We start from the raw sequence: 72,089 nt of genomic DNA, 5'->3' as shown, positions 1-72,089 counted from the left end.
AACAGTCGATCGACCACTTGGAACAGTCGATCGACCACAAGCGCTGTACAGGAATGCATTCTGACGAATTCTGCAGCGCGCACCGATCTAAACACAGCTGCGTTTTCTTCGTTACTTGGTCAAATCAGGCGTTCTACGCGGCGTTGGAAAGCTAAGAGGATACGCTTTCACCTCCAATTAGAATCACTCGATTATCAGCTATATAACTCGAGATATTGCCATCTGAAGCAGGCTGCAATATCGTGAAGTGCTTCTTTGCTTGTTAAACTCGTACGCACCCATGCTTTTGCTATCTTTAGGCCTTGAAACGCGCACCAAGCTCATTCCTCGAGTCAATACCTCATGTCAAATCCTATGCTAAACACTCGGGAACGGATTCGGCTCATTTTCCGCTGGATTCTTCACATTTCTGCAATATTATACAAAAACACGAAAGTAGACGGAAATAGGGAAAATAGTAGCATAAACTACATAATTGAGCTCTGAAATGCGTGTAAAATAAGGTGTAAAACATCATATAAATGACACACATCACATGGTAGGCCAAAAGAAGCCCGATTGGAGGACTTTAGCAATAGTTCTTCGTGCTCCATGGTGTCCACCATAAGGTGATGAATGACATCCTTCTAAAACACCTTGAACTTCCCATTGGGGTATGCATCTTCGGTAAAGTCCATCACTACATTCCTTTTAAAGATTGGGATCATCCCAAAAGTACCTCTTTACTTCAAACAAGAATCTCTTCCTTTGATTGTAGTTCAAGTTTGGAGGAAGAACTCCTCCAACAATGTAATTAGCATAGTCGGTGAACCATGGTGTGGTGTGCTTCTCAAGTTGTGAGTGAATGGCCATCAAGATATCATCGGGGAAAGAGTCATTGATCGGTGTCTCTCCTTCATCATCATGAAATCGAATTCTTAACAAGTGATCCGCTACCACATTCTCGGCTCCCTTCTTATCTATTATCTACAAATCGAATTCTTGGAGTAGAAAAATCCATCTCAACAACCTTGGTTTTGCCTCTTTCTTTATTAAGAGATGTCGAAGAGCACGGTCATCCGAGAAAACAATTACTTTTGATCCAAGCAAATAGGAACGGAATTTGTCTAGTGCATAGATAATGGCAAGGAGTTCCTTCTCGGTATTATCATAGTTCACTTGGGCGGCATCAAGAGCCTTGCTTATATAATAGATAGCATGTAAAGCCTTTCCTACCCGTTGGCCAAGAACCGCTCCAACGGCGTAGTTACTCGCATCGCACATGATCTCAAATGGTAGTTCCCAATTTGGTGGTTGGATGATTGGTGCCGAAATCAATGCTTCCTTGATTCTATTACAGGCTTCAACACACTCATTAGTGAATTAGAATTGGGCATCTTTAAGCAAAAGTTGAGTGAGGGGTTTTGTGATTTTTGAGAAATCTTTTATAAAACGGCGATAGAAACCCGCGTGACCGAGAAAACTTCTCACCCCTTTAACATTCACGGGAGGTGGGAGTTTTTCTATCACGTCAACCTTGGCTTTGTCAACTTCGATGCCCTTTTCCGAGATTAAATGACCCAAAACAATACCTTCATTAACCATAAACTGACACTTTTCCCAATTCAAAACAAGGCTAACATCTTCCCATTTTTGCAATACACGAGAAAGATTATGCAAGCATGAGTTAAAGTCTTTTCCATAAACGCTAAAATCGTCCATAAAAACTTCCATTATGGTTTCTAGATAATCGGAGAAGACACTCATCATGCATCTTTGGAAAGTAGCGGGGGCATTACATAAGCCAAAAGGCATTCTCCTATATGCAAAAGTACTGTAAGGGCATGTGAAGGTGGTCTTATGTTGGTCATCCGGGTGTATCGGGATTTGGAAGAATTCCGAATACTCGTCAAGGTAGCAAAAGAATTTGTTAGAGGCTAACCTCTCAAGCATTTGGTCAATGAATGGTATAGGGAAATGATCCTTTCTTGTTGCGGAATTGAATTTACGATAGTCAATACACATACGCCAACCGGTGATCTTCCTTGTGGGTATTAGCTCGTTCTTATCGTTTGTCACCACCGTGGTACCTCCTTTCTTGGGTACCACTTGAACTGGGCTAACCCACAAAGAATCCGATATAGGGTAAATGATTCCCACATCAAGTAATTTCATAACCTCCGCTTTTCTAACTTCTTGCATGTGGGGGTTTAGTCTCCTTTGGGATTGGATGGTAAGCCTATGGTCCTCTTCTAGATGAATTCTATGCATGCAAAAACTGGGACTTATCCCCTTAAGGTCATCTAGACTATAACCTATAGCCTTTTCATGTTGTTTCAACATATCAAGCAAACTTTTCAATTGGTTCTCATCAAGTTTGTCATTAACAATCACGGGTTTAGTTTTAGATTCATCAAGGTAAGCATATTTCAAATTTGGGGGAAGAGGTTTTAGAGTTGAAGTTTGTACCTCATTTTCCACCGTCGAGGGTTCATTTCGGATTTCCTCCATCTCCATTATGCATTCCATCCTCATGGCATATTCAATTTTTTCCTCAAGTTCATCAATCTCATCATACTCAAATTCTATGACATCTTCATCTAGCTCTCCGACTTGTGTAGTATATGATCTTCGATTACTTGTTCTTCCTTAGTGGATTGTGATGCTTCATCAATAATGTTATGTATCAACATGGATTGCTCATAAGTAAGTTCCTTGTTGGCTAGAGCGGCTTCAAGGAGATCTACTTCCAATTCCCAATGCTTATTTTTGGCCTCACTTGCATCTAAGGCTTCCAATGCTTGCAAAGGGTCTTTGATGAAAGTGATACTCATATAGTCCTCAACAAAACAATCTATTATATCCATCTTGCAAAAGTGTACTAAGAGAAAAATATGAGAACAACCTTGAGGAGTTTTACTTCCCCAAGGTAAAGAAAGACACAACTAGAAACAATTAACGAAAATTAAATCAAGTTAACACCGTCCCCGGCAACGGCGCCATTTTTGGTGCGGTATAGAAATCGTCGTCAAAAGCTACCTAACCAAAACAATATTTATAACTTCACAACTACTCTTAGCAAAGAGGCAAGTAAAGGTCGGATCCCAAGGGACGGGTATTGATGTAGGATTTTCAATTGCAAATAGTTGTGTCTTAGGGTGTCATAATTTGGGTTGAGATAGGAGATCAACTAAACTAATCAACAATATAAAAGTAAAGTAATGAAAACAAGCAAGATGATTAAAGTGAGATGTAAACAATTGATTAAAAGCACTAGGGTGTTATGGGTTCATAAGGGATTCATGGGAGTTGATCATACAAACATGTTCTTTACTAGATGCAAGCACTTATTGTTGTGATGGGATCGAGTTGGTGTATAAGCTTACAATACCTAAGAAGGTTTGGGTCCCGGAGCCGAATCGATTAGATTGTACAACACCTACAAGTCGACTTAGTCCTTCCTATTCAACTATATGCATGGTCTAATGAGACTCGAGTTGGTGTATAAAGTTACAAGTCTCATTGAAAAGATAGGTGATGGGTAAAAAATGCAAGGATTCATAGGCTCGCATTTCATCAAACATAACATGTACATAAGTTAAAATCACAACAAACAAGCAAATTAATTATGAAAATATATTAGATTAAGCATGAATCAATCCCCATGTTGGTTTCCCCTAATTCCCCATTAACCCTAGCTAATAAAACTACTCAATCATTATCAAGTTTAACATGCTAACATGGTTATCAATCATACTAGCAAAGCAAAACATGATGAAAGTGATTAACAATAATTAAACAAGGTTAGGAGAGAATTATACCTATGAAGATGATTCCAAATAATAAAGCAAAGAATAATAGAAGTACTTAATGATTGATGGAAGGTTGTCAATCCTCCAAATAAACCCAAATAATCTTCTAATTACCCAAAATAAATGAAAAACAATAGAGAAATTAAGGAAAGATTTGTTAGGTTCATATACCTATTATTAGACTCTTCTAATAGTGAACTAATTAACTTCTTAATATGTGTTCTTTAGATCTAGCTCATGCATAACAAAATAAGAGATTAACAAGAAAAAACAATGTCCCTTACATTGTTGAGTGGCTCGAAAATAAGGGCACAAATAAGGTCACCTTCCTTATTTGTTATTGAGCTATAATGTGTTGGATGATCCTCCAAAATTCCAATGTAGAGATCCTCCTTTGATTGCACCAAAGACTAATCCCTTAAACTAGTATATTAATTAACTAGATTAATATAGTAGTACCCTTAAAATTAATTCTAAGAATATACTTATTACTACACTAGTAATCTTATACTGTGATTAGAATTTATGATGAACAATTTCTTATTTCTAAAACAAGTTTAGAGAGAAGTAGAGAGAATTTTGGCAAGAATGCATGTGTGTTGAATGAATTATAATAAGAGAACAAATTCTCTTATAATGAAAGAGGGGGAACCGGTGGGAGTAGGCAAAAAATGCCAAAGGATGGCATCTTTCTTTTTGCTTTTGGTCTTCACAAGAAATAGGTGTGTAAGGCTATCATGCAATAGGTATGATTATGCTATTTTATCACATAACATAAAACAACCACAATCCATCACAACTCGCTCCATATTTCGGTCATTTGGTGTAAAATGGACCTTTATTTTATTTTATCAATTTGTCACTTGTCACACAATATGTCACATGTAGTATGTTACATGTTATTAATTGATTTAATGCATACTTATCAAATAAATATCATTATATACATTAATTAAATTACATATAACAAATCGACTAGTGATACTTGATCACATAAATAAAATGGGTCATATAATTATAATTCACAACATATTGTAATTATAATTAACCATTCATTCTTATCTCAATTGTTTCACAAACAATAATCAATTTTAGTAATAAAGTATTTCAATTACTAAAATAAATCTTATTTAATCCAATTACAATAAGATATAAATATTCTCTCTCACAATTGAATTGTTCAATTTTAAGGAATTGATTATAACTTGTATCGTCATACAATTAATCAATTTGTCTATTAAGGGAATTGTCCTTTAGGTGTGGCCTTAAGGGATCAACTGATCACCACCGTCAAACTACAGTAATGTCTAACTCTAGTTAGCTGATCATTACTGATTAATGTTGATCAGTTGACTATATAAATGAATCATCCCTTACGTATTCTTAATATGAGATTTAAACATGTGATCGCACTATTGTTGAGGACACATACTCCAACAATCTCCCACTTGTCCGAGATAAGTGATACGTGCATTTTATATAGTCTTTTTAGCCTAATTTATGCACGTATTTCTACGCTTTTATCGTAGTTTTATGCTACGAAATGCCCCGAATATGCTACTTTGGTTTGTTCTGTCTTATTTGCAGGAATGAGCCAGAAAGTAGTGAAATCAAGCCTTTTATCGTCCGTTTAGCATGCATTTGGAGGAAGAGTGAATTTGGAGCGGGAATGTAGCTATTTTGAGATGCGCAAAGAAGAAAGATAGCTAGGCGAGCAAAGGAAGAACTTCAAATTGCTAGTGCCTACTTTGGAGAGCCATATCTCGAGTTCTACAATAGATATTCAGGTGATTCCAATTGGAGATGAAAGCTTGTCCTCTTAGCTTTCCAACGCCACTAGAATCGCCATGTTTGGCCAAGTAACGAAGAAATGGCAGCCGTTTGAAGTTCGGTGCGCAAAGCTGAGAACTGTTGCTGGAAAGTACTCGATCGAGTAGAATTTTGGTCGATCGAGCCCTTTTTCTACTCGATCGAGTAGTTGCATTTATTGATCTACTCGATCGAGTAGATTTTCTACTCGATCAAGTGGTTTAAGCTTTAGTTACTCGATCGAGTGGTTTTAAATCACTCGATCGAGTGGATTTGCTATGGGTTGGGCTTTTTAAGCTTATTTCCGTCATTAGGTTAGTTAATAATCCTATTTTTCTTATAAATAGGAAGGGATTTCGACATAATTAGGGGGCTTCTCCTCTCTTATCATCCCACATACACTGTTACTGTTACTTTGCTACTTTCTTCCGGATCTATTTTAGTAATTAATTCTTTCCCTTTCTTTTCTTCTTTAATTATTGTCTATGTTTATTGTTACTTCTTTATTTCTCGCTCTTACTATAATTATGTCTAGCTAATTCCGTAGTATGTTAGGATTAGGGAAGCCGTGGTAGCAACATGTTATAATTGACTTGAATAGATTAGCCTTGCGATAAGAATTGTATTAGGCAATTTAATTGTTATCAGGTCGAATGAATGCATGCAGAGACCAATAAATCCAGATTAACCCCGACCGGATCGAAAGATTGGAAGGGAAGGCTTGCTTAATTACAATAGGGTATTGTAGTGAGGGCGAAAGCTAAGCTATTTACGCTCTATGGCGGTTTAAGGACCGAAAGGTGACGACCATAGCTCTTCTTATCAATAGTTTAATCGTCTCAGTATACCCGATAGTGTAGTTGCCACGGTGGACCGACTCCTAGCATATTTCCCTTCTCTTTCTGTTAATTTCTTACATTCATTTCTCTCTCGCCTATTAGTTTAGTTCAACAATCAATTCAACCCCCATTTCTGTGACACCCTGACAGACCGAATTAAACAGATAGATAGCAACTTAGCCTCCCTGTGGAGATCGACCCTACTTACCGCTGACTTCTGTTAGTAGTAACTTAGGTATTTATTTTTGGTACAAAACGACCGTATCAAATTTTGGCGCCGTTGCCGGGGAGGCGACGCTTTTTATCTGTTTTATTTTGTTTGTCTTTTCGCCTCAAGGGAAGACTAAGTACCTTGAGGCCGTTCTTATCTTTTTCTTTAGTGTTGTTTTGATAGGCCTACAGGTTTATTAGACAGGCTACTGAGGGAGATTATCGAAGGGAAGGCTTGAGTACCTTCGATCCCTCTTGCCAAGATGACATCTCGTCTCTCCCGACTAATTGCTCAGTTTGAAGCCCAAGCTGAAAAACCCGCTAGTTGGGAAAGGAAGAAATCTTGGGGATGTGGTCTTCTTGAGCACAATGCGATTGTAGTTGTGCCGCCACATCCACCCTATCAATGGCCACCGCAACAAGATCCTCCCGATATACAAGAAGAAGAATTTGCGGAGCTGAAATCTTTATTGGAGACACTTGCATCTCAAATGCAAGCTCAGCAAGATTATGATAGACAATTCTTCTCGCGAGTTGATGAGCTCGAGTCCCGTAGTTGCTCGGTTAGCACCGAGAGATAGAGATAGAAGAGATCGCGGAGCTGACATATTTAATGAGGACGCTTGTATTCAAAATACAAGAGAGTGATAGACATATGGACGCTCGAATCCTTGAGCTGGAGTCACACATTGATCAGTTAACAGCTGAGATGCAAGAAGAAGAGGTATACCTTGCTGAGAGCGGTTTTTCCCCTGAGGAAACCGTGTTGCCCAATGCTGAGGATGACTTTTATGACTTCGACGACGAGTTTCTATCACATTTCACCGCCCCACACGAAGATTTCAGCCCTATGCAAGAAGAATCACTCGATCGAGTAACTAAAAGTAGTCGATAGAGTGAATTTCCATAAGAAAGTCCTCGATCGAGCAATATCTCTACTCGATCGAGTGTAATGCAGAAGGATAGTTCTCGATCGAGTGATTTTGTTGCTCGATCGAGTGAAATGCGGGAGGGAAATGCTCGATCGAGTAATAATTCTGCTCGATCGAATGAGTTGGCCAGCGAGAGCAGTGCTATGTTGCTTGGGTTCGTTTTAAACGACGATTTTGACGATGATGACGGTTACGGTGAATCCCCCTTATTCAAAGCTGAGTCGGATACACTTGAAGCTGAGATGTATGGGCTGAATTCCACTGAGGGCGACGAAAGGACAGCTGAGTCGGTAATTGCTCCTAGCACGGAAGAGGTAATAAATTCTTTTATCTATGATTTCGTCATTGAGAGCGACCAACCTGAGGTAGTAAACGATAATTTTATTATTGTTTGTTTTAATAGTATATTGCCTCGTTTGACTCGTGCTATTTCTTTTAAAGTTATACCCCCTCTCAAGTGGACGATTAAATTAGCAAATTTTTACCGTCCTTGTCATCTTAAAATTGTTAATCTGAAACGGGACCCTAATATATCATTTATTGCTCCCGCGCTCCTATATTTCTGTTGGAGGTGGTGTCCTCCAATTAGTGCGGATAACGTCATTGCACATACACTTGTACGGACAAGTGGGAGCTTGTTGGGGCTGGTGTCCTTTACAGTTAGTGCAAGGACATTTAAATCTCTAAAAGGATCAAAGGGTATACTTTTGTATCATAATCAGTTGGTCCACGTTTATCAATAACGGTTGGCTTGCTAGATAAGTTTGACGTTATTGTCATACAGATGGCGGTGATCAACTGGTCCCTAAAAGTCACACCTATAGGATACGTTTGAGAGATGTGACGGTATGAAAATACAGTCATGTAGATGCCAAATTTGACTAACCAGTTAGTCCGAGTTATTTGACTAATAATTAGTCAAAATGTGATGTTGAGATATTTTATTTAATACGGATTAAATAATAACGGCTAAGGCGAATTAAGCAATTAATTCGTAAAATTGAATATAAACGATTTATATTTGATTAATGTATATTGAATAAATTAATTATACGATATTGTCTTTGTCGGACATGTATTAATAATTCAACTAACCCGTCTTATTAGTTGATGCTTTAATAACCGATAACCGATGACGATTTATAATTGGACCGCGTCATATACATTTAGCGAATTGTATGTCGGACTACGAGTTAAGATGAAGAGGAAATGAAAGCCCATTCCTCTCCCTTGGACTCGGTTTGGCCGAATTAACAAGAACAAAAGAGAGGCTCTCTCTCTTTTGTTAACCTAAGCATTTTCATTTGAAAATAAACTAGGGTTTTGGAGATCATTTCTCTCTGAAACCTAGATCTCTCATCTAAGCAAAACTCACAAAACAATCCTCTCAATATTGCAAGGCAATTAGAGGATTCATTCTAGCACAAGGCCATTTCTCAGACGATCTTGGGTGCAACAATTAGGAGGAGATCTACTTTGATCTCTCATTGCCGAATTGCACTAGGACCGGAGGTTATTACTTAATCTTTATCGTTTCATTGTGTTTTTCGTTTATGACAATTAATCACGTATAAAATTTGCGTTATAATCCTTCAATTTATGGGTTTTATACGGATATTACCCTACAATTTCGTGGATAAATTTAGGAGCTGTCATAGGAAATTTGTACGACTTAAAAAGTTAAACATTTTTATTTCCTATTTTGCTATTCCACTTTGGTGCTACTTATGCTTTTTTGTAGCACATGCGCAGGTTTATGATTTAATGCTGCGCGCTTTGAGCTGTTTTGATTGTGACTAATTAGAGAGCTCGAAGAAAAGAAGGTCGAGCTGGGACCTGACTAAAGCTAGCGCTAACCGGGAGGCAACCCGGCGATTTTGTTTTGTTTTTTTTCATTTCAGTTCTAATAAATGGTTTTTATACCATAGACTATCTCAGTATGCTTGTCTTGTTAGTTTGCGGCTGTTTTATTTGCGTTTTTGCAGGAAATACATTGAGAATCACTCGATCGAGTAGTTTTTCTACTCGATCGAGCACTTTTGCTGATGAATTCACTCGATCGAGTGATTAATCTACTCGATCGACCACCTGCAGGATGAGAAACCACTCGATCGACCTAAATTCCATTCGATCGAGCAGTTTTGAGCGCCCATTCTACTCGATCAGACACTATTCCTCTTGACCGAGTATTGTTGACTTGGATTAGCTTCCTGAGATGGTTTTCCGGGCCTTAGCAACCTCCCATTTCATGGTCGGTTTGGGGAGGTTCCCTTATTCGCGCATTTTGTGAGTCTTTTCGTATTTACTCTTTTCCTCCTTTAGTTTGCATTTCCTTTCCATGTTTTGGTACAATGGGGGCATTGTACGGTTTGGTTTGGGGAGGTTATGCATCCATATTTGTGTCTGCATATTGTTTTTATTGCATTTCAGTTATCACATTTAATTTATGTTTGCATTGTTGTTTATTTTCGTTAAAATTCAAAAAATTCAATAAAAATCAATAAAAATCAGAAAATTGTTAAAAATTCAAAAAATTTCACGTTTAATTTAGCATATAGGTTGAGTCGGAACGGTAGATTTCAATGATGATACTGCACTATGTTTGTCTTTTTGCTTAAGCCTAACATTGAACTATTATCTTTTAGCTTTGTCTTATTGCATATCTACGAGTTAATGTTTAATTTAGCTGAACAAATAGACTTGACCTATAATTTTGGCAACCTACTTATAATTTCTAAGGATTAGAGCCTTATAAACTGGTGTCATTTATGACCAGTTTCATGTAGGATTGTGAGTAGTATACTCCTTGCATAACATGTTCATTAATTTGCACGTATATGAAATTCAATTGCTTTTTGCCGTCATACATTCGGGATAGTGGTTGTTGTCACATGCAGGGAGGTGCTTACAATTTCCCCTTTTCTTTCATTTTTACCCATTTAACTCCACATTAGCCAAATTTGCCAGTTGACCCTTAGCTACATCCAAATTTAGCCTGCCTTGTCAAGCTAGTTTAGATTGTTTTTGCGGTATTTTGTTTATTGTATCAAATTTTGGCGCATATTCTGTTTATTTGGAGTTGGTAGAAATAAAGAAGAAGGAGGATGAATTGAAAAAATAAAAGTTGAAAGAAAAAAAAAAAAGGACGTGAAAAATGAAAAAAAAAAGAATTCGAAAAAAATCAGATAAAGAAACCGGAAGAAAAAGAAAAGAAAGTTCGAGAAAAAAAAATGTTGTTTGTTTATGAGTCGGTTTCTGCTCCTATGTTCTATCTTATATCATTTGAGGAGTTTTTGCAGTTCGGTTTGGTGAGATTTTATGCCAAATGAAGGGCATTGTGCTTATTTCATAATTGAGTTGGAAATGGATGTTGTCATATGGTTCTGTTTAGGTACTAGCTTGATCACCTATACCTCCACATTCCCATAAATGTTTTGCCTTTTCTTACCCATTGCCTCACTTTACCATATTTTTGTAAGCCCTCGGCTGTGACAGGACCTTATTTGGTTGGAATGTGTGTACGGTAGCTAGAATTGTCTATCATATTAGTTGCATGCATGTTAATGTGGGTCGTAGTCTAGGTGAGCGACTATTTTTCTTTCTCTCTTACATATATATGTTCACCCTTTGCTTCATGAGAGAAGAGTGACCCGTGAGAGTCCATTATTAAAGGTCTTGCAAGGTCGATAGTTCAGCTATTTTATGAACATCCTACAACTCGTTTGCATTTGACTGTCTTGCTATAAGTGTTTAGTTTGCTTGCATTAAATTGGTTTAAGTGGGCATTTGTAGCTAGCTCTGAGTTATCTTTTCCGTTCCGTTAGTTTGCATTTAGTTTACTCGAGGACGAGTAAAGGTTTGGTTTGGGGAGATTTGATACGAGCATTTTATATAGTCTTTTTAGCCTAATTTATGCACGTATTTCTACGCTTTTATCGTAGTTTTATGCTACGAAATGCCCTGAATATGCTACTTTGGTTTGTTCTGTCTTATTTGCAGGAATGAACCAGAAAGTAGTGAAATCAAGCCTTTTATCGTCCGTTTAGCATGCATTTGGAGGAAGAGTGAATTTGGAGCGGGAATGTAGCTATTTTGAGATGCGCAAAGAAGAAAGATAGCTAGGCGAGCAAAGGAAGAACTTCAAATTGCTAGTGCCTACTTTGGAGAGCCATATCTCGAGTTCTACAACAGATATTCAGGTGAATCCAATTGGAGATGAAAGCTTGTCCTCTTAGCTTTCCAACGCCACTGGAATCGCCCTGTTTGGCCAAGTAACGAAGAAATGGCAGCCGTTTGAAGTTCGGTGCGCAAAGCTGAGAACTGTTGCTGGAAAGTACTCGATCGAGTAGAATTTTGGTCGATCGAGCCCTTTTTCTACTCGATCGAGTAGTTGCATTTATTGATCTACTCGATCGAGTAGATTTTCTACTCTATCAAGTGGTTTAAGCTTTAGTTACTCGATCGAGTGGTTTTAAATCACTCGATCGAGTGGATTTGCTATGGGTTGGGCTTTTTAAGCTTATTTCCGTCATTAGGTTAGTTAATAATCCTATTTTTCTTATAAATAGGAAGGGATTTCGACATAATTAGGGGGCTTCTCCTCTCTTATCATCCCACATACACTGTTACTGTTACTTTGCTACTTTCTTCCGGATCTATTTTAGTAATTAATTCTTTCCCTTTCTTTTCTTCTTTAATTATTGTCTATGTTTATTGTTACTTCTTTATTTCTCGCTCTTACTATAATTATGTCTAGCTAATTCCGTAGTATGTTAGGATTAGGGAAGCCGTGGTAGCAACATGTTATAATTGACTTGAATAGATTAGCCTTGTGATAAGAATTGTATTAGGCAATTTAATTGTTATCAGGTCGAATGAATGCATGCAGGAGACCAATAAATCCAGTTAACCCCGACCTGGATCGAAAGATTGGAAGGGAAGGCTTGCTTAATTACAATAGGGTATTGTAGTGAGGGCGAAAGCTAAGCTATTTACGCTCTATGGCGGTTTAAGGACCGAAAGGTGACAACCATAGCTCTTCTTATTAATAGTTTAATCGTCTCAGTATACCCGATAGTGTAGTTGCCACGGTGGACCGACTCCTAGCATATTTCCCTTCTCTTTCTGTTAATTTCTTACATTCATTTCTCTCTCGCCTATTAGTTTAATTCAACAATCAATTCAACCCCCATTTCTGTGACACCCTGACAGACCGAATTAAACAGATAGATAGCAACTTAGCCTCCCTGTGGAGATCGACCCTACTTACCGCTGACTTCTGTTAGTAGTAACTTAGGTATTTATTTTTGGTACAAAACGACCGTATCAATAAGTGTGCGTCACCAATTCTCTTGTCCTATTATAATCTCCCATTCAATGAAAGGTGTCTCGCAGGTTATACTTGCATTTGATCATATCTTGAGCGGTTTCCTCGATCTGGAGAGTAACTGTCTGACCGGAATTATCTACCGTAGATACCTTCCGAGCGTGGCCACGCATTTTCAGTTCACTGCTCCTCGAGTGGCCTTGAGATTTCAAATAACCCTGACAAGGGGGTGGACAATTCCTATCGCACCATTCCCTTCGTATAGCCACAGTTCATCATGACCCAAAATATACTCATTTGACCTCAGTTACGACAGTCGTAGAGCATAAATCAAAGCCAATCAGAAATTTGTGCCAACTTGGGCGAATAGTCTCTAGTCGAAAGAATTGACTCGTAAGAATACTATAGTAGCTCTTGCCACGACCAGGCTTTATGAATTACCAGAACTCTATAAGCGGTCACTGCCCGATAGAGTGTCCCATACAGTCTGCCTATGTGATCGATTAGTCATCCCATATGACTCTATGGCACTTGAACTTGCCATCAATCGCATCACACTCTAGTCACTTCGAGACGTCACCTCTTCTAAGTAACTAGGGGCGAATACTATGTCAATCCAGTTCACTTTAATGGGGTTCAATTTGTCTCTACAACCCATTTGGATATAACAAAGTAAAGGGTGAGTTTAAAGAAACTCAAACGATAAATGCGATTATCATATATAAATAGTCAATACACTATTACTACTTCATATCTTATAATATTTAGTGTACCTTTTACACTAGTTGAAATGCAATAAAAGCTTGGCAAGTGGATATAATATATCCATATATTCCAACTTTATTAGTTGTTATTTCCTTCTTTTCAATGTTCTTTCTAATAACATGAATTTATCTAAGTATATGTCTAGTCTTCTTACAAGACTTGGGCTCTTTAACTTGAAAGATTCTCCCACTGTTATCACATAACTTGTGATAAAGTCTTTGGTAGAGGAATCTACTCTCATTCCCTACGTTGACCATTTTATCACAACTTACTTAGATTCCTTTTGTAGAATTTGCAATGTACGAAACTAAAACACTTTTCTAGTCTCTTACTCTTAAGTCAATAAAATCAGCCTAGGATGTCGACAAATCCTTTTCGGTTTGGAAACTAAAGTTTGTGCAACTCTTCAACACATAACTTAGTTTATCATCCAAACATGTGAATGAATCCTTAATTCTTCTCAAGAATCTCAAAGATGTTCTTTAAGGCTTTCACAAGCCATCATTCGAATTAACTTGTTATTGACTTATCATGCTCTAAGCATATGTTACATCATGGCATGTGCGTCTGTTGGCATACATGATCGTTCTAATGGCGGAAACATTAGAAATTGATTTCATGTAATCAACAACTTAATAGGTTCAGTGAACGACTATGACTCCATCATAGTAATTCCACTTTCATCAACATGAATAACCTATTCAACCTTGTTGATGTTAAACAGATATGAAAGATCTTATCATCATAAGACTCTCAATTCTATGCCAATATTCTCTCACATAGATTTAAAAATCTAGAATACATCGCACCTTTTCCTAGTCTCCCAATCACTCTTTCACAGAAGAGAGTATTGGTACATTATTCTTAATAAGTAATATGTTATCAACATATAAGACATGGAAAAATAATTTTGGCTCCCACTTAACTTCATGTATAAACATGATTCTTCAATCATGTGAATGATACCATTCTCAATTATCATATGAATGAAAATTATAATCCATTAATGCTTGCTTAAGACCATTCTGGGATCACTTAAGAAAGCTACGCATAATATGTTAGGATTGTTAGATCTTTATCTAAGGTTTTGTGTTCCATACACATTCCTTTTCTAAATTCCCATTTTAGAAAAGCGAATTTTTAATATCATTTGCCATTCTTCATTAAAATGAAATGCGGCAATTCCTAACATAATTTATCTTGATCAACATCTTCATGTCAATCTGTGCACTTAGGTACTCTAAAGCTCTATTTACTTTTAAATAGACCCTCGCCTTAAAGTAAATCTACTCTTGAGTAACAATCTTTGGATTTGTAATGCTATGGCTCGTTTGTAACAAAGTAGGGACAATGTCATAATACCATTACTTTCGAAAAGCAACATTTTAACAATAAGACATGTGTGCTATACTCTCACTCTATCTTTATGGATTATAGTTCCATTACTTTCACAAAGTAACACATTAACTATAAGACATGTTTGTGACGATCCAATCTACTCCCACTCTATCTCTCAGAAATACATCTATCTTCTTGAGAGATAGCTTTGTGAGTTACAAACATACATATGGTGGAGTATTAGAAGTTTCTCTAGACTGACGTATTATTAGCTCATAAAAGACCAGCTCTTTCATGGCAGTTTGATTCATGTAATATGCGAGTCTGATCCATGTCATTTGTTAAATAGACTCTCTATTTTAGGTATCTCCTGGTTGACCATCCGTTTAGAATCATGTGTCCGTTTTGTATCGCAAATTCCCTAATATATGAGTTCAATAGCTCAACATAACTTTATAATTGATCTTACATAAGTAAGTTGTTACTTTTAGTAATAATGGCATAAGGAGAATCGAATTCATAGCTTATGGACATATAATGATCTAATCATTATAATTGTCAATTTGATCAATTTAAGTTGATAATTTTATGTTTCACGATGCAAGTAGTGTATGGTGATAATTTTCAGAACAAACGATACGATAAAGCAAGTGACTTGGGTTGCAAACCAAGTCACCAATATCCAAAATACAACCATTGTTTAAAGGATACAAAAAAATTTCCAAGTGGAACGAGGAAATCAAAATAGTTCTAAAATCTCAAAATACAACATGAAAATAAAGACAGAGCAAAATAAAGCCAAGCTTCCATAGATCTAGCACCATGGGCGGCTACATCTAGCTTCCCTCAAGATCTTCTAAGCTTGCTTTTCTTTGCCCTTGTCCTTGCTAGGATGCCCTATTTACAATAAAAAGGGTAATCATCACAACTTGTATCAAAATACCAAAGTTGAGATCGAAACATAAAAGATAGGGATAGTTATTTACCTACTGTAATAACCTTTCCGGCTTTAATATCGCCAAGATATTTTGAACAATTTCTTTTCCAATGCCCAACACCATTACAATAATGGCATTTGTCCCCGGACGGGGCACTCTTCTTGGGCTTAGAGGAGCTAGCTTCACAAGTCTTTCCTTTGTTCTTGTAGAGAGTTTGCCTCTTTCCCTTATTGCCACTTTTCTTGAAAGTCCCTTTGCTCTTATGATTAACGTTGAGCACATCCTTGGTGGTGCTAACACTTAGCCCCATGTCTCTTTCGGCTTGCACAAGCATTTTGTGCAATTCATCAAGGGAAACTTTCAAGTTTTGCATATTAAAATTCACCCTGAATTGAACATATGCCTTAACCTTGCTTAAGGAATGAAGAATTCGGTCAATGACGAGTTCCTCGGTAATCTCTACCTTATGCATTTTTAGAGTCTCAACATGCTCCATCAACTTGAGCACATGAGGTCTAACTTTTTGGCCCTCCTTAATGTTGAGATCAAAGAATGCGGATGCCGCTTCATATTGAATGATCCTTGGAGCTCATGAAAACATTGTCACAAGCTTCGTATAGATCTCATAAGCGGTGTTAATCTTTATAGCACTTCTTTGGAGTTCGGCCTCCATTGAGAAGATCAACACATTTTTTATCGCGGCCGACTCCTTTTGGTAAACCTCATAGGCTTGCCTAGCAGCGGGGGTAGACCTAGCGTTAGGTGTGGCGGGAGAGACCTCGGTAAGGTAACGAAGCTTGTCGTCACCCTCCGCGGCCAAGCGGAGTTGAGCGTCCCAATCGGCGAAATTGGACCCATTCTTTTCTAACTTACAACGATCCATGAAGGATCGGAGCCATGAAACATTGGTGAGAGTGTTTGAGCTAGTGGTTGCGGATGTGATTGGAGTTGCCATTGCAATTGAGAAAACGATTTCGACTACAAAATAGGAAGTGAAGGAATCAATAAACATCTATCATTTTAATAATACTTGTAAACAAGTTTTAAGCATTTATTTAGTGACCTCTACCCAACTATTATAAATGATTCCGAGATCCAAATTCATATTAATTTGGGCACGGTGAGCCGATTCATCCCTTATCAATATAAATCGGTGGATTAACTTTTTAATTGATTCTACTTCTAGAACTCTCGGTCGATAAAAATTACTTTAATATTTATCTTTAGCCCGGAATACATGCGAATACGGTCACGAATACTTCCGTTGAGCTCAATCCAAATTTCGATGTTATAACATTTTATTACCACTTACCCAACGTAACAAGTTTAGCACCCCGGTGAGCCGAGCCTACTTCCTTATGAAATTGGGACTCATGGTTTCTACTATTTGGTAAGGCTAATTCTCAATTATTATTTAGTGAGAGGTCTTGTCAATTTATTATCTATCACGTTTTAAGTGAACTAAAGCGGTGAACTACGATAATTATAATTGACACGGTCGATGACTCGATATGAAATGCATGTGTTGTTATGGCGATTTGGCAATGCATGCAACATATTAAAATAAATGCAAAGCAATAATAATAAATTCCTAGTATGGCCTTCCTTAAATAGAAAATCAAAAAATCTATTACATATTCGGAAACCAACTCCTTTGATCCCTTGAATCTTCAAGTGACACACCTCCCAAGAACACCGTCTTTGTCGGAACGCCTTCCCGCATGGCACCGTCTTGAAGAAACTCCATGATTATAAATAATAATAAAAATACAAAGCTATTCCTATTATACATTTCTAATATGAAAAACTAGTAAAAATAAAAGTGATACGAGATCACATTAAATTACAACCGAATCAATATTCCCTTTCATTACGGGTAATATCGATTAAAACTAAAGACATACTAAGATAAAATTACATAATTCAAAATCATATATAAATAAAAGACATTCAACAATTGAAATATGCAGCATTATAATATGTGTCTATCATGCCAAATTATGTGCCAAATCGCCTTATTAAACTTATATCGATTATATAACCCGGTTTTATGGAAATACGTGATAATAACTTATTAAAATCACAAATCAATACTTAAATCAAATTTAAGCTCAAGTTAATTATCCTAACATTCTTAGGACTCAAAAATTAGTCATCACTCAATTTTGACAATAATTCAACTTGATTTAATTTTATGCTCATATTTGACCTTAAGATCATAACATTTATGAAATAAATCCAAATTAAATTACAATAATTTTGAATTTTAAATTTTAAATTTTTGAATATTCTGGAATAATTCCATGACACTCATAATGTCAAAAATCATGGTTAAAATTTTCGAATTTATTTTGAGACAAATATAGTTGCGATTTATCGGTTTTATCAAATAAAACATCTAAAGTATAAAAGAATGAATCCAGTCAATTTTAAAACTTTAGATATTATAAGTGGGATATAAATTAAACCTAAAATAATTTTCTCATGCCATGCAATTCGTTTTAGCTATTTATGCTAAAATAGTCACTATTTATGCCATTTTTATAAGAAAAATTCATAAATCATGCTAAATGAAACCATTTCATTTCAAAATTTACATACAGTGTTTAAATCATGCATGTGACAAAATATTAAAATTATCATGGCCCATTTCGAAGTTTAACTATATTTAACCATTTTACCTCCTTTTAATCCATTTTTATCACATAAAAAAACATAAATAATGCAATATTAATCAAATTAATACGAGATTTTACATACAATAAGTAAAATATGCATGTGAGGTCATATAAATTTTCAAGGTCAGAAACTAAGTTTAACCATTTTTAGTCATTTAACCTCCATTTATGCCATTTTTATCACATAAAAATCATAAATCATGAAATATTAATCACATTAATATGAAATTTTACATACAATACATAAAATATTCATGTGAGGTCATACTAAAAAAATCACGGCCAGTAGTAATGTTTAACTATTTTTAGTGAATAAAAGTTCATTTTACTCATAAAAATGTAATTATTTCACTAGAAATCATTAAAATGAGCAATAAATTACCATATATCATAAAAATGACCTAAAAATATTTTAGGACCAGAATATATAATATACATCATGATTTCGTGATTTACTCTTATAAATCATAAATTTTTAGTTTTATATGTTAACATTTTAACTCGGAAAAGCAATAACCGATTATGTATGCAACATCCTATGCTCTGATACCAATTGTTAGGTTCATATACCTATTATTAGACTCTTCTAATAGTGAACTAATTAACTTCTTAATATGTGTTCTTTAGATCTAGTGCATGCATAACAAAATAAGAGATTAATAAGGAAAAACAATGTCCCTTACATTGTTGAGTAGCTCAAAAATAAGGGCACAAATAAGGTCACCTTCCTTATTTGTTCTTGAGCTATAATGTGTTGGATGATCCTCCAAAATCGCAATGTAGAGATCCTCCTTTGATTGCACCCAAGACTAATCCCTTAAACTAGTATATTAATTAACTAGATTAATATAGTAGTATCCTTAAAATTAATTCTAATAATATACTTATTACTACACTAGTAATCTTATACTGTGATTAGAATTTATGATGAACAATTTCTTATTTCTAAAACAAGTTTAGAGAGAAGTAGAGAGAATTTTGGCAAGAATGCATGTGTGTTGAATGAATGATAATAAGAGAACAAATTCTCTTATAATGAAAGAGGGGGAACCGATGGGAGTAGGCAAAAAATGCCAAAGGATAGCATCTTCCTTTTTGCTTTTGGTCTTCACAAGAAATAGGTGTGTAAGGCTATCATGTAATAGGTATGATTATGCTATTTTATCACATAAAATAAAACAACCACAATCCATCACAACTCCCTCCATATTTCGGTCATTTGGTGTAAAATGGGCCTTCATTTTATTTTGTCAATTTGTCACTTGTCACACAATATGTCACATGTAGTATGTTATATGTTATTAATTAATTTAATGCATGCTTATCAAATAAATATCATTATATACATTAATTAAATTACATATAACAAATCGACTAGTGATACTTGATCACATAAATAAAATGGGTCATATAATTATAATTCACAACATATTGTAATTATAACTAACCATTCATTCTTATCTCAATTGTTTCACAAACAATAATCAATTTCAGTAATAAAGTATTTCAATTACTAAAATAAATCTTATTTAATCCAATTACAATAAGATATAAATATTCTCTCTCACACTTGAATTGTTCAATTTAAGGAATTGATTAACTTGTATCGTCATACAATTAATCAATTTGTCTATTAAAGGATTTGTCCTTTAGGTGTGACCTTAAGGGATCAACTGATCACCACCGTCAAACGACAGTAATGTCTAACTCTAGTTAGCTGATCATTACTGATTAATGTTGATCAGTTGACTATATAAATGAATCATCCCTTACGTATTCTTAATATGAGATTTAAACATGTGATCGCACTATTGTTGAGGACACATACTCCAACAAGATTAATATTGAGATTTGTATTAAGACTAGATTAAGCGTTTATTACAAGATTAAGAATGGATTACAACTTAATTAAGCGAGCATTATGGAATGATTAGACTTGATTCTAATATAGGTAGTATAAAAGGGTATTTATACTAAAGATTAGGTACAAGGATTAGGGTTACTAAGGGGTTAAATGACTATTAAGTCCTTAAGAAAAGTTAAGGAAATGCTCCTCTCGAAGGAAATGAGCATATCCGTCTTGCTAGTCCCGCGTCAATATGTTCGTCCCGCGCGTCTTGATTTGCTGCACGGTTGGTTCTGACTTGTGATCCGAGCGGATCATATATGAGACGTTCGGCCTGAGCTGTTGTGGGACGCTCGACCTGGGCACAAGACGCTCGGGTTGTGCTGCTCAGAGACGCCCGGATTGTGGGCAATCCGCTCGGATCCTGGGACAGACAGCTTCTCTTCTTTTTACTCCTCAACAATCCACAAGGATCGTGTTGAGGATGCAAGGATCCTTTCATCATTGCCCAATTCACTTTATTATCTACATAGGCCTTCTAGTATTGTCTCCTCTTTGATGCTTGGTCATTGGATGCGATCAATTTAGCTCCATTCTGCCATGTAAATGCAAGGTTAGCACTCCTTTCCTACCAAGGGGACAAAACCTCAAAGAATATGCAAAATGGGAAACTAAAGATAGTAAATGACCCAGTTATGCACTATAAAGCATAGGAACAAGGTTAATTCGGGGACTAAATGTGCTCAAATATGAGTCACGTCAAGCTTGTTGTCTAGTGAGTGGACTTGGACTTGGTCACCTTTGCGTGACACTGGGTTCCCGAAACTAGTGTAAGATGCTACGGTGTCAAGGAGTATAGCTAAAGTGAAAATCTAGCCTGAACTATATTATTTCCATTCTGTCATTTGAGGAATTTTGATTTTAAGCATGCAGCACGTTTATCTTAAGCGTGAGTTTGGTAATTTATTTTTCGTTACATATGTTTTGATATTTCAATCTATTTTTGATATATTATCTGCTTCTGCAATATTTATATCATGTGATATGGCTCGTCGAGTTACTCCCCACTGATTGTGGCTGTTATGTTTATAACATGACAGGTATTTGGCTTGGCTGAGTATATTAGTGTGAGCTAACGAGTAGTTTGCAGATCCTACTCTGTTTTTCTGCCTTCCTTGTAACACCCGCGAATTTTCTATTTTGGCAATTATAATTTAATTAACCGTTTCATTGTCTTATTTATATTTTAATTATTTAATTTCATTAATTTCATTATTAAACATGATTTTTATAAATATTATATTTTTAAAGCTTAAGTTATACAAAATAAATATTTTGGTCGGATAATAATGATAATAATAATAATATCTCCCGTCTTGAGTTATAGTGGGCTTGAGACGAAAATTCTAGTGGAAACCGACTCAATTTGAGTTGTTGGGCTTTTTATAACTTATGGGCCTTTTCTCCTTCTCTTTTCTTTTCATAAAACCCTCACCTAACACCTCACAACTTCATCTCCCTCTTCATTTTTCTGAAATTCATCTTCAACAACCCTCACCATTTTTATACATCTATCTTACAAATCTTCAAAACACCATAATTTGCTCAATTCTTATCCGATTCAAGTGATTTTCGCGTCTATCTCTTCCTCTCATCGCCCTCCTTCTTTCTAGGTAAGAAAAGATCCGACTTTCCTCCATTATTGGGGCTGTCGAGCCATCCTCTATATGGTACCCTTTTTCTAGTTTCGATTTTTAGTCTTATTTTGTGTTTTCTTATGTTTAGGAGAAAGGTTAGTTGGCCCGGAAGTGGATTCTTGCTTGTGAGACGATTACATTAGAGATTAAGAGCAAAAAGGTAACGGTGATGGGTTACTCGACATTATGTCAAATTTGTGTGTTTATATTTTGTAGTTTGTTCATATGTATGTTAAAGTTTGAATCTTTTCTTGTTTCACATGTATGTTGTTGAATGAGTTTGTATGAACAACCATCTCATGGTTGGTTGAAGAGTTTTAAGCATGTTGTTACATTGATTTTCAATTGGGTAAAGTTGTGATGTTTGGATGAATTAATTGTTTGATTTTGGGTCAAAATCTTGTGCTTGAATCCATCAAGATGTGTGACAATTACATTCTTGTGGTTTCTATTAGGTATTATTGTGTTAACATGTATATTTAAGAGGAATTTGGGATGAAAAATTGGTAGAAATCGACTTTCGGAAAGGGTAGGAAATTGTCGTGCAAACAGTCCGGTGGCAGGGGAAAACCGCAGGCTCCGGCACCCACCGCAGGCTCCGGCACCCACCGCAGGCTCCGGCCACTATCGCAGGCTGCGGTTTAAGCCTGACCAGTTTTCGTAAAATGGCCATAACTTCTTCGTTACTTGTTTGTTTGAGGCTTATGACCTACCGTTAGAACCGTAAGAGGATAAGCTATCACCTCCAACTGGTTTCACCTCATTATCATGTATAGAACTCAAGTTATGACCGTTTGAAGTTGACCCTTGTTGTAGTCGAGTACTAAACTTGTTGTTATAGATTGGGTTTTGAGTTTCTTGTTGGGTATGCATCTTAACTTTGGTTCTAATGCTTGTGTATGATGTGTTGAGACTCTTTTATCATGGGAGTACTTGATATTTGTTATACTCTTAAACTTATACATGCTTCACATGAATTGTTTACGTTATGTTGGTGCAATCATTGTTACTCGTATTTGTGACCGGAGCGTGACGGTTTACATTGTGTGACTACTCGACATTCCTTATTTATTTGCCCTCGGCCATTGGGTCACGATTATGTGCCATTGTTTCCGAGTTGGGCTGTCTTCCTTCCGCCTCTTCGGACCTTGGGGTACGGATAGGTACCATGGTTCCGATTTGGGGTTACTCGACCTTGGGGCACGGCTAGGTGTCATGGATCGAGTCTTGGATACGATTTGGGATTGTATGTCGAATCGGGTGTCGTCCATCCCGAGAGTCTGGCCAGATTTAGACTAGGACCGTATTATGATCGTCGTCCTACCAGGAGGTTGGAGTCTAGGGGTTTGTCTTGTTTTGAGTCAATCCTTTGTAAATGTCTTGCTTGTTACGGTCATTGGTGTGTTCTTATATACGAGAGTGCACGTCTTCTATGCTTGTTTGTGAGAGTCTTGGTCCTATCGGATACTAGTGGTGAGATGCAAGCCCCTAGTTGCGATATGATCGCCGGGATTGATGTTCCCATCCGTTCTTATGGTGAGATGTAAGCCATAAGTATGAATGTGACATTAGTAGCCAAGTCCCGTGCTATGGTTGTTAAGAGGTTTTCAAAGGAATGGCTATTGGTTTCCATCCATGTATTTTCTATCCAATTGATCCGTTGTTTACCTTCTTCATATGATTCGATGCCTAATCTCATATCCATGTTTTGGTTACCTTGAATGCATGTTTAATATAATGTACCATGCCTATCTCATTAAGAATGCAACATGCCTATATCGTTATGATTATCATTATATTCCCTTGTTCATATCATTCAAGTATGATGCATGATCAATATGTTTAATTAAGTTCTTGCTTATGTGCATTTTGACATATTGTGGCCGGGAGAACCCCCGAGTTACTCCCCACCGACCGTGCGTTCATGTTTACATGAATGACAGGTTTTGTGATGCAGATTATGGGGAAGACGTGTGAGCTAGCGAGAACGTTGAACCTTGGACCTTAGTTATAGGTTGCTTAGACTCACCTATCGTTAGACTTGTGTTTATTCGTGGGATATCTTTTCCCCAACGCACTTGTTTTAAATTGTAAAACTTAATTATCTTTCTTTTCATTTTTGTTTGATCACTTATGGTGAATTTCGCACTTTAAACTCTTAAAGGTTTTTTTTAAAATCTCGTAATTTCCGCTTTATTTTTGATGCCCTATCGAGGGGTGTCACATTCCTACTCTGTTTTTCTGCCTTCTTTTATAGTTTTAGTTTGAACACTTTTGGAGGTTTTTGTTTTAGCCCTTTTTAGAAAAGTGATAATTGTTTAGACTTGACCATTTGTTCTTTTAGCCTTGATAATTTTATACATTCTCATTTTAAAACAGTTAGAACTTTTATCTTTGTGTTTTTAATCCCATTCGACAGTGTTTCCGCCACTGTTTTGCACTAGATTTTATAGGGGATTACAGATATACTAACTTGATAACCCAACGATTTTTTTCCTTGAAAAACAGGTAACCCAACGATTTTAATGATGCCACCAACCTTAAAAAATATTTTAGTTAAAATTTATATTGAAAAACCTTGAAAAATAATTCAATTAATTTTACACGCTATATCAAGTGTAGGATGAATTACACAAATTCTCATTGAAGACATGACATATCCGTCACAAGCTGAAGACGGATACCATTTTACCTCACAATGTACCCACTTTTTCTCTCTCTGCAACACTATTCATGTGGTCCCCTTTCTCCACTAACCCATTTTGTTACCATTTTATCTCACAAAATATCCGTCACAAATGGTAACCCGTCACAAGGGAGACCAATTGGATGAATTAATACTCTAATTGAATCGTAAGAGAAATTTTTTACATGCACTGTTTGTCAATTGCCTTTTATCTACGTTACTCCGTACTATACTTTAGTGCATTTAAAAAAGCCATCCTTTACGGACTATACATGCTAGAAGAGGTCTATTTTTTCGTGTAAAGGGAATTTATAATAGCAATTTCGGATAATTCACGTGGTACCCCTGAAGTTGGCCACTTTGCACAAAATACCCAAATTTTTTATCCAAAAATCTTAAAGAGGCCATAACTGGTGTTTACTAACTTAGAAAGTGAAGATTTTTTTTTTCAAATCGATCATCTTTCCGAGTGCTACGATTTGAAAAAAAAAATTGACGAGTTTGGAACTCGTGACCAGGAGATATGCTCACTCAAAGTTTGTTCGGTCGAAAAAACTTTGACGCACAACAACTCCTAGTAGCGGAATCCAAATGCAACATTTTTTTTTTCCAAATTGTAGTTCTCGGAAAGATGAACGATTTGGAAAAAAAATTCGTCACTTTTGGAACTCGTAAACACGAGTTATGACCTCTTTAAGATTTCCGGATAAAAAATTTGAGTATTTCGTGCAAAGTGACAAACCTTAGGAGTACCGCGTGAATTATCCGTAGCAATTTTGATGTTCGGGTTTGAAATTAGACCTTAAGTCCACCTCCAACCCTATAAACTACTCCTTTCATTCATATTTGCTCTTCTCACTTAACTTTATAAGATCAATACTTTGTATACCACGGAGGAAGTATTTTTTTTTTCAAAGTAAAGAACAATTCATTAATAGAACACCATACAACACTTACAAAGGATAGGTATAATCGAAAACAAATCTAATGGAAACCAAAAAAAAAAAAAAAATTTATTATAAACTAGGGATCTCAAAACAGCATCTGACAATTCGGCTCGTCCTATTATCGCTATCTCCATGTAGCTTTTGAGGGGATCCTTCGTTTGATTTATGAGATAAAATTACCTCTGACTGGTTCCAAAGATCGTTGACAAATCACTTGTACCCTTTGAAAAAACACGCTACGAACCATCAACGAACTACTCTTGAGACTATTAATGATGAGACTAAAACCACGAATAAATGGAAAAACCCCGAAATAAGGGACAAAAAAAACGATTCTCACAAAAAGGGAGACTTTTATTGAAGAGAAAATAGATCTACATACTATTGATTGAAATATGAAATAATTTTGGGGTTTATGAAATAATTTTGGGGCTTACCATCGATTTATAATCAATGGAAGCCCCGCGTATAACTGATGGAGACTAGGGTTTTTAGAGTGTTTTTTTTTAGAGAGAGAAAGAGGAGTCGTCACTCGTCCGGGGGAAGTATTATTTTAGATACCCTCAACTATTTTTTTTTTATATATTATTAGTACTAAAATATGGTGTTACTATTTGTAGATTGTGTAGGCTATTCAAAAATTATACACATTTAGGGATTGTTTGGTTGATCAAGGAACTTAATTTTCCTAGGAAAATGCAATTCAGGGGAATTAAGTTCCCTCATCCAATTCAGGTGAATTTCGGAAAAGTGTTTGGTTGCTCATGTAGGAATTAAATTCCACAGGAATTTCCAATGACCAAGAAGGGGAGTAGGTAAGCAACTTCCCAAATCATGTAGACATTGGAAGTTCCTGTGAAGTTCTAATTCCTACATTTTGTAAAATTTATGGCAACCAAACAACCCATGTTTTTCAAAATCATGGGATTTTTCAATGCCTATGTTTTCTAAGTGACAACCAAACAACCCCTTAGTACTAATATCAGTGATTTTTAACTCAAAACTTTTGAAAACTAATAATCTCAAAGACTTTATACACATATATAGACCTGGTAAAATTGACCCAATTAGAATAAACTCGATTTGACACCCGAACTCAAGAACCGAGATTGACCCGAATCTGAATTAACCTGACAAGCACGCACGGGTATTATTATGCATAAATAACTTAATAATAGTTGACTGAAAATAAAACGAATCCAAAATAACCAGGTCCGACCTAAACTTTGCAAACCCGAAATTAACTCGATCCGGTGAGCTGTTTACCTGTCTATACACATATCACTGAAAAAAATAGTAGTACGTATAGCAGCAATAATTAATCATTATTTAATATATGGGTAGTTTTGAAACAAACCCATCTTACCAAAAGTAAAACAAACTTTAGTTAAACACGTAGAACAAATTTATGTTACATGCATAAAAACAATTTGTCTATCAAATTTACTAATTTTCATTTATAATATACGTAATAATATTTCTTAGCTATTCTAATATATGTGTCATTACTTATAATTTACTAATTAACGAATTTTGGTTGAGATGAAATGATCCATTTATGTATGTGTGTTGAACTCTCTAAACACGAACTCGACACGAATGACTTATTCTTTAACTATAGAGGGATATCTCTCATCAATAATGAGAATTTGTGTATGCAAAGCTCATAAAGACATGTCTCAGTTATTAAGGGTCATTTTGGTGAACTACACCATGTTAATGGAGATACCGTTTTGTATTTAGTTAAAAATCAATGGTGTCTATAACAATGAAAAAGCTTACATAGTATAACCAAGTCATTTGGTGTTATAAAACTGATATGATTACTTATAAATACAAAACTTTTATGTTAAAAGCACTAGTAATTATTCATCGGTTATCAACCACATCAAACGGGAAATTCTGTTTCATCAATGATTCATTATATTTGGACTTTATTATTAATTTAAGTATATATATTTTTACATATGATCACAACGAGAGCCATGTGCATCGCACATGCTTTCAACTAGTATTAATATTAATATAGTAAAATAACAAGTCAGTCAGTCAAATTAATATTTAATACAGTAGAAGAACAAGTAAGTTCACTCAAATTATTATGGACCTAAATTGTAAGAGTACTACAAAATTACTACACATTAAACAATAATCAGTAACGAAGAACAGTACCCTGTACCAATTCTACCAAAGAAGTGTATGTACCAAATATCGCAATCAACAAACTTATCACTATAGTTCCTACTACTAATACCTTCTCACTTCTTAGACTGTCCCCCGAAATCTTTAAGTAGCACAAGCATGGCAGCGAAATTGAAGCAGTAACGCTTAGAAATGCGCCAACTAGTGACATGAGAGACCCAAAGAAAGGAACAACAATGGCTACAACAACTTGTGTAGAAACCAGAGCTGTCCTAATGAAGATCCTGAAGTGCCTCTTCTTGCGATAATCCGGAAACCAACTTTCAGCAGCACTTGCCACTGGCTCTAACATGAGCGCGTATTTTGACAGTGGATTGATCAGTGTTGTGTAGATTGCTACTTTAGAGCTTAGTTTATTCGTGGGAAGGTTCAAGGTTATTTGGGAGTTTACCTTTGGACCGAACATGAGGTACCCAAATATCGCCATTGTAGCATAAGTGATTGTTGAGCTGAGGAAACAGAAGAGTAACATCTGCAGCAAAAATAATAGGAGTATAAGCATGAAACAGCATAATATAAGCATAGCAGTAGATTGGTAGAACAAGCAAAATACTAGCTTAAAAAAACTACCATAAATGATGCTTTTGCTTACCCTTGAAAAATGATGCTTTTGCTTCATGGAGTTGAATAAGGTGGGGAAAACAGGATGGGCGCAATAACAGAATCCATATAGGCTTACTGCTGTAGGAATTCCTGACCACTTTATGAGATCTCCTTTGCTGCTAAATCCGATCCCCTCAAACGCACCAACCCATAAAATCGATGCGAGAATAACAAGAGACGCAAGAACACCAGTTGCAGAAAAGTAAGAAAGGATGCTTAAATTATCCAATAAGACAGTAGGAAGGATTACAAGGGCGACAATCACCACAAAGGTATCTCTTCCTCCAAATGTAACCCCATAGACCTCCAACTCCAGATTAGGGAAAAGGTTATTCAAGTTGTCGCCTTCCAAAATCAGGAAACCTGTTACTACCAAGTAAAGCTCTGTGCACATAAATATCGACACAACTCTCCTGCCACTATTTCCAAAGGCACGCTCACCAATGTCAGGGTAAGATCTTATGGTTGAGTCCGCCTCCATGCATCGCTTAATAAGCAAGCCTGCATAGAACGCGGCTAGGGCCACCGTAAAAATCAACAGCAAGCTTAACCACCCGCCGGATGCTAGAGCATATGGTACTGATAGTATTCCGACTCCTAAATATATTGTTTTGGAGTTAGCAAGAAACAACAAAGCAACAGAAAACAAGGAATGAATGCAAGGAAAACCGAATTGAGATCCTCAATTAAGATTATAAACTATTTAGCATGCATCTTATGATGACAACATATAAGTAGGAGATCCTAAATCAAAGATGTCGGAGACTAATGTATGTGTAACCAAGCGTCAAACTCGCTTCTGCTATGAAAACTCATACAATTTTGGGTTAACATAGAGTGATCAAAGGTGATAATATGTCAAGTACTCCGTACAAAGTAAGCAAAACGAAGAGCGCATAACAAACTCCAGCCTTACATAGTTTGAAAACAACAGGCAATAAAAGTGTACAAAGTAAGCAAAATGAAGAGCTCATTCGATAGGAAAATAAAATAAAATAAAATAGATATTGAGTACGAATTATTGAATTATTGAATAAAGTGGAAAAGTATCATAAATATGCACCACTATGCATCAACACAAATTCTCATTGAAGACGGGCATATCCGTCACAAGCTGAAGACGGGTCAAGTAATACCCAAATAAGTAGATAAGACAAAAACAAAATGCTACTCCCTAGGCATTCTGCTTTTGTCTTATCTACCCACTTGGGTATTATTTGACCCGTTTTCAACTTGTGACGGATATGTCCGTCTTTAATGAGACTTGCTGATGCATCAAAATGGAGTATAATGAATAGTTTAATTTGCTAGTATCATCTTACCATCCCTCAATTCAAATGAATTCCAAACGCTTTTTTAATATCTGTGAGATATATTTTAATGAAATGTATGAAATTTATTTGAAAGGAGGGAGTACTACTTTGTATCACAATCAAATAACCTCGTATCTGTAGTACTCCGTAATTATTACTGATATCAGCATCAACTTTAATTAACATCTCTCTACTACTTTGTATCACCATCAAAACTACTAGCAAGTTATTTGATGACACAGTACACAGTACAAATATCACCATATCATGATTTATTGATTTACTTTTGCTAGTATCATCAAGTTAACTTGCTGGTATCATCTTTGTATCGGTTGAAACAAAGTTAAAGCAGGTGTCAAAAACAGTAATTAGTGAAAGAGAGAGTATCTTCTTTTGGAGGCTTTTACCATGAAACTGTATCATTGACAAATTTGTGATCTTAGTAAACATCGAATATACTACCATAGTGTTTACTTTTCCTTGATCAATTTATTGGTTACCAAATACCAATTAATCCAAATCCTGATTAAACAGTGCCACCCTAGCTCATACAACTGATTCAAACAGAACATCGAATTAAATTACAGCTCTTAAATGATTAACTGTTAAACCTTGGATCATGGACAAGTGACAACAATGTTATCAAACTACATGTTGCAAATTTGCTTTATAATATGGATTACTATGTAGCTTCTTTTTTTCGGTCTTCTCTTGAATATGGGCAATAATAAATTATTAAAAATAAGCAACATTTAATTTACCCACTTCATTTATGTAACAAAAATAATAATTATTATTATTAGGGAAATGAAATGATAAATACAATCCAATTTCTTGTATTTAAGTATTTAATACCTTTCTAAATTTGGTATTAATTTAAGTATTTAATATCCAATTTTTTGATTTATTTCAAAGTTTACTTTATAGCATTACCAATTCGCCCTGTTAATAATTTTCGCCCCTTAACTAGAAATCCTAGCTCCGCCACTACTAAAACACTGCTCATGCTCGTGATATTCTTTCAACTCTTCACTTGTCCAACGAATTCAACAAGTCGTAGTTACCAAAAGAGCTACATTTAGCGACTGTAGGATTATTGTAAGCTGTACAGTCATTTAAGAATTAGTACTACTACTCACTAGGCTTCGTTATCGAAATACAAAAAAAAAAAAAAAAAAAAAAAAAGAAAGAAGAAATAAGTAATCCATTGCATTAAGTAAAAATGAAATTGGAAAAAAAGAAAAAAGAGAATAGAAAAAAAGAAAAAGAAAGAAAACCTGAAAGAGCATTGAGGCCATTGAAGAAAGTCTTGAAAAAAGAAGTGTGGCCTTGTTTATAATTGTCGTTGTTGTTGGCCTCTGATTGGTTTTCCAAGAGAGGGTAATTAATCATCATATCTCTCTCCATTGTTTGGCCTACAACTCGGAGATAATAGGGAGGCAGAGGTTTTTGTGTTATTAAGATTTTCGAGGAAACAAAATACCCGCCTTTCAAGTTCTCACCAACTCTCCCTCCTCCTATAGTCCTATGTACCAGGAAAGGAAATGGGTCAATTGTTTTAGGTCAGGTTGGCTCCATTTGATTTCGGTTTTTTGGGGTTGACATCAGGTTGTCACCCTTTTCGGTTTGGATGGAGATAAAGCGCCACATAATTATAAAAAAAAAAAACGTAGTTGCTCATTCATGGACGCACTTTACTCATTCACGGACTTTTTGTCATTTGTTTTCCATACTATACCCTTCTAAAAAAAACAACCAAATTCTCTCTCTCTCTCTCATCTCCCTTAACTCATCAATACTCATTAATCCACTCAAATGATTCAATTATGGATATTAACACTCATGTTGCTCAAGTAATGGTCATGATTTAATTAATTATGTATGAATCATATTAAATTAGAGAAATTTAGTTAATAAGGTTAATGAATTAAGGTTTATAAATTTGTGTTGATGAAATTAGGAACACGGGAAGGCTGCTGGGGTGGAAGGGAAAAGGGAAGAGTTCGGACGTCGGAAGGCGGCTTGTGGTGGCGGCGGCGGCGGAAGGCGTCGTGTGGTGGCCGGCGTCGTCAGAAGGCGAGGGAGAGAGACGACGATACGGCGGGGATGCATGTTATTGTTGGCGTTTAGGGTATAATGTTGGTGTGGTTGCCGGCGTTTTGGTGTGGTGCAGTCGTGCGAAGGCTTTGATTCAGACCATTCGCCTCATAACCTTGATTTCGGCCCGTCTCAGGGAGGCGACAGGAAGAGGAAGGGGAAGGGACTGAGGGACGCGGCGGCAGGGAGGAGATAGTTGTGGCGTGCAGGTTCATGGGGTTGGGGTGGTGCGGCGGTTCTTAGGGAGCCATATATGGTCGTGCTGGACATCGTTGGGTGGTGGTGGCGGCGGTTGTGTGTAGTGGTTGATTGGTGGTTTTTGGAGTGAGTAGATAAAAGGCTTATTTTTTTAGACAAAGGTGTACTTACTTTTTATAAATATAAACAAGAAGACTTACAAGAAACCGCTAACAAACCAGGTTTCATTACAATTTAAGAAAGCTTAACATGACTAAAACTATTAGAAACAGCTATCGGGACTATAGGCATGTCACTTTTGTAAAGCAACTGTAGAAGTTTGTCGTTGCTGATTTTGAACAGCACCGTTTGAAGTCTACGAGAGGAGGCATAAGACATAGCCTCCAGTAGAGCTATGATGGTAGCTTGAAGATGAGAGTTGCATAAACAGTCAGTACAATCGTGAAGAACAAGATTGTTGTAGTGAATTTGAAAGGAACAAGATGACATATATTTGTTGAAAGCAGCGGCAATATCGAAGCAGTGGTAAGAGTGCTGTAAAACTGAGAAAGAGGGGCAGGACGCTGGCTGTTTAGAAGGTATAATTACATTCTCCGGGAGCCTGGAACTGAAAGCATGCTGCTGTGCGTGAAGCTGATCAGCGTCATGTATAATAGCAACAGGGTTGACAAGGGAAGCTTTAAAAATTACATTATTCCTGTGATTCCAAATAGCCAAAAGTAGAAGGGTAAAGTGTATCTGTGCGCAAGAATCATCCGCATCAGTATGAGATAAATACCTGAAGATATTTTGGAACCACGAATGAAAAGGTACATTAGAGGTAGAATCCGTTCGAACTCCAAGGTGACTAGCAAACCAAACTCGTTTGATGACTTCACAATCTCGGAAAAGATGGCTCATAGATTCAAAATTCGTGCGGCAGAAACAACAAACAGGGTTAATTACCAAACCCCTTCTAATTAACACATCCGAAGTAGGTATAATTTGATGGGCCATTTTCCAAAGGAAAATCTTAATGTGAGGTTGACATGGCAGATTCCAAATTAAATCACATTGGAAGTCGGAACTATGGCTTGCAACAAAGGAAGAAGACAAGGAACTTTTTTTCAGAAGGAAGGAGTAACCAGAACGAGCTGAGTATCTTCCGTCTTCCGTGTACTTCCAATATATATAATCATCCATAGGTTGGTGAGGGATTTCCAATGTACATATACTTTTTGCAGAAATTTTATTAAAGAGCTGAAAAATAACATTCTTGTTCCAATGAGTCGAGTCTAGCAGAAGATCATCAAAAGTAACCGATTGAGGTTGCATCAGAGACTTAAAAATAGGCTTATTACCAAGAATCCAAGCGTCGGATTTAAGATCGATCGATTTTCCATTTCCAAATTTCCAGGCAATTCCATCGCCAAGTAAAAAAGAGGTCTTGACAACGCCTTTCCAGGCAAAAGACGCAGCAGAATATTTTGATTTGCTAGAGGGTAAAGGAAAATCATTCTTGTATTTGGATCGAATAACTTTGGAAAAAAGCAAAGACGGCTGATGGTGAGGGCGCCATAAATTTTTGGCCAGCAGTGCTTGACTAGCAATCGTTGCATTCTTCAGGCCAAGCCCACCATTCGTCTTTGGTTGTTGTAATTGATCAAAAGGTAACCAGTGCTGAGCATTTGTATTATGAGGTTTTTTCCACCAGAAAATATCAATTAGGTAATTTATTTTAGAAGTGATCTGCTGAGGTAACGGAATAACGGAGGCGACATAAGCAATGGATGCCATGAGAATTGAGTTAATAAGTATTAACTTAGCTGCTTGTGAAAAATTTGCTGGCCTCCATGAAAGGATCTTATTTGAGAGCTTGTCCAATAGAAACTGAAAAGACGGCAATTTTCTTCTACCCAGATCAATTGGGATGCCCAGATAAAGTCCGAAATTAGATTTTGATTGCACATGTAAAATGTCAAGAATATGCTCCTTAAAATCCGTCGGAGTATTGGGGCTGAATTTGATATATGATTTCTGATGATTAATCATTTGACCCGAGATAAAGCTGAAATCATTCAGCATTCTTCGCAAGGACTCACAGGCAGAGGTTGTAAGACGAAGGCACAATAGCGAATCATCTGCATATAACAAATGAGAAATAGCAGGGCTTTGCCTAGAGAGTTTAATGCCTTCAATTTCACCATTTGATTCAGCTTTGAAAATCAGAAGCGACAAGATCTCCATGCACAAAATAAAGAGGTAAGGCGAAATAGGATCACCTTGACGCAACCCACATTGAGGAAAGATACGGCTGGAAGGAGTAACAGTAATAAGAATTTGCAAAGAAACAGTTCTCACACAAGTTTTGATTAGCTTTCTAAAAACCTTTGGAAAACCAAAAAGTTTGAGAACTTTGAATAAGAAGGGCCAGGAAACTCTATCAAAAGCTTTATTCATATCCAGCTTAATAGCCCCATAACAGAGGGTACCCCTTTTCCGTTGATTAATATAAGTCAAAATCTCGTGTCCAAGAAAACCCCAATCACTGATTAAGCGTCCGGGAACAAAAGCATTTTGATTTTGTCCAATGATGCCATCAATTACCTTCCTGAGCCTAAGAGCAATACATTTAGAAGCAGCTCTGTAGATGACATTACATAGACTGATAGGTCGGAACTGAGAAATCATCTCAGGTAGTTCAACCTTCGGAATGAGAACAACATGAGTGTTGTTCCAAGCAGGAGGAAGAATACCTGAGTTGAGGAAGTGTTGGAATTCATTTAATCTCATTAATTTACATATTCATATATGTTCAAATTTATTTAGTCATAAAATAAATTCTAGATCTTATGCATGCAAACTAAAACAAGAGTAGAGAAGAAATCGTCACTTCTTACTATGATGTTTCGGATTAAAGGGCACAAGTAAGATCTCCTTCTTACTTGTTCTTGAGCTTCCTTATAATGGATGAACAAAGGATCCAAAATAGAATCCCTCCCAAAAGCATATACCAAAGGAATACCCTTAAAGACTAAAAATAATATGATCTAGTATTAGGATTAGTCTTACTTAAAATTTTGACACAAAATATTTACTTGTTCTCTCTTGTTTTCGGTTGAGAGAGAAGAGATTAGTGAGTTTTTATTTCTCTAGGATTTTCACAAATAGTAGAGAGTTAATTTTCTTACTCAAGAAAAATTAGTTGAAGTGGTGAATTATTGTAGAGGAAAAACCTCTTAGCATCACTCTTGAAAACCGGTTGGAGGGGGGGGGGGGTATTTTAAGCCTAATGCATGCAAAAGTTGCTCTTCTCAAAAGCTATAGGGTTGCATGGCTACTAGTTAGCTTTTATCATTGTGTTTTCCACTTAAAACAATTAACACAATTTAAACCTTATACTCCCTCCATAATTTCGGCACATGTGACATAAAATGGGAGGTCCATTTTATTTTGTCATTTGTCAATTGTAACATATGTGACATGTTACTTGACATGTGAAATTGTAATGTATTTTTAACATATTAAAAATCAACATACTCATAAAATATGTCATATACAATATCGACTAGTAATTCGTCATTACTTGTACCAAAACGGTTTATCAAATTATAAATTACAACGTCTTGTTTTTATAATAAATTATTCACTCAATTTCAATTTCAATTGTTTCGTAAACAATAATTTTATCTAAGTAATAAAACAATTCGATTACTTAGACCGTATCCAATTTAATCAAATTATAATAAGATACCTTAATCTTAGTCACAAATCATCCGTCAATTTTAAGTAATTTAATTAACTCGTATCGGCATACGATTAATTAAATAATCAATTAAGAGTATTTCCCTATAGGTATGACCTAAGGGGATCAACTGATCACCACCGTCGCACGACAGTAATGTCAAACTCTACTCAGCCAATCATTACCGATATGTGTGGACCAGTTGACTGTAAAATATTACATCCCACATGTATTCTTAAAATGAGATTTAAACATGTGATCATCATGATCGACCGTTGTGATCGCATTATTGTCGAAGGACACATATTCCAACAATATCCCACTTGTCCTCGACAAGTGTGCGTCACCAATTCTCTTGTCCTATTACTATCTCCCACTCAATGCAAGGTGTCTTTCAGGTCGTACTTGCAAGTGATCATATCGAGAGTGGTTTCCTCGATCTGGAGAATAACTGATTGACCGGAGTTATCTACCATAGATACCTTCCGAGCGTGGCCACGCATTTCCAGTTTATTTCTCCTCGAGTGGCCCTGAGATATTGTTTTAACCCTGACAAGGGGGTGGACAATTCCTATCGCACTATTCCCTTCGACTAGCCACATCCATCATAACCCAAAATATGCCCATTTGACCCCATTTACGAAGGCCGTAGTAACATAAATCAAAGTTAATCTGAAACTGTGCCACCTTAGGCGAACAGTCTTTAGTCAAAAGAATCGACTCATTAGAATACTATAGTAGCTCTCGCCACGACCAGGCTATATAAATTTGCCAGAACTCTATAAGCGGTCATAAGGCCCGACAAAGTGTTCCTAACAGTCTGCCTATGTGATCGACTAGTCATCTCACATGACTCTATGGCACTTGAACTTGCCATCAATCGCATCACACTCTAGTCACTTCGAGACGTCACCTCATACAAGTGACTATGGGCGAATACTATGTCAATCCAGGTTCACTTTAACGGGGTTCAATATTGTCTCTACAACCCGTTTGGATGTAACAAAGTAATAAGAGAGTTTTAAAGTAAAACTCGAACAACAAATGCGATTATCACATATGAATAGTCTGATACGTGCATTTTATATAGTCTTTTTAGCCTATTTTATGCACGTATTTCTATGCCTTTATCGTGGTTTATTGCTACGAAATGCCCCGAATATGCTACTTTGGGTTATTATGTCTTATTTGCAGGTATGGATCCGAAAGTAGTGAAATCAAGCTATTTACCGTCCGTTTAGCATGCATTTGGAGGAAGAGATAATTCGGAGCTTGGAAAGTGCTATTTTGAGATGCGCATTGGAGTAAGGAAGTTAGGCGAGCCAAGAGAGTGCTTCAATTTGCTAGTTCCTGCTTGTAAGAGCCATATCTCTAGTTCTACAACAGTTACTAAGGTAATTCCAGTTGGAGGTGAAAGCTTATCCTCTTAGCTTTCCAACGCCACCAACCACGCCTTATTTGTCCAAGTAACGAATAAATGGCAGCCGTTTGAAGTTCAGTCTGCGAAGCGAATTACGTGCGAGAAGTGCTCGATCGAGAACTACTTCTATTCGACCGAGAGCCAATTTGCTCGATCGAGAGCTACCTATTCTTGATCGAGTGATTTAAGAGAAAGAAGTCCTCGATCGAGAGGAATTGTTCTCGATCGAAAGGAATGCCAAGGAATATCACTCGATCGAGTGCTTTAGTTAGTCGATCGAGTGGATTTTTGCTTCGGGCTGGGCTTTTTAGGTTTAATTCCGTCATTAGGTTTAATAAGCCCTATTTTCTTATAAATAGGGAGTCAGTATGTCGATGTAAACTCTCTCACACTTTTGCTACATTGCTGATTACTGTTACTCTGTTCTTATTTCCGGATCCTTAATTTCGATTTCTTCTCTCTTTTCTCTCTTTTTATTTAATGTTTATTATTCCCTCTCCCTATTTATTTATTGTACTTATTTATTCCATGTCTAGCTAAATCCCCCTGGTATGTTAGGATTAGGGAAGCCGTGGTAGCGATGCTTTAATTGTATTAAATAGATTAGCCTGCGATAGGAATTGTATTAGGCAATTTAATTGTTATCCTGTCGAATGAATGCATGCAGGAGACCATAAATCTAGTTAACCCCGACCTAGATCGAAAGATTGGAAGGGAAGGCTTGCTTAATTACAATAGGGTATTGCGGTGAGGGCGAAAGTTAAGTCGTTTTTTACGCTCTAGGGCGGTTTAAGGACCGAAAGGTGACGACCATAGCTCTTCTTATCAATAGTCTAATCGCCTTAGTATTCATGATAATATAAGATCTGATTGCTGCCACGGTGGACCGACTCCTAGCATACTTCCTTTCTCTTATTGTTAATTCCCTTTATCCTTTTCCTCTTGCCTTTAGCCTTAGTAGTTTAGTTAAAATCAATTCAACCCCCATCGTGACATTAGACAGATAAATAGACAAATAGATAGTACACCGCCTCCCTGTGGAGATCGACCCTACTTGCCGCTGACTTCTGTTAGCAGTAATCTAGGTATTTTATTTTTGGTACGAAACGACAGTATCAAATTTTGGCGCCGTTGCCGGGGAGGCAATCTATTTATTTATTTGTTTAATTTTACCTGTTTTTAGCCTCAGGGGATTTTTCCCTTGAGGCCGTTTTAATCTTTTGTTTAGTGCTGTTTTGATAGGCCTTACAGGTACTACCTAGACAGTTCTAGGTGAAAGACAGTCAAAGGGAAGGCTTGAGTACCTTTGACCCATCACCGATGTCCCATTATATGGAACAAATGGTGATCTCTCGAGAGATGTGGTTCTGCTGAGCACAATGCAGCTGTAGTTGTGCCGCCACATCCGCCCTATCAATGGCCACCGCAACAAGATTCCCCTGATATACAAGAAGAAGACATTGCGGAGCTGAAATCCTTGATGGAGGCACTGGCATTCCAAGTGCAAGAATATGTCTCGCGATTTGATGAGCTCGAGTCTGCAGTTGCTCAATTAGCAAAAATGAGATGGAGAGAGAAGAGGTCGCGAGTCGACATATTTAATGAGAATGCTTGTATCACAAATGCAAGAGAGTGATAGGTATATGGACGCTCGAATCCCCGAACTGGAGTCACAAATAGCTCGGTTAGCCGAGATGCAAGAAGAAGAGGTTTACCTTCTTTGAGCGGTTTTTCTCCCGAGGAAACCGTGTTGCCCAATGATGAGGATGACTTCTATGACTCGGACGACGAGTTCCTTTCGTATTTCACTGCCCCACGTGAAGATTTCAGCTCTATGCAGGAAGAATCACTCGATCGAGTGACTTATAATGGTCGATCGAGTGAATTTCCGAGAAGACAGATCCTCGATCGAGTAATATCCCTTCTCGATCGAGTGACATGCGGGAGGATAGTTCTCGATCGAGTGATGTTGTTACTCGATCGAGTGAGATGCGGGAGGAAGTTGGTCGATCGAGTGATTATTCTGCTCGATCGACTGAAATGGCCATTGGGAGCTTTGGTTCGTCATTTTGGTTTGATTTGGATGACGAGTCCGACGATGATGAAGGTTACGGTAAACCTCCCTATTCACGTAAAAGTCGAGTCGGATACACTTGAAGCTGCGATTTACGGGATGGATTCCACCGAGGAGGTTGATGAAGAAGCGATTGAGACGGCAATTGCTCCTAGCACGGAAGAGGTAATAAGCTCTTTTACCTATGATTCCGTCATTGAGAGCGACCGATCTGAGGTAGTAAACGATAATTTTATTATTGTTTGTTCTAATAGTATTTTGCCTCGTTTGACTCGCGCTGTTTCTTTTAAAGTTATACCTCCTCTCATATGGTCGATTAATTTAAAGAATTTTCACCGTCCTTATCATCTCAAAACTGTTAATCTGAATCGGGACCCCCATATATTGACAATTGCTCCCGCGCTCCTTTATTTTGTGGATAAATTTAGGAGCTCACATAGGAAATTTGTTAGACTTAAATGCTTACATAATTTCATTTCCTATTTCTGTATTCCACTTTGGTGCTACTTATGCTGTTGTGTAGCACATGCGCAGCTATTTGACAGGTTGCTGCGCGCTTTGAGCTGTTTTGATTGTATTTAACCAGAGAGGCTCGAAGAAAAAGGAGGTCGAGCTGGGACCTGACTGAAGCTAGCGCTACCCGGGAGGCAACCCGGAGATTTTATTTTGCTTTTTTTATTTACCTTAAGTTGTAATAAATGGTTTTATACCATAAACTATCTCAGTATGTTTGTCTTGTTAGTTTGCGGGCTGTTCTTATTGCGTTTTTGCAGGAGATACGATGAGAAGTACTCGATCGAGTACTTTTTGTACTCGATCGAGCACTTGTGCTGCCAAATCCTCTCTATCGAGCTAATATCTACTCGATCGAGTACCTGCAAAGTAAGAAGGCACTCGATCGACCTAGTTTCTTTTCGATCGAGTTGTTCTTGGATGCCCACTCACTCGATCGACCACTGTTGGACGGATATCGAGTGTTGTTGACTTGGATTAGCTTCCTGAGACGGTTTTCCGGACCTTTAGCAACCTCCCATTTCATGGTCGGTTTGGGGAGGTCCCCTTATTCGCGCTATCTTGTAAGTTTTCCGCTTTTACTCTCTTTCTCCTTTAGTTTGCATTTCCTTTCCATGTTTTGGTACAATGGGGGCATTGTACGGTTTGGTTTGGGGAGGTTATGCATCCATATCTGTGTCTGTATCTTGTTTTTACTGCATTTCAGTTATCACGTTTAATTTTATGCTTGCACTGTTGTTTATTTTCGCTAAAATTCAAAAATTCAATAAAAATCAGAAAATTGTTAAAAATTTAAAAAATTTCACGTTTAATTTAGCATATAGATCGAGTCGGAACGGTAGATTTCAATGATGAAATTGCACTGCAACTGTCTTTTTGCTTAAGCCTTGCATTAAACTGTTATCTTTTAGCTTTGTCTTTTGCATAATCTACGAGTTAATGTTTAATTTAGCTGAACGAATAGACTTGACCTGAAATTTTGGCAACCTACTTATAAATTCTAAGGATTAGAGCCTTATAAACTGGTGTCATTTATGACCGGTTTCATGTAGGATTGTGAGTAGTACACTCCTTGCATAGCATGTATCATTAATTTGCACGTATATGAAATTCAATTGCTTTTTGCCGTCATACATTCGGGTTAGTGGTTGGTGTCACATGCAGGGAGGTGCTTACAATTTCCCTTTCTTTCGTTTTTACCCATTTAACTCCACATTAGCCAAATTTGCCAGTTGACCCTTTAGCTACATCCAAATTTAGCCTGCCTTGTCAAGCTAGTTTAGATTGTTGTTTTGCGGTATATATTTCATTGTATCAAATATTGGCGCATATTCTATTGAATCGGAGTTGGTAATCTATGAAGAAAGGGAGGATGATGAAAAGAAAAAAAAAACGTGAAAAGAAAGAAAAAGAATCGAAAAAGAAAAAAAAAGAAAAATGAAAAAAAAAGGGAATGAAAAAGAAGAAACCGAAAGAAATAGAAAGAAAAGAAAAGAAAAAAAGATGTTGTTTGGTTGACGGTTTCTACTCCTATGTTCTATCTTATTTCATATGAGGAGTATGTTTGGTTCGGTTTGGTGAGTTTGATGCCAAGTGAAGGGCATGTGCTTATTCCATAATTGAGTTGGAAATGGATGCTTTCATATGGTTCTCGTTTAGGTACTAGCTTGATCACCTATACCTCCACATTCCCATAAATGTTTTGCCTTTTCTTACCCATTGCCTCACTTTACCATATTTTTGTAAGCCCTCGGCTGTGACAGGACCTCGTTTGGTTGGAATGTACGTTTGGTAGCTAGAATTGTCTATCATATTAGTTGCATGCATGCTATGTAGGTCGTAGTCTAGGTGAGCGACTATTTTTCTTCCTCTCTTACATATATATGCTTGCCCTTTGCTTCATGAGAGAAAGAGTGACCCGTGAGAGTCCATTATTAAAGGTCTTGCAAGGTCGACGATTGACTTTTTATTTATAAACATCCTATAACTCGTTTGCATTTGACTGTTTTGCTATAAGTGTTAGTTTGCTTGTATTAAATCGGCTTAAGTGGGCATTTGTAGCTAGCTCTGAGTTCTCTTTTTCCGTTCCTTTAGTTGCATTTTAGTTTACTCGGGGACGAGTAAAGGTTTGGTTTGGGAGATTTGATACGTGCATTTTATATAGTCTTTTTAGCCTATTTTATGCACGTATTTCTATGCCTTTATCGTGGTTTATTGCTACGAAATGCCCCGAATATGCTACTTTGGGTTATTATGTCTTATTTGCAGGTATGGATCCGAAAGTAGTGAAATCAAGCTATTTACCGTCCGTTTAGCATGCATTTGGAGGAAGAGATAATTCGGAGCTTGGAAAGTGCTATTTTGAGATGCGCATTGGAGTAAGGAAGTTAGGCGAGCCAAGAGAGTGCTTCAATTTGCTAGTTCCTGATTGTAAGAGCCATATCTCGAGTTCTACAACAGTTATTAAGGTGATTCCAGTTTGAGGTGAAAGCTTATCCTCTTAGCTTTCCAACGCCACCAACCACGCCTTATTTGTCCAAGTAACGAAGAAATGGCAGCCGTTTGAAGTTCAGTCGCGAAGCGGAATTACGCGGCGAGAAGTGCTCGATCGAGAACTACTTCTATTCGATCGAGAGCCAATTTGCTCGATCGAGAGCTACCTATTCTTGATCGAGTGATTTAAGAGAAAGAAGTCCTCGATCGAGAGGAATTGTTCTCGATCGAAAGGAATGCCAAGGAATATCACTCGATCGAGTGCTTTAGTTAGTCGATCGAGTGGATTTTTGCTTCGGGCTGGGCTTTTTAGGTTTAATTCCGTCATTAGGTTTAATAAGCCCTATTTTCTTATAAATAGGGAGTCAGTATGTCGATGTAAACTCTCTCACACTTTTGCTACATTGCTGATTACTGTTACTCTGTTCTTATTTCCGGATCCTTAATTTCAGTATTTCTTCTCTCTTTTCTCTCTTTTTATTTAATGTTTATTATTCCCTCTCCCTATTTATTTATTGTACTTATTTATTCCATGTCTAGCTAAATCCCCCTGGTATGTTAGGATTAGGGAAGCCGTGGTAGCGATGCTTTAATTGTATTAAATAGATTAGCCCTGCGATAAGAATTGTATTAGGCAATTTAATTGTTATCCGGTCGAATGAATGCATGCAGGAGACCATAAATCTAGTTAACCCCGACCTAGATCGAAAGATTGGAAGGGAAGGCTTGCTTAATTACAATAGGGTATTGCAGTGAGGGCGAAAGTTAAGTCACTTTTACGCTCTAGGGCGGTTTAAGGACCGAAAGGTGACGACCATAGCTCTTCTTATCAATAGTCTAATCGCCTTAGTATTCATGATAGTATAAGATCTGATTGCTGCCACGGTGGACCGACTCCTAGCATACTTCCTTTCTCTTATTGTTAATTCCCTTTATCCTTTTCCTCTTGCCTTTAGCCTTAGTAGTTTAGTTAAAATCAATTCAACCCCCATCGTGACATTAGACAGATAAATAGACAAATAGATAGTACACCGCCTCCCTGTGGAGATCGACCCTACTTGCCGCTGACTTCTGTTAGCAGTAATCTAGGTATTTTATTTTTGGTACGAAACGACAGTATCATAGTCAATGCCTGATTATTATTTCATATTCTATAATCTAATTTGATCTTGTATGTAGTTGTTCATCTCAATCCAATCGAAATGACATGACTCATCATGTTTAGCCTATGATTAGGCCTTGCTAAGTAGGTTTTAGCAACTCCTTGCTCAACCTTGCTACATACTCGTTTTCCTTTCGTAATGCATACCTTGCATTACAAAACTTTCTGAGTACGTGTCTACATTCAATCTAGACATAGGCTTTCTTGCCTTAAAATAGCTCCCACTGTTTTCACAGTGTGCGGGACTCATCCCTCTTGCACATCCCATGATTGCAAGTGTACTCAATTTCCGTTGTAAATATTTCTCATTGTTCTTTATTGCCTAGAACGATTCTAGAAAATCTATTTCTTAAATAACATAGCCATAATGGTACCTTAACCATATTCACGTGTTTTGAATATGGTTTTGTCTGAAACCTTTCGCAATCTCAATTGTCATTCGTGTAACACCCTTACACAAATTTGTTAATTGCATCAAAAACACTTAACTTTCCATCCTTAATGCTTCCTCAAGCACTTAAGAATAATCTATATGGCTACTTGGTAACTATTACTTAAATTCGATTTTGAAACAATTCATCATACTCAAAGTATATGAAGTGTTGTACATCATTACTCATTTAATTGATCCGGCAGCGGAAGCAAATGGAATCAATCAAATATGTTCAACTCGATTGAACTAATCATGAATCTTATCAACATAAGACTTCTTATTTGATGCTAATATCATGTAGATTTATCTACATAAATCTGGATATTAAAGATGTATTATATTACTCCAAGTCTTAAATCATTCGCAATGATCAATATGTCATCCACATATAAGACTACTAAAATTTCCGTAACTCCCACTAAACTTCATGTATAAACACAACTTCTCGGCTTATAGGGAAAATTTTTATACCATGATCAAATCATTGATTCCAACTCATTGATGTCCTACTCAAGACCCTCTCTTAAGTTTCACATTATCTTAGGATTGCAAGAATCTACAAAACTCAAGACATGTATTGAATACATTCCTTCTAATTGAAGAAGTGGGTTTTAGATTCACTCGCTATATATCTCATAATGAAACACAATCCCTAAGAAGATCCAAATAGACTTAAGCATTTCAACTAGTGCAAAACCCTTTGCTACCAATCAAGCTTTGATATCTAACAATTCACTTGGAATTTATTTCGGATTTTCATGGCTCTAAGCCTTGTATTGTGTTGTGACTTAAACACTCTCATGTAAGTCATATGTTCATTACTTTCCAGAAGTAATCAACTTGAATCAAATAATTTCTTTGTAAGTTACAAGCTATTTACTTTCTAAAAGTAACACTAATTCATCATCTTCAACAAGTGATGACTTTAACCTCCTAGGTTCTGAAGAAACAACATTTTACACAAAACTTCTCATGTAGCCAAGAAAGACCAGTTTCTTGCGACATAACATTCTTTGTGGCTCTTGAATACTTGTTAGAAATTATTAATCTCATTAATTCAACATATTCATATATGTTACACTTTAATTTAGTCATAAAATTAAAACTAGATCTTATGCATGCAAACTAAAATAGACAAGAGAAGAAATCGTCATTCTTACAATAGTAGTTTCGGATTTAGGGCACAAGTGAATTCTCCTTCTCACTTGTTATTGAGCTTTCCTTACAAATGGAAGAACAAGGATTCAAAGATAGAATCCCTCCTTAAAGCATATACCCAAGATGACCCTTAAAAGACTATTATTATTTGATCTAGAATAATTATAATCTTACTAAAATGACCCAAAAACTATTGTTTTGATCTCTATTATTTCGGTATAGAGAGGAAGGATTTTGGAGAATTTTTCTCTCTAATTTTACATAAGATGTGGAGAGTTAATTATATTTCTTACACTAGAAATATATTGTAAAGTTGTGAATAATTAAGAGGAAAAACCATTGGCCTTTTCTCCTTCAAAAACCGGGTATGGGGGGTGGCAAGGGCCAATGCATGACCAAGATGCTCTTCACAAAAGCCACTAGGTGTGCATGGCTATATATTAGGTTTAATGATCATGCTTTCCACTTAAAAATAATCAACACAATTCTCAAAATGTTTAGCCTTGCATGCCTATACCCTAGGGTTATGATTGTGTTTGTAGAATAAAATAATTCAAACAAAACAAACCTAAAACCCCTCTAATTTCGGTCACTCATATAACATGGTGGTCCATTTTATTTTTGTCATTTGTCAATTGTGACATATGTGACATGTTACTTGACATGTTACATTATAATGTATTTTTAACATATTAAAAATCATCATATAATTAAATATGTCACATACAAAAATAATTAGTAATTCATAATTACTTGTACCAAAATGGGTCATATAATTATAAACTACAACAACTTGTATTTATAATAATTATTCATTCTATTTTAATTATTTCGTAAACAATAATTTTATCTAAGTAATAAAACAATTCGATCACTTAGACCGTATCTTATTTAATCAAATTACAATGAGACACGCAAATATTACTTCCAAAATCGCCCGTCAATTAAGTAATTTAATTAACTCGTATCGTCATACGATTAATTAAATATTCAATTAAGAGTATCATCCTTTAGGTATGACCTTAGGGGATCAACTGATCACCACCGTCGCATGACAGTAATGTCAAACTCTAGTCAGCCAATCATTACCGATATGTGTGGACCAGTTGACAGTAAAATATTACATCCCACATGTATTCTTAAAATGAGATTTAAACATGTGATCATCATGATCGACAGTTGTGATCGCATTATTGTCGGAGGGCACTTATTCCAACAATCTCCCACTTGTCCTCGACAAGTGTGCGTCACCAATTCTCTTGTCCTATTACTATCTCCCACTCAATGCAAGGTGTAATACTACGTATTTATGAGTCTCTGGGTACTCTATCGAGTAGGCCTTACTCTGTCGAGTAAGGGTGAGTTGCAGATTAAAATAGTTTCTGACCTGTTGGGTACTCGATCGAGTAACGTGGATACTCGATCGAGTAAGGGGGCACTCGATCGAGTACCTTAGCTACTCGATCGAGTAGCCGGTTTACGGGGGATGATTTCTCGGGTTTTGTTAATAATGCGATTAAGTATATAATAACTTCCGTCATTGTTCTTAAACACTTTTTAAAACCTAATTACTGTGAAAAGAGAAATCAAACTACGTCATTCGCTTTAATCGCATTGTTGGCAAATCCCGGAGCTTGGAAGGTCGGATTTTACCTTTCTTTATACCGTTGTGATCCTTGCGTCGAGGGTAAGACCTATATACCATTTTTATAGTATTTCTTTAAAGTTGGTTAAACCCTAATGTTGGGAATTGGGGGTTTTGTGGTATTTTATGCTTGGTAGTGATTATGTGTTTGTATGTTAGGAGGAGGATTCGTAGAGGAAGCGTTTTGATATCAGCTGTGAGATCGTCTGATTGTGTTGTGCTTTCCAGGTAGGGTTTCCCTACTCAGTATTAGTCCCATAATGAGTTGTTGATGTGTTGTGATTGTTGAATAATATCGTAATTGTGTTGTGACGGTTGTTGATTGTGATTGCTTGTCTCTGGTTCTCGAGATGCGTTCTCGGTTGAGTGGAGTCACTTGCGGGAGTGGCTTCACGCCCTAGTTTCGCCCTTCGTGGAACCCGCCACGGAAGGGGATGTGCACATTAATGGGACAGGGTTATCGCTCGGTATGATGAGCGGGGATTTGGTGGGTACGGCTGCGGTCCCCCACTGGCAGGGCTGGTCCAGTGGACAGTCGGTGACGGAGATTGATTGGAGTGGGTGATTGTGTGTGACTGTTTGAGTTTGTGTTGTTTTTCTTCTTGTTGGTTATATAAATTGTGTGATTAGTACTTGACCCCGTTTAATGTTTTAAAATCGTGGTGATCCATTCGGGGATGGTGAGCGATTATTGAGCGGTATGAGTCGAGTTCTTGGGATAGGCGGGATGTGCCACGGTCGATGATAGAAGTCTTCCGCTGTAGCTAGTAGTTTAATAAACATTTCAGTTAGCTGATTAGACAGTTGGTTTGGAACATGTATTCGTATTTTGGTTTTGGTTTTGAGATTGTAACCTTTCGCTAAAGTATTTCTATTTAAATGTTGTTTCACTATTGTTTATTTGATTATCATTGCCTCGGGTAACCGAGATGGTAGCATCCTTATACCTGGGTGGTCCTGGTAAGGCACTTGGAGTATGGGGGTGTTACAAAATGGTATCAGAGCGACGATCCTGAAACCTGTAACCAATGAACCTAATGAATATAGGTAGTCAATTAAAATGAACCCGGGGTAAAGGTTGTAGGAGCTAATGAAAGGCTTGGGAGACGTCCTAAAGTCGCGATCTCGCCCTACAATTTTGAACCGGTCACATGGGGGGAATATATGTCAAGTCGTATGTGTTGTTTGTTCGCTTGTGTGTGGATGTGATGAAGTATGTTGTAATTGTTGGATGTTTGGAGTAGAAGGTTGAGAATATGAATGAAAGAATGATGAGACATATAGAACTGTTGTTGGAATAAGAAGCATGTTGGATGTTTACTATGTGGCGTTTGATAACATGATATAGTTGTTTCGTTAATCATATGAAGAGTTGAGTAGCATAGTATGCTTAACTATGATATAATGTTGTGTTTATAAAGTTGCTTTTTATGCTGGGATATGATATAGCATGCAGGTAGCATATTCGAGTTAGCATGACTCGATCGAGTGGGTCTGATTCGATCGAGTGGGTATTTGACGATTTTGTAACCAGAATCGTGTACCTCGGGCACTCGATCGAGTACCTCGGGCACTCGATCGAGTAGGGGGTCACTCTATCGAGTAGCCTGGCTACTCGGTCGAGTATGTTAGAGATCAGAAGGTCTGTTTGGGGTCTGGAGTCGGGGCACTCGATCGAGTATGGTGGGCACTCGATCGAGTAGCCTCTTACTCGATCGAGTAGGTTTAGGCACTCGATTGAGTGTGTTCTGGGCAGTCCGCTTTCGTGTTTTGAGGTTTTAGTACGTATGTTTATGTCTACCCTTTCTTATATAGTTTCAAGATGCCGCCCAAGAGAAATTCTTACTATGCGAGAGCTGAGACCATGAACATAGATGATGTCGTTAAGATGTTGGAGCATCAAGATGCTCTTACTGACGCCTTAAAGAAAGTGGGAAAGGATAAGGATAAGGAGGTTGATCACTCTAAGATCAGCCTCTATATAGCGAGGTTCAACCCAAAAGAGTACAAGGGGACCGGGGAACCAAACCTTCTTGACAACTGGCATCGTGAGATGGAGAATATACTAGACCTGGTTCATTGTCCTGATGAGATGAGAGTAGAGCAAGCTACGTTCTACCTGAGGGAAGCAGATGGTGAGTGGTGGGATAAGGTGAAGGTGAGTGCTAGGGAGATGTATGCGAACCAGGGCTTACCTGATATACGTTGGGAAGAGTTTCGGAGGGCTATGAGGAAAGAGTTTGTACCAGAACATGTGAGGAGTAAGCTGAGAGAGGAGTTTGATGGGTTTAAGATGACATCTGATATGTCAGTTGCTGAGTACTACAAGCAGTTCAATGAGAAGTCTAGGTATGCTGAGGATATGGGTTTGAGTGAGGAGAATCTGGCGCTGAGGTTTGAGAGGGGGTTGACCTCTAAGATCATGGATAAGCTACCTGTAGGAGTCCTTACTGATGTTAAGGAAGCTTATGAGAGAGCTGGGAGAGCTGAGAGGTTAGTGGAGATGGCTCAGGAGAGAGTGGGTGTTGAGAAAAGAAAGTCTGAGAGTGAGGGTAGAGGCCAATCTAGTCACAAGAAAGGCAACCACAATCAAGCTAAAGGGTTTTGTTCTGGGTCAGGGTTCAGTGCTGGGGCTTCCTTTGGGCGTGGCCGTGTGAGTGGTAGTGGTAGTTGGGGGATGACTGCTATGGGCTGGCGGTGTAGGCCACAAGAGACATGAGTGCACGAGTATGCCCGGAGCTTTTCGGGATCGGCTCGGGGAGCTATTCTCGGGGACCCGCACGAGTTATGCGAGCAACGAGACCGGTGGGTTATGGTCTAACCGGGAAGTCGAGCTATCGGGGTGGAGGTAACCGCAATGGCGGTAATTCTTATCAGAAACCAGCTACGAACAACAACAACAATCGGGGTCGGGTGCTAAGCCGACCACATCAGCCAATCTTGTCCGGGGAGGTGGACAAGACCGATGGAAAGTCTGTTCATGATGGACAAGAAAGCAGCTGAGGAGGATGCACATGTTATCACTGGTACTTTTCTTGTTAACGGTATTCATACCTTTGTTTTGTTTGATTCGGGGGCGTCTCAGTCGTTTGTATCTTCGAGTCATGTTAAACGGTTGGGTTTGAGGGTATATGAGTCTGTAAGCGAGAAAGTTTTTATACCTTCGGGTGAGTCTGTATCATGTGGGAGGTTGTATAGGGATGTACCTATGATAGTTGGGCAAGTTGATCTACCTGTAGACTTGCTAGAGTTTCCTTTTGACGGTTTTGAGATGATAGTCGGGATGGATTGGTTAGGAAAGTATAAAGCTAAGATAGACTGTCATCAAAAGAAAGTGTCTTTGAGAGGGCCTAAGGGTGTTAGTGTGTCTTATCGTGGGTTTCTGGTCAACCCCAAAGTTAAGTTGATTGCAGCTGTCACCTTGAAGTCTTATCTGAGGAAGGGATGCCCTTTGATCTTGTGCCATGTGAGAGATGACCGGATAGAGAGTCCGACAGTTGATCAGATACCAGTGGTGGGAGAGTTTGCAGATGTTTTTCCAGAGGAGATTCCGGGGTTGCCACCGAAGAGGGAGATAGATTTTACGGTGGAGTTGAAACCGGGGAAGGGGCCAATCTCTAAGGCACCGTACCGGATGGGTCCTAAAGAGATGGAGGAGCTCAGGAAACAGTTAGATGATCTGATAGAGAAGGGATACATTAGACCTAGTGTATCGCCGTGGGGAGCACCAGATCTTTTCGTGAAGAAGAAAGATGGGAGTTTGAGGTTGTGCATAGACTACAGGGAGCTGAACCGAGTGACGGTGAAGAACAAGTATCCTTTGCCAAGGATAGATGACCTGTTTGATCAGTTGAGTGGTGCATCAGTCTTTTCTAAGATTGATTTGAGGTCGGGATACCATCAGGTGAAGATTAGAGAGGTGGAGATACCAAAGACAGCTTTCACGTCGAGGTATGGCCATTAAGAGTATGTGGTGATGCCGTTTGGGTTATCTAATGCACCGGTTGTGTTTATGGATTTGATGAACAGAATCTTCAGACAGTTTTTGGACAAGTTTGTGGTGGTGTTTATCGATGACATCTTAGTCTACTCTAAGACTAAGGAGGTGTTGGGGCTGGTGTCCTTAACAGTTAGTGCAAGGACTTATAAATCTCTAAAAGGATCAAAGGGTATACTTTTGTATCATAATCAGTTGGTCCACGTTTATCAATAACGGTTGGCTTGCTAGATAAGTTTGACGTTATTGTCATACAGATGGCGGTGATCAACTGGTCCCTAAAAGTCACACCTATAGGATACGTTTGAGAAATGTGACGGTATGAAAATACAGTCATGTAGATGCCAAATTTGACTAACCAGTTAGTCTGAGTTATTTGACTATTAATTAGTCAAAATGTGATGTTGAGATATTTTATTTAATACGGATTAAATAATAATGGCTAAGGCGAATTAAGCAGTTAATTCGTAAAATTGAATATAAGCGTTTTATATTTAATTAAATGTATATTGAATATAATTATACAATACTGTTTTGTCGGACATGTATTAATAATACAACTAACCCGTATTATTAGTTGATGCCTTAATTTCCGATAACCGATGACAGTTTATAACAAAACCGTGTCATATACATTTAGCACATTTCGGGTCGTACCATGAGTTAAAAATAAGAGAAAGTGGAAATCCCACTCTCTCCAAAAGGGCTCACGGCCGAACCATAGACAAAAGAGAGCTCTCTCTCTTTTGTTAACCGAAGGCAAATTCATTTGTAAAAAACTAGGGTTTTGGAGATCATTTCTCTCTGAAACCTAGATCTCTCATCTAAGCAAAACTCACAATAACAATCCTCTCAATATTGCAAGGCAATTAGAGGATTCCTTCTAGCACAAGGGCATTTCTCGGACAATCTTGGGTGCATCGTTTAGGAGGAGATCTACTTTGATCTCTCATTGCCAATTTGCACTAGGACCGAAGGTTAATCCTAATCTTTATCGTTTCATTATTGTTTTTCGTTTATGACTATAAATCATGTATAAAATTTGCGTTATAATCCTATAAAGAGAGGGTTTTATACGGATATTACCCTACAAGTGGTATCAGAGCGAGGCCACGTAAATTTTTCTATGTGATTTTCATCAAACGGATTTTGAATCGATGAATTTTTGTTCAAAAAAGGTCTCGGCTGCCAATTTTTTTTTTCCGGCAATTTTTTTTTAATTGCTGCGTTTTTTTGTTTTGTGCCTTGGGATCCGTGTCTTGTATACACGGTGATGGTTGGTTTTGTTTTGTTTTCATTTTGATCTTTGCATATTGTTTTGTAATCGATATTCATCGCAATATGTTAAAGATCTATCAAAATGATTGCATAAAATTTAGTGTGGCACAAATTTTTTGTCTCGAAAAATTTTGAAAACCGTGTGGCCTTATGTCACGGCCTGTTTTTCTTGTTTTTGCATTGATTTGCGTGCCACACAATTTTGTTTGATCGTTCGATCTCTTGTTTTCAATCATTCTTTACATGTTGTAATTTTAACCGATAATTATTGCAATATGTTGAAGATGTAACAATTGTAGTTTGATTTCTATACGGATTAGATTAAAATTACAATTGTGTTTTATCAAACCGTTTTGTTTTGATCTCTTGTTGCTCTCGATTTTAAGCCGATTGATTTTTTTTTGCCTTTAGAGGCTCTCGGCATTTCTGCCTATTTTAAAAAAAAAAAAAAAAAAAAAAAAAAAAAATTTCTGGTACTGTTCACGTACAGCAGTGCAGAAGAAAAAAAAAAAAATTTTTTTGTTTTTTTTTCCTTTCGGCCAATTTATTGCATAAAACGGTTTTTATGCTCTCACTTGATAGTGAAACGGTTCACCCACGTAAAATTAAGTTACTTTAAAACGATTTATTGTAACGGATTATCTCGGATTAAAATTAACTTGACTAAAGCGGTTTTGTCATATAATTTTAATTATCTTTGGTGGTTTGGATAAATTTAACATAATTACGGAATTATGTCATGAATAAATTTAATTTAGTTGATGCATTTTATTTATCGTTCTTATTTATTTTGAATGCTTTTTATTACGTATTTATTTATTTTTGCAAACGGCTGTAACTTAGTGTGGCCTTAGTAGAACGTGTTACCGTAATGATGGAACACGGTCTTGGTTGTATTTTGAGATCTCGTATCTCCTTTTATTTCTTTTAATTACAGTTTTTATTTAGAATGTAAATAGGTTTATATTTGTAAATTTTAAATTGTAATTTTGAGAAGACTAAAGAAGGAGACCGGATGCTCACTCCCGCTACATGGACAAAGATGGAACATCAAGACAAGCTTTTCGGGTCCAACGGTGGATTCCAAAGTTGTATTATGTTCTTTTTACTAGGATAGGCCACACTAGGATTTTATTTACGTATTGCATTCTTTTTATTTATGTTCATAACGATAATATGCATCATTTTCCGCCTAAAAACCAAACCACCTAATTATTGCATGAAAACTGACACATATAGAGGTCACGAGTTAGTTTTCTTTGACATTCTCATGTCACACGTTTTGTTTAAGCCATCACCCAAATTAATTCATTCACGCAGACGCTAGTTATTCGTTCACTTAATATGAATTATAATTTAGTTGATGGGATCTTCCTCATATAAACAAAATTGAGAATAGTCTTTATAGGTCAAAGTCCAATGAGTCCCTTCTTCGTCGGTAGGCATAATATGACCCCTTCTACGTCGGGTAAGTTGGAACCGATTGACCTATTTTATCTCAACACTATGGTCACTCGTACGATCCTGTGACTATGGTGGACTATAGATAGGATTTACGGAAATCTATCGACCAAGAGTTCTTCCGGAAGAATTAGCTAAACAGTTGGCTTATCAATTTACAGAAATTGAGTCTTGGGATCACTTGTATAATTCTTGAGGGAGATCAATTATGCAAGTGCATTGAGTCTACACGTTAAAATGAATTTTAAATAGACTTAAATCACCTCGATGAGTTGCTTATTTCGTTTTGTTTTTCTTTCTTTTTCAGTGTAGATCACGAACTTTTAAACTGCTAATAACAAATGGTGGTTCTACGATAACCCAATGCCAAGTGCCACATTGGACCGTGTGTCCTGGCTTCGGATCTTCATGAATCGGATGAATCGGTCTACTCGATCAAGAATGATGGATCAAACTTCGGAGACGGGAGGCGGCATTAATGGAATGCTGCCGCCGCGACGGAAGCTCAAATATCTATTAGAGCCCCTCCCGCAAACCCAGTCCCACGGCTAGAGCTGCTGAAATCACCAAGTTTAATGATTTCGTATGGAAGCAAAAAGCGATTAAAAACGTACTCATTTTTGCAATGGAATCCAATTTGCAGAAACGCTTCATAGCCCATGGTGCAAACAAGATTTTCACCACGCTCACCAAGGAATTCTCGAAAGCACCGAGAATCGTGACCTATGAGCATACCACTCGCTTCTTTGATGCGAGACTCCAGAAGGGCCAACCAGTTAGCCCACACATTCTCAGTATGATTGAGAATGTCGAGAAGCTGGAGACCTTTGATTGTAAAATCAGCGAGAACATTGTGATCGACCGCATGCTTCACTCACTCCACGATGGTTTTTCGCAATATAGAGCGAATTACTATATGAATGATTTGAAGAAAACTCCCCATGAACTGCACTCCCTTCTCGTACAGACCGAGAAGGACATGAAGTTCAGTGGGAGCTTGAAACAGGATGTTCTTGTTGTGACAAACAAGGGGAAAGGTAAGGGCAAAGCTCAGGCAAACCTAGCGAGTGGTAAACCAAGTTCAAGAAGTCGGGTTCAGGTAAGAGTGGGCCTGGTGAGTCGAGCACCTCATCAGGCGCGACAAAGAGCAAGAATGAAAACATGGAATGCCACCATTGCCACAAGACTGGGCATTGGAGGCGTACATGTCCTGTTTATCATGAGGACTTAAAGGCAGGTCGTGTTAAACCTGTTGGTATGTCTTCTTCTTCTTCTACTTTTATTCATATGATTGAGATTAACCACGCAAGTTACGGAACTTGGGTACTTGATACTGGTTGTGGTTCTCATCTGTGTAATCATGTGCGGGGGCTCAAAACATCGAACCCCTCGTAAAGGGTGAGGCGGACCTGCGTGTTGGGAATGGAGCAAGAGTGGCTGCCATCTCAAAGGGGACATATGTGATCCAGCTTCCTAGCGGATTTGAGTTGTCATTATATGACTGCTATTATGTACCCAGTCTTTCGAAAAACATTATTTTAGTTTCTGCACTTGACAAACTTGGTTTTTCATTTGTAATAGAGAATAATAGTTGCATTTTCTCTTTACACAATATGATTTATGGCAAGGCAGTCTCCATGAACGGAATTTATGTTTTAGATCAGACCACTGAAATATTACACGTAATGAATAAAAAGTTAAAGGTTGGTGACAAAGATCAAACGTATCTATGGCACTGCCGTATGGGACACATTAATGAGAAACGCGTAAAACAGCTCATCAAGAATGGAGCTATCTCGGCCTTTGATTTTCAATCATTTGGCACGTGTGAATCATGTCTCATCGGTAAGATGACTCGTATTTCCTTCAAAGGTGTTGGAATGCGCGCTGCTGACCTATTAGGACTCATACACACGGATGTATGTGGACCTATGTCAATCACCGCACGAGAAGGCTATAGGTATTTCATCACTTTCACGGACGATTTAAGTAGATATGGCTATGTCTACTTAATGAAGCACAAAAGTGAATCCTTTGAGAAATTCAAGGAATACCGAATAGGGTACGAACCTATTGGGTAGAAAGATTAAAACACTGCGTTCGGATCGTGGTGGCGAGTATCTTTCTCACGAGTTTGATCAACACCTTAAAGACTGTGGGATTGCCTTACAGTTAACTCCACCTGGAACACCTCAATTGAATGGTGTGTCCGAACGGAGAAATCGAACACTACTTGATATGGTTCGATCCATGATGAGTCACACCGTGTTGCCTGACTCATTGTGGGGTTATGCTCTTCTGTCACTTTGCTCTAATACTTAACAAGTCCGTCTAAAGTCATTGACAAGACTCCATATGAACTATGGAAGGGAACGGTCCCTAACTTGTCCTTTATACGGGTTTGGGGCTGCGAGGCTTATGTCAAGTGGAGACACGAGGATAAGCTCGGCCCGCGAGCGGTCAAGACATACTTTATAGGTTATCCTAAAGGAACACTTGGTCATTACTTCTATTCGCCAACCGAACAACGTGTTTTTGTTGCGGCTAGTGCGACATTCTTAGAGAAGGAATTTCTCGAGAATGCAAAGAGTGATAGAACCTTCGAACTGTCGGAGATTCCAGAACCAAGTACCGAACAACTATTGGAGGAACCTATTCCTTCAATCCCGGCTGCGGTTAACATTCCTGAGGAACCCAGGAGGTCGGGAAGAGTCTCTATTCCTCCAGACAGATACATTGGTATGGTCGAGGAACATGACATAGATGACGTTCTACTCTTAACGAGTAGTGAACCCGCAACCTATAAAGGTGCCATGACTAGTTCTGACTCAAAGCTATGGCTTGAGGCCATGCAATCCGAGATGGACTCTATGTATGAGAACAACGTGTGGGATCTTGTTGACTTACCTGCTAAGGTTCGTCCCCTTCAATGAAAATGGCTTTACAAGATAAAGCATTTTGTGGAAGGTCAACAAGATATCTACAAAGCACGACTAGTTGCTAAAGGTTTCACCCAAGTGCCAGGTTTGCACTACGATGAAATTTTTGCACCCGTAGTAATGCTGCGTTCCATTCGGTTTATCTTAGCGATTGCCGCTTTTCATGACTATGAAATTTGGCAGATGGACGTGAAAACCGCCTTCTTAAACGGCTTTTTGGAGGAAGAGTTGTACATGGTACAACCCGAAGGTTTCATCGATCCAGAACATCCTAAGAAAGTGTGCAAGCTTAAGCGTTCCATTTATGGACTTAAGCAAGCATCAAGGAGTTGGAATCATCGCTTCGACCAAGTGATAAAAGAAAATGGATTTACTCGATCGGTCGAGGAACCATGTCTATATATCAAGTCGAGTGGGAGCAAGATTGTCTTCCTAATATTGTATGTTGACGACATACTCCTGATTGGGAATGACATACCTCTCTTAACTTCGGTGAAATTATGGTTGAAAAACCATTTCCAGATAAAAGATCTGGGAGAGGCACAAAGAATTCTAGGCATCCGTATCTATCGAGATAGATCACGACGGATGCTATCTCTCGATCAGAGTCTTACATAGACAAAGTCCTAGAGAGATTCAACATGACTAACTCCAAGAAGGGGTTCCTTCCTATGTCTCCAGGGGTGCATTTGAGCAAGTCTCAGGCACCCGAGACACCGGAAGAGAAAGAGCGCATGACACGGATTCCTTATGCTTCGGCTATAGGATCAATCATGTATGCCATGATATGCACACGTCCGGACGTGGCATATGCATTGAGTATGACAAGTCGATTCCAACGACATCCGGGTGAATCACACTGGCTGGCTGTCAAGAACATTCTTAAGTACCTACGGAGGACTAAAGATTGGGCATTGACTTATGGAGGCCCTCAAAAGCTATGTGCAATCGGTTCTGCAGATGCTAGCTTCCAAACGGATCGAGATGACTCGAAATCTCGGTCTGGATTCGTTTTTACTCTTAATGCCGCCGTCCGTCACCGGAAGAGTTCCAAACAAATTCTGTTACAAAGAGATTCTACGACGAGTCCGAGTACTATGCCGCGTCCGAAGCTACAAAGGAAGCGATATGGATGCGTCAATTCTTACATGGGCTATCTGTAGTGCCTAGTTCGAATGACCCGATCACCATCTATTGCGACAATAGTGGTGCCATCTTCCAAGCTAAGGAGCCAAAGTCTAGCAACAAGTCTAGACATGTACAACGGAAAGCTCATCTAATCCGGGATTACGTGGAGAAAAAGGAAGTAGTGATAGAAAAGATTGCTACAGATGACAACATAGCAGATCCTCTCACTAAACCATTACGACAAGATAAGCATGAAGGGCACGTCAATTCCATGGGAATTAAACGTGTTCCTAAGTTGTAGTACTCCTTTATGGATCAGATTCATTCCTTTTTGTACTCTATACAACATCATCGTTTTGATATTTATATATTTTGTTTTTCATGTGGAATTGTACGACAATTTTTGAACACCACAAAGTGAACTGAACGAACATTATATTTTTTTTAGTCCTTAATTGCCCACATGAGCTGATAACTCTGGCAATTATTTTGTGACGTTGGTTGATGGTGGGTTCAACGAGCCATAAGTCAACAAAGTTGACGACCAATCACAGAGGCGATTTATACGGATATTTCGTAGGACACAATTGTGACATCGACGTGGAGTCCTAAATGTTTTATAACATTCGGTGCCCGGTCGTGGATAGGACCTCCATGGTGATCCTAAGAGTCGATTCTTTTGACTATCGACTGTCTCTTGAGACTAAGGCAGATTTTGGGTGACTTTGGTTTCTTTCTCACGGTCATCCGTAACAGGGGGCCAAGTAGATTTTTTCTGGGTCATTTCATGCTGTGCTTAGATCAGAAGGAGTTCGAGTTGAAGGAAATATTCAGCCTTTATCGTGTACTCGATATTTCTCGGGCCACTCGAGGAGTCAGAATCGAAATGCATGGCCATGCTCGGATACGGATTCGTTTTATCGGTTAAGTTACTCTCTAGTCGGGGAAACCACTCTAGATACGGATCGATTGTAAAATACGACCTTTGCGGATCCGAATCGCAAATTGTTTTACATTGAGTGGGAGAAATTTTAAATGAATATGAGAATCGGTTATCGCACATACACTTGTACGGACAAGTGGGAGTTTGTTGGAGCTTGTGTCCTCCGTTAGTGCGGATAACGTCATTGCACATACACTTGTACGGACAAGTGGGAGCTTGTTGGGGCTGGTGTCCTTTACAGTTAGTGCAAGGACTTATAAATCTCTAAAAGGATCAAAGGGTATACTTTTGTATTATAATCAGTTGGTCCACGTTTATCAATAACGGTTGGCTTGCTAGATAAGTTTGACGTTATTGTCATACAGATGGCGGTGATCAACTGGTCCCTAAAAGTCACACCTATAGGATACGTTTGAGAAATGTGACGGTATGAAAATACAGTCATGTAGATGCCAAATTTGACTAACCGGTTAATTACGAGTTATTTGACTATTAATTAGTCAAAATGTGATGTTGAGATATTTTATTTAATACGGATTAAATAATAATGGCTAAAGCGAATTAAGCAGTTAATTCGTAAAAATTGAATATAAGCGTTTTATATTTAATTAAATGTATATTGAATATAATTATACAATACTGTTTTGTCGGACATGTATTAATAATTCAACTAACCCGTATTATTAGTTGATGCCTTAATTTCCGATAACCGATGACAGTTTATAACAAAACCGTGTCATATACATTTAGCACATTTCGGGTCGTACCATGAGTTAAAAATAAGAGAAAGTGGAAAGCCCACTCTCTCCAAAAGGGCTCACGGCCGAACCATAGACAAAAGAGAGCTCTCTCTCTTTTGTTAACCGAAGGCAAATTCATTTGTAAAAAACTAGGGTTTTGGAGATCATTTCTCTCTGAAACCTAGATCTCTCATCTAAGCAAAACTCACAATAACAATCCTCTCAATATTGCAAGGCAATTAGAGGATTCCTTCTAGCACAAGGGCATTTCTCGGACAATCTTGGGTGCATCGTTTAGGAGGAGATCTACTTTGATCTCTCATTGCCAATTTGCACTAGGACCGAAGGTTAATCCTAATCTTTATCGTTTCATTATTGTTTTTCGTTTATGACTATAAATCATGTATAAAATTTGCGTTATAATCCTATAAAGAGAGGGTTTTATACGGATATTACCCTACAGGAGGAGCATGAGGAGCATCTGAGGATTGTGTTGCAGACTTTGAGGGAGCATGAGTTATATGCTAAGTTGTCCAAGTGTGAGTTCTGGTTAGAGAAAGTTGCTTTTCTGGGGCATGTGATCTCTAAGGAGCGAGTAGTCAGGATCCGGCAAAGATTGAGGCGGTGACAAAGTGGGAAGCACCAAAGAATGTTCTTTGAGATCGGGAGTTTCTTGGGTTTAGCTGGATACTACAGACGGTTCGTGAAAGATTTCTCCAAGATAGCTAGACCTATGACAGCTTTGATGAGGAAAGAGAACAGGTTTCGCTGGGATGAGAGTTGTGAGAAGGCGTTCCAAACATTAAAGGAGCGTTTGACCACAGCTCCTATCTTAGCATTGCCTGAAGGGATCGAGAACTTTTAGGTTTATACAGATGCCTCAAAGAATGGGTTGGGATGTGTGTTGATGCAGAACGGTAAGGTGATTGCCTATGCTTCTAGGCAATTGAAGCCGTATGAGGAGAACTACCCTACACATGATCTAGAGTTGGGTGCAGTGGTGTTTGCTCTCAAGATTTGGAGACATTACCTTTATGGGGCGACCTTTAAGGTATTTTCGGATCACAAGAGTCTCAAGTACATCTTCACTCAAAAGGAGTTGAACATGAGACAGAGGAGGTGGATGGAGCTGATTGGCGATTATGACATGTATATTATCTACCATGAAGGGAAAGCCAATGTTGTTGCAGATGCTTTGAGTAGGAAGAGTGTACACTCCCTGTGTACAGCTCTATCTTTGATGAGGTTGAGAGATGAGGTGGGGAAGTTTGGGATACATATGATGCAGAGAGGGGATGCGGTGGGAGATTTGACATTACAGCCTGATCTTTATGATGATATTCGAGGTAAACAGGCTTTAGATCCTAAGATGGTTGAGTAGAAAGCTAGAGTAGAGAAAGGGACAGTGTCTCGATTCTCTATTCATACAGATGGTAGTTTGAGGTTCGATGGTAGGTGGTGTGTCCCTAATGATGAGGAGCTGAAAAAGACAATCATGACAGAGGCACATTGTACACCGTATTCAGTACATCCAGGTGGTGACAAGCTATACAAGGATTTGAAGAACACGTTTTGGTGGCCTGGGATGAAGAAAGAAACAGCTGAGTTTGTGGCCCGTTGTTTGACATGCCAGAGAGTTAAAGGGGAACAACGACGACCACAAGGTAAGATTCAGTCTTTAGAGGTACCTAAGTGGAAGTGGGAATCCATTTCTATGGATTTTATCGTGGGTTTGCCAAAAAGTCAACAGGGTAACAACATGATATGGGTAATAGTGGATCGACTGACCAAGTCAGCTCACTTTGTGCCAATGAAAGATACATGGACTAAAGCACAATTAGCTATGGCTTATCGGAAGAATATGCTAAAGTTACATGGAGTCCCTAAGGACATAGTGTCTGACAGAGATGCGAGATTTATCTCAAGGTTTTGGAAAGAATTGCAGGAATCTTTGGGAACAACTTTGAAGATGAGTACAGCTTTTCATCCTGCAACAGACAGTCAGACTGAGAGAACAATCAAAACTCTTGAGGATATGTTACGAGCTTGTGTGATGGACTTTGGTGGTAGCTGGGAACATAGGTTGGATTTGATAGAGTTTTCTTACAACAACAGCTACCACACTAGTATTGGCATGGCACCGTTTGAGGCTTTATATGGGAGGAGATGCAGGAGTCCGATTTGTTGGGACGACAGTCTTTGAGGCAAAGGGTTCTAGGACCAGAGATGGTACATGAGATGGTTGAACAGTTTAAGATGATCGGGAACGGATGAGAGCAGCGGCTCGGACAGAAAAGAGTTATGCAGATCGATCTACATCGCCGGGATATAGAGTTTCAGGTTGGGGATAAGGTTCTTCTGAAAGTGTCTCCTATGCGTGGGGTTATGAGATTTGGGAAGAAAGGCAAACTGAGTCAGAAGTTCATCGGGCCTTATGAGATCTTAGAGCGAGTTGGGGAGGTTGCATATCGTCTGGCTTTACCGGCTGCGTTAGAGAGAGTGCATAATGTGTTTATGTATCGCAGCTGCGGAAGTATGTGAGTGACCCGTCACATGTGTTAGAGGCAGAGAGCTTAGAGCTAGATGAGTCCTTATCATATCTTGAGGTACCTAAGCAGATTCTTGACCGGAAGGTTAGGAAGACTAGGAGTGGTGAGACAGTTTTGCTTAAGATCCTTTGGTCTAACCACGAGACTGAGGAAGCTACATGGGAGGCAGAAGATGCCATGAGAGAGCGTTACCCTTTCCTTTTTTATCAGGTATGTATGGTTACGGGGACGTAACCTTGTTTCTTTTAGGGGGGTAGGAGATGATCGCAAAGAGTTTTTAAGAGTCTTTATACCCTTTTTATGTTGTGTCGGTATGATTGTTGTCGTTGAGTCGGGTTGAGTTTGAGTTAGTAATATGTTTTTATGTTGAGTTTGTTTTTATTGTTGAGTCGGGAGTGTTGTAGTGTGAGTCTTTGTTTTGTTGTGGTTTGAACTTCGGGGACGAAGTACTTTTTAAGGAGGGAAGACTGTAATACTACGTATTTATGAGTCTCTGGGTACTCTATCGAGTAGGCCTTACTCTGTCGAGTAAGGGTGAGTTGCAAATTAAAATAGTTTCTGACCTGTTGGGTACTCGATCGAGTAACGTGGATACTCGATGGAGTAAGGGGGCACTCGATCGAGTACCTTAGCTACTCGATCGAGTAGCCGGTTTACGGGGCATGATTTCTCGGGTTTTGTTAATAATGCGATTAAGTATATAATAACTTCCGTCATTGTTCTTAAACACTTTTTAAAACCTAATTACTGTGAAAAGAGAAATCAAACTACGTCATTCGCTTTAATCGCATTGTTGGCAAATCCCGGAGCTTGGAAGGTCGGATTTTACCTTTCTTTATACCGTTGTGATCCTTGCGTCGAGGGTAAGACCTATATACCGTTTTTATAGTATTTCTTTAAAGTTGGTTAAACCCTAATGTTGGGAATTGGGGGTTTTGTGGTATTTTATGCTTGGTAGTGATTATGTGTTTGTATGTTAGGAGGAGGATTCGTAGAGGAAGCGTTTTGATATCAGCTGTGAGATCGTCTGATTGTGTTGTGCTTTCCAGGTAGGGTTTCCCTACTCAGTATTAGTCTCATAATGAGTTGTTGATGTGTTGTGATTGTTGAATAATATCGTAATTGTGTTGTGACGGTTGTTGATTTTGATTGCTTGTCTCTGGTTCTCGAGATGCGTTCTCGGCTGAGTGGAGTCACTTGCGGGAGTGGCTTCACGCCCTAGTTTCGCCCTTCGTGGAACCCGCCACGGAAGGGGATGTGCACATTAATGGGACAGGGTTATCGCTCGGTATGATGAGCGGGGATTTGGTGGGTACGGCTGCGGTCCCCCACCGGCAGGGCTGGTCCAGTGGACAGTCGGTGACGGAGATTGATTGGAGTGGGTGATTGTGTGTGACTGTTTGAGCTGTGTTGTTTACTGTACTGTTGGTTATATAAATTGTGTGATTAGTACTGACCCCGTTTAATGTTTTAAAAACTGTGGTGATCCATTCGGGGATGGTGAGCAGTTATTGAGCAGGTATAAGTCGAGTTACTGGGATAGCTGGGATGTGCCACGGTCTGATGATAGAAGTCTTCCGCTGTAGCTAGTAGTTTAATAAACATTTCAGTTAGCTGATTAGACAGTTGGTTTGGAACATGTATTCGTATTTTGGTTTTGGTTTTGAGATTATAACCTTTCGCTAAAGTATTTCTATTTAAATGTTGTTTCACTATTGTTTATTTGATTATCATTGCCTCGGGTAACCGAGATGGTAGCATCCTTATACCTGGGTGGTCCTGGTAAGGCACTTGGAGTATGGGGGTGTTACACAAGGTGTCTTTCAGGTCGTACTTGCAAGTGATCATATCGAGAGTGGTTTCCTCGATCTGGAGAATAACTGATTGACCGGAATCATCTACCATAGATACCTTCCGAGCGTGGCCACGCATTTCCAGTTAATTACTCCTCGAGTGGCCCTGAGATATTATTTTAACCCTGACAAGGGGGTGGACAATTCCTATCACACTATTCCCTTCGACTAGCCACATCCATCATAACCCAAAATATGCCCATTTGACCCCATTTACGAAGGCCGTAGTAACATAAATCAAAGCTAATATGAAACTGTGCCATCTTAGGCGAATAGTCTTTAGTCAAAAGAATCGACTCATTAGAATACTATAGTAGCTCTCACCACGACCAGGCTATATAAATTTGCCAGAACTCTATAAGCGGTCATTAGCCCGACAAAATGTTCCTAACAGTCTGCCTATGTGATCGACTAGTCATCTCACATGACTCTATGGCACTTGAACTTGCCATCAATCGCATAACACTCTAGTCACTTCGAGACGTCACCTCATACAAGTGACTATGGGCGAATACCATGTTAATCGGGGTTCACTTTAACGGGGTTCAATATTGTCATACAACCCGTTTGGATGTAACAAAGTATAATAAAAGAGTTTTAAAGTAAAACTCGAACGACAAATGCGATTATCACATATGAATAGTCAATGCCTGATTATTATTTCATATTCTATAATATAATTTTATCTTGTATGTAGTTGTTCATCTCAATCCAATTGAAATGACATGACTCATCATGTTAAGCCTATGAATAGGCATTGTAAGTAGGTTTTAGCAACTCCCTGCTCAACCTTGCTGCATACTTGTTTTCCTTTCGTAATGTATACATTTGCATTACAAAACTTTATGAGTACGTGTCTAGATCCAATCTAGACATAGGCTTTCTTGCCTTAAAATAGCTCCCACTGTTTTCACAGTGTGCGGGACTCATCCCTCTTGAACATCCCATGATTGCAAGTGTACTCAATTTCCGTTGTAAATATTTCTCATTGTTCTTTATTGCCTAGAACGATTCTAGAAAATCTATTTCTTAAATAACATAGCCACAATGGTATCTTAACCATCCTAATGTGTTTTGATTATGGTTTTGTCGGAAACCATGCGCAATCTCAATTGTCAATTGTCATTTGTGTAACACCCTTACACAAAATTGCATAAAAACATTTTGCTTTACATCCTAATGCTTCTGCAAGCATTTAAGGGTAATCTTTATGGCTTACTGGGTAACTATTACTTAAATTCGATTTGAAACAATTCATCATACTCAAGGTATATGAAGTGTTATGCATCATTTCCTATTTAATTGATTCGGCAGCGGAAGCAAATGGAATCAATCAAATATGTTCAACTCGATTGAACTAGTCATGAATCTTATCAACATAAGACTCTTATTTGACATTAATATCATGTAGATTTATCTCCATGAATCCGGATATTAAAGATGTACTATATTTCTCCAAAGTCTTAAATCATTCGCAATGATCAATATGTCATCCATATATAAGACTAATAAAATTTCCATAACCCCCACTAAACTTCATGTATAAACACAACTTCTCGACTTATCTGGAAAATTTTTATACCATGATCAAATCATTGATTCCAACTCATTGATGTCCTACTCAAGACCATCTCTTAAGTTGCACATTATCTTAGGATTGCAAAAAACTCATAACATGTATCGAATACATTTCTTCTTTGAAGAAGTGGGTTTTTGGATTTAATTGCTATATATCTCATCATAATGAAATACAATCCTTAAGAAGATCCAAATAGATTTAAGCATTTCAACTAGTGCAAAACCCTTTGCTACCAATCAAGCTTTGAAATCTCTCTTTATTAGTGCAAAACCCTTTGTCACTAATCAAGCCTTTTATTTCAGATTCTCATGGCTCTAAGCCTTGTATTGAGTTGTGAGTTAAATATTCTCATGTAAGTCATATGTTCATTACTTTCTAGAAGTAACATGAGTCAATTAATTGCTTTGTAAGTTGTAAGCTTTTTACTTTCTAAAAGTAACACTAATTCATCATCTTTAACAAGTGATGAGTTTAACCTCCTAGGTTTTGAAGAAACAACGTCTTACACAAAACGTCTCATGTAGCCATGAAAGACCAGTTTCTTGCGACATAACATTCTTTGTGGCTCTTTGAATAATTTCTCCCACTATGTCTTCTAGAAATAATCTTGTATTCTAGAAAGACAGCTTCACGAGCCACAAACCTGTTGTACTCGTGATTATAGTAAGGAAAAATGAGCATTTGTTTCTTTGTGAAAACTTACAAGCATGGTACCCTACCATTTCATATCTCATATGAATCGTTTTATATTTAGTGGAAAAATAATTTAGACAAAATGATAAAATCCCCAAAAAGGATCAAGTAACTCAAGACCCTCTCTTAAGTTTCACATTATCTTAGGATTGCAAGAATCTACAAAACTCAAGACATGTATTAAATACATTACTTCTAATTGAAGAAGTGGGTTTTAGATTCACTTGCTATATATCTCATAATGAAACACAATCCCTAAGAAGATCTAAATAGACTTAAGCATTTCAACTAGTGCAATACCCTTTGCTACCAATCAAGCTTTGATATCTAACAATTCACTTGGAATTTATTTCGGATTTTCATGGCTCTAAGCCTTGTATTGAGTTGTGACTTAAACACTCTCATGTAAGTCATATGTTCATTACTTTCCAGAAGTAATCAACTTGAATCAAACAATTTCTTTGTAAGTTACAAGCTATTTACTTTCTAAAAGTAACACTAATTCATCATCTTCAACAAGTGATGACTTTAACCTCCTAGGTTTTGAAGAAACAACGTTTTACACAAAACGTCTCATGTAGCCAAGAAAGACCAGTTTCTTGTGACATAACATTCTTTGTGACTCTTGAATAATTTCTCCCACTCTGTCTTCTAGAAATAAACTTGTATTCTAGAAAGACAGCTTCACGAGCCACAAACCCGTTGTACTCGTGATTATAGTAAGGAAAAATAAGCATTTGTTTCTTTTGAAAACTTACAAACATGGTACCCTACCATTTCATATCTCATATGATTCGTTTTAGATTTAGTGGAAAAATAATTTAGACAAAATGATAAAATCCCCAAAAGGATCAAGTAACTCAAAGTAACTTGATCGAAGTCCAAACCATATCGAATAGCGTTTGATTTCTTATCCAACCACACATTATCCTATAATGTGTGTTAAGAGAGATTAACTTGTGATACTATATCACATTTCATTTGGCTTATATTAAAGTCTTCACTTTGATAATCCCATCACGACTAAATCGTGATTCCTTGAACTCTTTGAACTTCTTCAAAGATTTCTCTATTTACCTTATTAAGTGAACACATTAGCGTCAACCTAAATTGTTGGTAAAATAAAATGATCAACCTATTTTGGATCAATGATTTACAACCTCGATCTCCTTTTCAACCAAAAGGCACGAGACATCTTGCTTTGAATACAAGATACGCATATACCATAAGATTAAATGGTTTCAAGAGTACTCGATAACTCTTTGCGTTCATCATTCCAGAATCTAAGGTTCAATCTTGGGTTACCAATTTGAGTCTTGCATCATCTACATGATATATCATTCTAGTTTGGTTTAGAATATAATCACCTTGATAATGGGCTAGCCATACATCAAATTATGGTGTATAGGGTCACAAAAGTGAAACCTCTTTTGTATCTTAACAAGTTTATATTCTTATTTAGAGTTTATGCACTTAATAGTCACAATTAAGTACAACTCTAAACCCAAAAACTAGATTGAGTACACAATGACTCTATCTCTCAACATCATTGTTGCTAGTCGTCATATTCTAATCATCCTATGTATCAAATACAATGATGAAAACCACCACCGGTTTCTAATATTGACGAAGTAGTACTAACAAAATTTATGTCAATCAAATAAACATTTAAAGAAGAAGGTCCCATTAGATGTCCCACAACTAACTTGTTGATTCTTCAATAATTTGGGGTAGTTTCCTTTCTAGCGTCCAACAATTAAGACAATGGAAACTTTATCGGTCGGGATTGATAGGTTTAGTATCGTTATTCTCAATAACTTTACTTTTAACATTACCTTGTATCAATTCCATTCTAATTTTACCCTTTTTAAAACCTTATCCTTTTCTTAACGGTTTAAGAGAATGCTCCCATTCATTTCAATGAGTCTTTGCTAAGAGAAGCAAAATTGAAATTCATGAAGACTACTCTTCATTCATTTGTTTAGTCTTAAAACTTTCATTGAAGTGGTTGCGGTATTTTGGTCAATTTTGATTTCAAACAAATCTAGTTAACAAAATGATGTAACGTTTCAAAGTACTTAACTCAATTAAGCATATGAGAAACAATTCATTGTAAGTAGATATGTTAGTCAAGAATCAAAAACCCTTTTGATCACGAATAACTTTTATCTATACTCTTTACAAGAGATCCTTAGCAATGGTTCATATGAGGTTTTAGAAGCAAATTCATATTTGTCTTTAGTTACGATGTTTTAATGGAGATTTGAACTAAAAACGAAATGATATCGTATATAATTGTGGTGAAGAAATAGAATGATGTGAACGATGCGACAACGTTATAGTGGAAAACTTAACATTTATCGTTTTATTAATACTTGTAAATAACAAGTAAAGCATTTACATAGTGACCTCTCCCCAACTATGATATATGATTCCAAGGTCCAAATTCATATTAACTTGGGGCACGGTGTGCCGAAATACCCTTTATTAACATAACTCGGTGGATTAACTCTTTAATCGATTCTACTTTTAGAACTCTTGGTCGATAAAATTACATTAATATTTATCTCTAGCCCGAAACACATCCGGAAATCGTCGTGAATACTTTCGTTGAGTTCAATCCAAATTTCGAATAAATGTGTCCATGATCCAAATTCATATTAACTTAGGGCACGGTGTGCCGAAATACCCTTTATTAACATAAATTCGGTGGATAGACATTTACCACCCACTTCCCCTACGTAACAAGGTTTGTACCCCGGTAGGGCCGAGTGCACTCCCTCATGAAATAGGTTTTCATGGTTTCTACTTTTTGGTAAGGCTAAGTCTCAATTGTTTATTTTAGCGAGAGGTCATGTCAATTTATTATCTATCACGTTTTAAGTGAACTAAAGCGGTGAAATACGATAATTGTAATTGACACGGTCGATTTACTCGATTTAAATGATAATGCATGTTTTAGTTATGGCGATTTAGCGATGCATGCAACATATAAATAAAATGCAAAGCATAAATAAAATCCTAGTATGGCCTTCCTAGAATAGTAAATCTAATAAACTATTACAAATTCGGAAACCAACTCCTTTGGTCCTTTGAACTTCGGTCTTGGCACGCATTTCAAGGCAACACTTTCTTTGATGGATCGCCTTCTCGAGTGGCACCGTCTTCAAGGAACTCCGGAATGAATAAATTACAAAATGAATTACATAATTTCCTATTATACATTTGTAATTAAAATAAAAATAAATCTATTAAATTACAAAACGGTGATACGAGATCACAATAATTACAACCGAATTGATATTCCCATACATTTCGGGTAATATCAATTAAAACTAAGGCCATACTAAGTAAAATTACATAATTCAAAAATTACATAAAATTAAAATATGACAATCATAAATAAAATACAGCATTATAATATGTATGAACATGCTAAATTTTATGCTAAATTGCCTTTAAAGAGCCAATATCGTATATTAATCGGTTTTTACGGATTTGCGTGATTTAACCTTTTAAAATCACAATAATTACATAAAATCATATTTATGTACAAGTTAATTACCCTAACCATCTTAGGACTCAAAATTAGTCTCCACTAACAATTTGACAATAATTAACCTTGATTTCTCAATATTGTTCATAAATGGACCTAAAATTACAAAAATGCTATAAACTTCAAATTAAATTATAAAAATTTCAAATAAATTCGAAATTTGAAATTTAAACTCATGAACATTATGGAAAAAATACCATGACACTAATAATGTTCAAAACTTAGGTTAAAAAATTCGAAAAATTATCGTGAAAAACAATGTTGCGATTTATCGATTTTAACAATTATGACCATAAAAATATGAGAAAAATTATTTTTATCAACTTTTCACTTTTAGATCTGAAATATATAATAAAATGCAACATGTGACGTTTTTCCTTAGTCATGAAGTATGTTTTAGCATTATTACTAATTATAGTCACTATTTATGTGATTTTCCATCAAAAATTCATAAATCATGCATAAAGACTTCAATATAGCCGAATATTTTACACACATCTTGTAAAATTGCAAGTGACAACATACTAAATTTCCATGACCAGATTCGAAATATAACTCATATTAACCTATATACCCATTTAAATACGATTTTAACTTGAAAAATCCATATTTCGAGCAATACAACTCATTTTATCATGAAACTTTACAGCCCCTCAGTAGATAATATATGTGAAAACATATCCAAAAACCACTGAAAAATTCGAAGTTTAGCTATTTTTCGTCCAAAAATGACATTTTTATCATAAAAATCACATTTTAATGCCAATATTATATGAAATGAACAATAAAATCCATAAATAAACCAAAATGTCCTAAAAATCACTTAGGACCAGAAACTTTTAACATGCAAAGTTATTTTAAGGTTTATCTTCATAAAACCAAATTTATTAGTTTTGTATGTTAATCATATAACTCGGAAAAACTATAAACCGATTTGCATGCAAACAACCTAAAGCTCATGATACCGCTTGTTGGAATTCATTTAATCTCATTAATTTACATATTCATATATGTTCAAATTTATTTAGTCATAAAATAAATTCTAGATCTTATGCATGCAAACTAAAACAAGAGTAGAGAAGAAATCGTCACTTCTTACTATGATGTTTCGGATTAAAGGGCACAAGTAAGATCTCCTTCTTACTTGTTCTTGAGCTTCCTTATAATGGAAGAACAAAGGATCCAAAATAGAATCCCTCCCAAAAGCATATACCCAAGGAATACCCTTAAAGACTAAAAATAATATGATCTAGTATTAGGATTAGTCTTACTTAAAATTTTGACACAAAATATTTACTTGTTCTCTCTTGTTTTCGGTTGAGAGAGAAGAGATTAGTGAGTTTTTATTTCTCTAGGATTTTCACAAATAGTAGAGAGTTAATTTTCTTACTCAAGAAAAATTAGTTGAAGTGGTGAATTATTGTAGAGGAAAAACCTCTTAGCATCACTCTTGAAAACCGGTTGGAGGGGGGGGGGGGGGTATTTTAAGCCCAATGCATGCAAAAGTTGCTCTTCTCAAAAGCTATAGGGTTGCATGGCTACCAGTTAGCTTTTATCATTGTGTTTTCCACTTAAAACAATTAACACAATTTAAACCTTATACTCCCTCCATAATTTCGGCACATGTGACATAAAATGGGAGGTCCATTTTATTTTGTCATTTGTCAATTGTAACATATGTGACATATTACTTGACATGTGAAATTGTAATGTATTTTTAACATATTAAAAATCAACATACTCATAAAATAGGTCATATACAATGTCGACTAGTAATTCGTAATTACTTGTACCAAAACGGTTTATCAAATTATAAATTACAACGTCTTGTTTTTATAATAAATTATTCACTCAATTTCAATTTCAATTGTTTCGTAAATAATAATTTTATCTAATTAAGTAATAAAACAATTCGATTACTTAGACCGTATCCAATTTAATCAAATTATAATAAGATACGTTAATCTTACTCACAAATCATCCGTCAATTTTAAGTAATTTAATTAACTCGTATAGGCATACGATTAATTAGATAATCAATTAAGAGTATTTCCCTATAGGTATGACCTAAGGGGATCAACTGATCACCACCGTCGCACGACAGTAATATCAAACTCTAGTCAACCAATCATTACCGATATGTGTGGACCAGTTGACTGTAAAATATTCCAATCCCACATGTATTCTTAAAATGAGATTTAAACATGTGATCATCATGATCTACAGTTGTGATCGCATTATTGTCGGAGGACACATATTCCAACAGGAAGGATAGAACAGCCGAGGTGATTTCCTCCTTGATAAGTCCCCAAAAAAGATGATAAAAGCGAGGTGGAAAACCGTCAGGTCCAGGAGATTTATTAGGTTTCATCGAAAAAAACGCATTTTCCACATCACTGGCCGAGAAAGGTTGAGACAAATAATCCTGCTGAAAACCATCAAGCTGAGGAGTAGATAATTCTTGAAGCGCTAAAGAAGCCGTAGATGATAAAAAGGCTTATTGAAATTGGAACAAGTGGAAAAATGATGTCACAAA

General features: G+C 37.3%; 2 protein-coding genes across 2 annotated transcripts; both read right to left on the bottom strand.

The window, feature by feature from the left end:
- Positions 1 to 27,878: 27,878 nt before the first annotated feature.
- Positions 27,879 to 31,427, bottom strand: LOC141611831 (amino acid transporter AVT1I-like). The gene is made up of 3 exons (XM_074430469.1): positions 31,198 to 31,427; positions 28,597 to 29,204; positions 27,879 to 28,476 (listed from the first exon to the last, which is right to left on the bottom strand). Exons 1-3 carry the CDS (start codon positions 31,325 to 31,327, stop codon positions 27,955 to 27,957), a joined length of 1,260 nt encoding a protein of 419 aa, XP_074286570.1. The 5' UTR covers positions 31,328 to 31,427; the 3' UTR covers positions 27,879 to 27,954.
- A 1,022-nt stretch (positions 31,428 to 32,449) lies between these two features.
- Positions 32,450 to 34,987, bottom strand: LOC141613725 (uncharacterized). The gene has a single exon (XM_074432469.1). It carries the CDS (start codon positions 34,985 to 34,987, stop codon positions 32,450 to 32,452), a length of 2,538 nt encoding a protein of 845 aa, XP_074288570.1.
- Positions 34,988 to 72,089: the final 37,102 nt, after the last annotated feature.

This window comes from Silene latifolia, chromosome 11, assembly GCF_048544455.1.
Source record: "Silene latifolia isolate original U9 population chromosome 11, ASM4854445v1, whole genome shotgun sequence".
In the NCBI taxonomy this organism is placed as follows: domain Eukaryota; kingdom Viridiplantae; phylum Streptophyta; class Magnoliopsida; order Caryophyllales; family Caryophyllaceae; genus Silene; species Silene latifolia.
Note: the sequence above shows the minus strand (reverse complement) of the source record. Positions and strands in the feature narration are given on the sequence as shown.

Excerpts from the sequence above, each read along its gene's own strand:
- LOC141611831 (XM_074430469.1), bottom strand. The coding sequence starts at position 31,327 with ATGGAGAGAGATATGATGATTAATTACCCTCTCTTGGAAAACCAATCA. Across the intron at positions 29,205-31,197 it reads TGGCCTCAATGCTCTTTCAG|GAGTCGGAATACTATCAGTA; the intron begins GTTTTCTTTCTT and ends CAATATATTTAG. Across the intron at positions 28,477-28,596 it reads AAAAGCATCATTTTTCAAGG|ATGTTACTCTTCTGTTTCCT; the intron begins GTAAGCAAAAGC and ends TTTTTGCTGCAG.
- LOC141613725 (XM_074432469.1), bottom strand. The coding sequence starts at position 34,987 with ATGAGATTAAATGAATTCCAACACTTCCTCAACTCAGGTATTCTTCCT.